We start from the raw sequence: 53,789 nt of genomic DNA, 5'->3' as shown, positions 1-53,789 counted from the left end.
GACACTTCTGGGCCACCGTAGAATTCAGATGATAAAATCCCACATGTGCACCACTAAACCTACTAAACGTGTTGGTTTGTAACGTCAGAGCAAAATGTTGCGTTTAAAAGCCAATAACAAAGATCCTTTCATCCTGTGCAGGATAAAGAAATTCTCCAAAGCTCGTCAGCCTGGCTGTCCGTCATGTTTATATCAAGACTCTGAGGACACAATGTGCACTATTTAAGAGCTTCCTGCTTTATAAAGTGAGCTGATTTCTCTGCATTCACATTTATACGAGCGTACTGTACATCTGCTTTCATGCACGTTATGTCATTCGCCTGCAGGTAAACTCGGCTAACCGTATTCATCTTCCTCCCACTGTCTGAACGTCACGTTTTCTGTGAGTCACATTTTCCTCGGCTCCATTCATGCAGATGTTATTTTCTGTGAAACTTCCAGTCGGGGAGAGCTGGAGAGAGAGGAGGAGGAAGATGGAGAGTCGGTGAGTCATGGATCCTGTGAAGGCCAACGTGGGAAGCACCTCCCGTCACCAGGATACCACGGCTACCGGGGATAGCCCTTCCTGGGTCCACTAAGCCAACGCTCCCCAGTCTTTTCTGTCCGACGTAACCCTGCAACCTCACGGCCTCAAATACCCCGTTAGTGGCACCATCTGTCTTGTTCCAAATACGCTCTTGGGAATAATCTATAGGTGCTTTACCAGGACACTGCTGATTACATATTTCGGACCAGTGCACCTGTTTTTGCTTTGGGGAAATCACCAAATCGATTAAATCAATATATCAACTGGTCACAGCGCCCCTACATTCACAACACAACAACGGCACAGTCAGGGTTGTACAAAACTAAACATTTTAAAACAAGATCACAAAACGGGAACACGATAAAGCTAAACAGGAAAACACAATGGGTCACGGCCGGTCATTTCATAAGAATAATCCCCCAAACTCATGAATCATAAGAAAACTGTTTAGCCATTACTTTAGATTTTTCAACCCTTTAACAATTTCTTTTTGTCCATCCATCCATCCATCTTCTCCCGCTTATCCGGAGTCGGGTCGCGGAGGCAGCAGCCTTAGCAAATTTTTTTGTTAATCACTTCAGCGATTTAATCTGTTATCTTACTTTTAGCCAGCTGTTTCAAATGTTTACCCATTAGCTTTCTCTTAGCGAACTACCCATCCAAGTGGCTTATTTTCAGCTATTTCAACTGTCCTTCCATTATCTTACTTTTACTTATTTCAGTTGTTTATCCATTTAATTGCCCTTAGCTAACTATCTGAGCTACTATCCATTAGCTTTTATGAGCTGACTATTTTAGTTGTTTGTCCATTAGCTTACTTGTCCGCGAACAGTTTCAACTGTCTATCCAATCAGCTAACGTTTAGCTAACTATTTGAACTATCTAGTTATTGGCTTACTTTTAACTAACTAGTTTATTTGTTTTTCCAGTAGCCTATTTTTAGCTAACTAAACTGTTTAACCATTAGCCTATATTTAGCTAACTATTTTAGCTGTTTATTTATTAGCCTACTCTAAGTTAACTATGTCAGCTCTTTATTTTTAGCTGTTTCAGTTGTTTGTCCATTATCCATCCAATTAGTCATCTTTTAGCTAAAATTTCAACTGTTTATCCAGTAGCTTATATTTACAATTTAATCTGGTTATTCAATTCAATACTTAAGCTAATTATTTCAATTGTTTGTCCATTAGCCTACTTTGAGCTAACTATGTCAGTTGTTTATCCAGGAGCGTACTGGTTAGCTAAAAGTTTTGAATGTCTAACCTATTAATCAACTTTCAGCTAACTACTTTAACCCCTTATCCATTAGCTTACTTGTGAGCTAACAATGTCAAGTGTTTATCCAATTAACTACATTTTAGTTAACTATTTCAGCTGCTTACCCATTAGCCTACTTTTAGCTAACTATGTCAACTCTTTATCCATTAGCTTACTTGTTAGCTAACTCTTTAACTATTAGCTTACTTGTTAGCTAACTATGTAAGTTGTTTATAAATTAGCTTACTTGTTAGCTAACAATTTCAACTGTCTATGCAATTAACCAAGTTTTAGTTAACTATTTTAACAGTTTTATTATTAGCCTACTATAAGTTAACTATGTCAACTCTTTAACCATTAGCTTAATTGTTAGCTAACAAACTCCACTGTCTAACAAATTAACAAACTTTTAGCTAACTGTTTGAGCCATTTATTTAGTAGTTTGAGTTTAACTATTTCAACTCTTTATCTATTAGCCTGTTTTTAGCTGTTTCAGTTGTTTATCGATTATCCATCTGATTAGTCATTCTTTAGCTAACAATTTTAGGGGTTGATCCATTAGCCTGCATTTAGCTAACCATTGTAATTGTTTTTTTATTGCTCTACTTTCAGCTAACTATACTAATTGTTTATCCGTTAACTTACGTTCCACCATCTCCGTGTCGTGTCGTCAGGACTCCTGGTTGGGAACCTTTGTCGAAACAGAAACAGCGACAGTCCTCCCTCCATCACTGTGGAGATAAACCCAGAGATTTGTTTATTTGTAATCTGATTACTATGTTTTATTATCGGCTCTGCGGATCATCTCTGAACCTTTTGATGTCGGTGCAGCTGTTTGGGTTAATAGGCTGGTTTATTAAGAGCTGCTAATCCATCCCTGTGAGAGCACGGGCAGATGTGGTGACTTCACAGACTTCGCTGTGGCCCAACATTGCCTTTTCTGCTGCGTTTAATTGCGATGCTGAAATGCCGTTGGTTTTTTTCGGGAACTTGAAAGCATCGTTGAAGTGGTTTTATGCTCCTTAAGTGTTTGTGTGTTTTCTTTTTAAAAGCTGGGCATAATCCCGTGGCTCGTGTTTATGGAGGTGTTCACTCCTGGACGGTGTCATTTTAGGTGAGCGGGAGGCGGATGATGGATGTTTGGACGCTCCTGTACATGCACTGTTTGTATGTGTGTGAGGGTGGGGTTATCATAGCAGGCGTTGTGGAGGTGGTGGGGGAGGAGGAGGAGGAGGAGGAGGGCCTGGATTTTCATTTCTGATTTGTGACCATCTGCCTCCTCCAGGCAGCTGCTGCTGGCCCGAGCCGAGCGGAGCCGCCCCGCCTGTCCTGTCCCGATGCCCCATGGGATTTACGGAGAGGTCAACCACTGCTGTTGGAGACACACTGTCACCTAATACTGTCAGACAATCAGCTCAAATGATCAGGATGCATGGAGGCGTCACAGAGGAGGCGGCAGAGGGCCGGCGGAGGCACACGACACCGTTAAACCTGGTCAGATGTAAAAAAAAAAACAAAAGTGTGAAAATGGTCCAAACTGAGCTACACCTCATTCAACAAGACAAAAGAAAGGATGAGGGAGAAAGGGGGTGGGGGGTGGTGACGGAGACGGAGAATGGATTTCCCCCTCTGTGTTGCCATGGCGACAGCAGTGGATGGTGGATGACTGATTTCCTGTACAGCTGTGGAAGAGAGAGAGAGAGAGACAGAGAGAGAGAGAGAGGGAAAGAGGTGGAGCTGGTCGAGGGAAGCGTCCATGTTTCCTCTTAAATTCTATCCCTTTGTAGCGATCAGCGATTTCTGCACCGATGCTGCAACGTTTGGACTCAGTTAAAGCCAAAATACATCCACAACTCAAGGTCCTCTTATTTGGTTTCTACGGCTTTTGAGTGCATCCGGTGGCCTTCCTCGGAGAGCTGTAGAAACAGGGCAGAAAGAAATGTTCAGGTTGAAAAGAAAACTGTATAAAAGAATAAAAAAATCTATTTTAATCAGATCACAATACCTAAAAATTCATAGTCCTCCTACAGTTAATCAGAGGATACAAGTCTGTTCAAACTGATTTGTGTTAGAAAATCAGTTATATTTAAATTATTTCTAAAATATTCCTACATCATTTGCTATTTAATTAATTTATTCATAGCTTGTTGTTATAAAGGAATCATTTTTGTTGCTAAACAGTCAAATAAAACAAACTATTGAGAGATTGTTTTAAAAACACAATAACTTGATTTGTACAGCAACCGTCAAAAACAAAACTACAAGGTGCTTCGTCATAAAAACAAATGTAAAATTAGAAAATACAAATAAGATCCTAAGCATGCGACATAAGCAGATAAAATGGCTAGCTCAGTAAATTAAAAAAAAAAAAAAAGGTTTATTTACATCTAATACATCTGAATATGTCCATTTAAATTCATTTAAGTGGCAGATTTTTAAATGTTTTTGTTTTTAAATCAGCTTAGTTTACTTATTTATTTATATTCAGTAAGCCGACATACAGCATCAGAATATTTATAACTAATAATTTAATGGTGTTTTAACTGTAATTTTATTTATTTGTTTACCAGCCAATCACTGCTGGCTGAGGCTTTGCTGTTTGCTCCTGAGATCTTTACACTGTCGATTATAAAGAGTCATTACATGTCAGACTGTTGTTGACGCCCATCCACTACTAATGACACGTCTCACTGTGTCCGTCCAGCTGGACTTTCTTCACAGATAAACATAAATCATACTCACAGCTACAGATTCTTTACTTACATATATATAAGTATGTAACTGATTTCCAAACAACACTTAAACGTTTCCGCTTCAGCTTATAAAATGTACATTTCCTGTTTTATAAAGTTATTTGTACGTTTGAGCTGGTGCCTCAGATCAACAGTGACTCTGAGCGACCAGAGAAGAAGAGCAGCTGGAGGCTCATGTGTGGAACAACGTCGCCACCTTCAGGCCGCGGTGATGCTAACATGTCAGTCAGTGGTGCTCCAGCAGAGGGCAGCGTCAGCTCAGGAGACGCTTCACACGCTGCACCTCCCCGATAATCAACTCAGGTAGATTTCTCTAATTGGTTGTATTTTAATCGTAGTGTTTGTTTGTAATATGCTGTGTTTAAATCTTACTTTGCTATTGGAGGTAATGATGATGTGAGGAAGGTCACAAATGAAGCTGCAACAACTAATGACATCGTCAACTATTTTCACTATCAGTGAATCAGTTTGAGTAAATTTGAGTTAAAATAATATCTGATTCTTAAATGTGAATTTTTTTTTCTCGTACTCTGTGACAGTAAACTGAATATCTTAGAGGTCATAAACAAACCTTTGATCAACATTTTTCTTCTCTTTTCCCACATTTTATAAACCAAACTCATCAGTTACTCACGAAAACGAACGACTGACAAATCAGTGGTTTAAATAATCACCAGTCACAGCCTCAGTCATGAAAAAGCTCTTCCCTCTCCCTAAAATGAGCAGACAACAACAGCTTTTGTAGATAAATGTACCTATTTATTGGATATTGAGGGCGTTAGTACCAAGAAGGCACGGACCAGACTTCATTATAACAAATCTTTTTTTCTTTCTTTTCTTTTTTTTTTGTAACAACAGGGTGACAAAAAAAACCAAAACATTATTTTTTGTTGTTGTTTTTGTTTTGTTTCCAGCAGGGAGATCCTTTCACAGAAAGGATGATGGACACAGACATACAGACTCTTACAAAGTGTAAGTTTGACCATATACTGAAGCCAGAGGAGGACGTTAGAACAAATCATGAACACTTTAAGGACATGGGTTATGACTGTATGGCTATGTACCTTAACACATGCTGCTTTAATACAAGAAACATCGCTGTCCATCAAAATATGACTTCAGACATTTTCCATTAATGATTAATTATAAGTTCAGAACAGTGAAGGAAACAAACCGTAAGAAAGATAGAAGTTGCTTTTAATTACACAGCAATATCAAATTCATGTGTTTGCTCTGTGTTACATGAAGGTGTTTGATTAAAAAAAGAACCTCGTTGTGATGCTGTATTGCCTGGTTTGAACACACACAAGGAGACTTAAAGCTGACCTGCCATGGCTCTGAAAAGAAACAGGATCTTAAAACGATATGAGCTTGGACACCTCTGGGCTGCACAGATTCAATTACACAACATGCAGGATAGCTACGTTTCATTTTAGTTTGATTGGCTGACAGCTACAAGATGTCAGCCAATCAAAACACTTCTTAAAATCATGAAATCTGCTTATGGAGGTAAAGTTTGGGAACACTTGCATCCTTGCTGGGAGTTAGAAGAGAAGACTGGCAGCTCTCTCATGTCTAAAAAAATCAATTTGCTCGTTAGCTTAGCATAGCATATCGACTGGAAACAGCTCGTGTAGCAAAACCCACCAACCACAACATCCCATGAAGCTACAGGTGACACCTCAGCTGTACTGCTGGTTGGTTCCTAACTGGTCCTCACCCACATCCAGCTCGTCTACGGCTTCATGCAGCAGAGCGTCTGCAGCCTCACCACGTTATTACATAGGTTCTTATGTAGGATCGTTCACAACAGAGGTTACTTTGACGTATTAAAGATTTTTACAGTGTTATGTTATCAAATAGAGAAAAATCCCTGTGAGCAGAGTTTAGTGACACGTCAACCTAAACAAGATCCGGGTTAGTGGATCGTGTCCACCAGGCTTAACTAGAATAACAAAGTGCCATGATGGAGTCGATTAGGTGGGAGCTCATCACTTAATTTGAAATCAAAATCGCAATTTAAAGCAATGAAATTAGCAAATTGCAAAAGCTGCAATTCAGGATAAACTAGCATGATAACACGGGACTGTGGGTACGTTTTTCATTTCACATCACGTTGTATAAAATAACACAACATGGTTAAGAACAGGGTGAAAGTCAAGGGGAGAGGTGGTCGTTCATCACAACTACGTAGCATGCAAATGAACACCAAACGCACAATATGCATGTTGTGGTAAACACACATCTTTTCATGATGTTAGGTGGTGTAGCTATAAAATTACGAACCTAATGCTACACTTTTGCTATTTATTCCAAGCAGACTGAAACTTTAAGGGGTTGTTTATGCCCACTGACCAATGGACACTACCTGGTTCAGGCTAACATAATCCTGGATTTATCGTCTAACTCAGAGTTTAAACTGTTCCGTCAACGGTTTTGATAATCTTCCACTTTTAAATTATCAACACTGAACTGAAGCTTAACTTAAAAAAGTTGTATCCCACATTAAATATTTAAGAAAAATCGCATGTAGATATTTTCCGTCAGTTGCTCAGCCCCACTAAAGACAGCCAGATATGTCCATGCTGATGGAATAACAGCGACTGTGCTGCCCCAAACTGAGGTGGCAAGTTTATGACTGGGACAAGATCAATAACCTCCCAGAGATGACTACTTCACACGTCTAAACATGCACCTCCCTGGCAAAAACCACCACACAGGGGGTAAATAACGAAGAGGCTTCCCAAACCTAAAACACACAGCAGGAGCTGGAGAGCTGTGGAGATCCCAGCATCCATCAGGGCAACACTTGAATGAATGAGTGAGGGAGGTATGTGCTAAATCCTAACAACCTCACAGAACATTCTCTATACTTCAGGTTGTGCACGGATAAAACCTACAAGATAAAAAGCGTTTAAATGTTAATTAGTGAGCTGTAGGGGAGCTGGATTGCAGATGTTGTTCCTTCTGGTCAGAGCCAGACTCACTGTTTCCAGTGTTACTGCTAAGCGCACACACACACACACACACACACAGACACACACACACACACACACAGACACACAACGGTGGTTTAGATCTTCTCATCTCACACTTGGCAAGAAAGTGGATTCGCATTTGTTTCCCAAAACGTTCCCTTAAATCATAAAACAGCAGAAACCACCTTTTTTAAACTCATGTTTTTCAATAACTTAAAGGACGACTTCAACTGCTTGAATGCAAAAATGAAAAATGCGATTCTGTGTTCATGATTTCACAAGTAAAACGGACTTTTACATGAATCTTAGTGTGAGAAGCTAAACTGATCTTTAAAAAAACATATCTGACATGATCGGTATAGAACAGGCAAAACTCTGAAAGCATTAACTGTGGCACTTGTAATAACAATAATCAAACCGCCTTGTTTGTCTCGTCCTTTGTCCACCACTTGTAGTGTAATTAAATCCTGTCAGCTCAGTTCTTTTGAAAATTACTGTGACATTAAAACAATGAAACCAGTCTTTCTTGTTCAGAGCCACACGTCCTTAATACTGTCAACTACATTTGCTCGTAATACTGAATGAAATCAACCGCACGCAGAGTAACTGTTCATCATATACAAAAATACAACGTCTGAAGAGATTCAGGGTAAGACGAGAAGATGAGAAATGTAAAAAATGTAACAAATTCCAGTTTAAAACAATAGATACTCAGAAGAAGAGGAAGACGTACATGTATGCATCAACATGTGCGGCTTGTTTTGGCTGACAGCCAATCAGGCTCCATTTTGAGTTTAGATTACAGGGAAACTTTTGTGGCCACAAACTCTACGCAAGTCGGAACATGTTGACGCTTACTCGACCTGATTCCTCCCAGGAAACTTGGCTGAGGTTTCACAGGACATAAAACAGGGTGAAATCAGGATCTTTTTGATATTTAAATGCTGAACAACCAGCTCGACCTGCTGATAAGGTGTGCGCACAATGTTCAAAAACAAAGCAGAGCCTTGAGTTCTGATGGCTTCAAAACTGACGACGGTGAAGGTGTGTGATTGTCAAGGCGAGAAGACACCTGCACAGTGTGATGAAGGCACGTCGGCTGTGTTCACATGACTCAGAGTCCAGTCTGAGAGGGGGGAGTTGGCACGCTGCACTTCCTGTTGAGGTAAAACGAAGTGGTGTAGAAGAGGAGAGTCACGGCCGCTCTGTCGCAGACGACTGTGGGTCCATCTTCCCTCCCTGCCTGATGAAGCTGGACGCAGAAACAGATGTTTATTTCCATCTCTTGTCTTTGGTTTTTAGCTCAGAGTGAATTTGTCCTTCGTGTCTCCGATATGCTCGTCATGTCCGTGCATGAGTCTGTCTGCCGCCAGCCTACGTGTACAAACGGTCTTTGTATGACTTTGCGAAGCAGGCGAACACAAACAGTTCGGAGGAGACAGATTTGATTAAGTTTTCTTTTTGAAGAATTTGACATGATCCCTTTTGTTTCCTTTGACACAGTTCGGGTTGCATTTAAAAGACACAGGTTCCTTTAGAGCCCAGTGTTCCTTCTTGTCTGTTCGGTTATTGTGTGTTATACGTCTCAGGTGAAGGAACAGCCTACTTGTCGCCTCTTTACTCTCCAACTTTCCTCCCTCGTCTTGTTCCCTGAGGCCTGAAACTTCCTCCACGTCCGGCACGGAGCGGCGAAACGGTCACCCTGAGGTCGCCTCGTTCGGCCTCCGTCACACCACGAACTCGGGCACCTCGTCGCTGGTCAGGTCCAGGGAGAAGTACTTGTTGGTTCTCTTGATGTGAAACGAGTGCTGGTCGGCCAGCATGCCGGCGCGCTGGTCGGCCAGGCCCTGGTAGCCGCCGCCGTCGCTCAGCTCCTGGGCGCAGCCGAAGGTGTAGCTGTGGGCGGTGTCCTGGCAGAGCTCCGCCCACTGCAGGCAGTCCTTCTGGTAGAGCCGGATGTCGTCCAGCGACTGGCTGTGGCGGTCGGTCGAAGACTGAGGCTTCCTGCACACAGACGTCTGCGAGTAGAAAACAACAAATCAAATCCAACATGTCAGTGATTTGAGGGGAAAGTTGGAAAGTTTAAGAGGTTAAATATTCAGATTCAGAAAACTTTTTTTGCAAAGAGCAGGCAGTGCAACAATGACGTAAGAAATTAAGTAGGAAAAAAGGATTAAGATAAGTAACATAAGTAAAACAAATAGGGATAAATATATATATATGTACAAATGTAGGACAAGTAAGATAATAAGGATAAAAAATAGAATGAAAGAAAAGAGAGAAAACAAACAACTCAGTAACATACTAGTGCAAATACAGATAAACAATGTACACACCGGCAATGAGGTAGATACATGAGGTAGATTATAGAGTGCAGAGTGACAGAGTTCAAATCTTCTCAATCAAATATTATCCGTTTATGGCATTAAAGTTTGTCCAGAAGTTACTTTATGGGCAAATATTGTCATTTTCATTTATGCTGAACTGTGGCTGTGTTCCAAACCACAAACTCTTTCTCTCTACTGGCTGACAGTAGGCGTAGTAGGACTTCCTTGTATTTTTGCACACTGCATTTGACATGTTGTGTTCGGGGACACTAAATCTTTTTCAGGCTTGCTACACAGTAGGCTAAACACTAATGACAGTGTTTTCTAGCGATGCAACAATGCAGACAAAAACACCACCATCCCAGCACTTATTATCGCGATTATTTACAACCCAGATAAGGTGCCGAGCAGGATGCAGCGTCTCGCAATACAAAAGGCCCATTTATAAAGAACTACAAAACAGCGGTTGCCGGAGAATCTTGTCTTTCTTGTTTTTTATTCTTGCCATAAAAAGCTGTGAAACATTAGTACACAATAGGAGGAGACAAAATTCACTCTGACAGATTGCCAATGATCATTTTTAAACTCCACTGAGCTGAAGAGGAGTCACTGTCACGTACGATTAGGTACAAAATAGCAAAATGGGCCCTAAAATGTTAAAGTTTTGTCACTTTCACAGTAACATCTTGAGTTTCTCTTGCTGTATGTGGATGTTGTTGTGTGCAAACAGTGCAGCAAATGTGAATTACCTGCGGAAGAGACTCGATGCTCTGTCCTCTCATCTTGACGACGGTCTCCGAGGAGCTGGAAGTGGAGGAGCTGACATCTTTTACTATCAGTCCTTAAAAGAACACAAGAAAATGTTTTAGATACAGAATGCCTCTGTGAGCTCAGAGAGGCCAGGTGGTAAATTATTCCGGGTTTTTTATTCTCAACAGAGCAGAAACATTGAGAACCTGTACCTGAGTATCCGTTGGTCTGATCAGGCGACATGGTCAGCATGTCCTCCGTGATGTGGATGCACAGCTCCTGATCCAGAGCCATCTCATGAAGCTCCTCGTAGTCTTTGGGGTCGTCCACCAGCATCTCAATCTCTGCAGGAACAAACGCTGTTTCAGTTATTACAACTCAAAGCTTACAGTTGGGAATCTGCACGTTTCTAGTGTCTCATCATTACGTCTGCAGCTCTGTTGGTGCACGATCAAATCCCAGACATCCCTTTGCAAGCCATCAGTGTTCACTATTATCTGCTGACGACAACTTCTCTCTTTAATTACATGTTGTGTTGTTTGCTACTGATGCTAATCAGGTTGAGTTTTGCAGCTTTAATTTTGCGGATATATTCATGTGGGAAATGTTAGTTGAAATCTAAAATCACTTAATTAAAAAGAAACGTTGATGTTTACCAAAGAAGGTAAATGTCTTGATGGGTCATCACATCTCAAATCATCAAATTTGTTTTGTTGGTAATGTGCTCTCAAAGATGGGAGTTTAAATAATTAGGCTTCACTCATATGTCATGTACCCATAGTCAGAGATTATATTCCAGTATTGGAGATTCTGAATCAATGGCATGCTGAGAAACCACAGTGAAACTTTCAGGCTTTTATCTTTAATAGTTCGTGAGATGTTGTCTATCAAACATAGCCTCAAATTTCAATGTGCGAGTAAATATGTCAAAAGTAGCATCATAATTTAATCTCAAAAGTTTAAAAAAAATTTTTTATTTTGGAAATTATTTGGTATTGCAAGCTAAAATGTCACATATTATTCTAAATGTCCATATTTATGGTAAAGTTTCAAACAAATCAGAGTTGGTCGAGCAGAAGGTCGAGCAGATTTGTTTCACATGTAAGTAAATTCGTCCTGTTACCATCATCATCTAAGATGCGCTCCTTGCCGCTGCTCTCGATGCCAGAGGTGTGCGAGCTCCCGTGGCTGGTTGTGGATGAGCTGCAGGTTCGTAGGGGCCTGTGCGGGGCCTGACCCGGGGCCCGGAAGCTGTCCGTCTCGATGCCCGAGGTGTGCGAGCTGCCGTGGCTGGTCGTGGAGTGGCGAGACAGACGCTTGTGGTGAGACACGCTGCCTGCGCTGCTGCCGCTGGCTCGCGAACGCTTGTCCAGATGATCCATGTCAAGCTCGAGAGCATCGCTGATGTACGACTCCCGGTACTGCTTCTTCTCTGAAGTCACACAAACAGAGGCAAACTTTAATATTTAACAGTTTACGAAGGAGGAAGGAAGCGCCGCATGGCTCCGATGGCTGATCCGACAGGTGCTCTACGATCAGATGTAAATACAAATACAATACAGTGCAGACAACCTGGAAGAACTTGGTCTTCAGGTGAAATAACATTAATAATTCATTCTCCGAGCAGAGGCAATACTCTGTGGCTTTGTCAGACCTTGATGAACACCGAGAGTCGATACACCTCGATCTGTTTGGGCTGAATTTTTCCAAGTTGTCTGCACAATACTGTAATAAAAAATACTTCCTTAATCTTTTTTTTTTTTTTTGACACAAGGGTGATACACTGTTGCTCAAAATGTCATTTCTCTGTGCCATAACTTAAAATATTGTATTTAAGTTATAAAGTTTAAAGCAAAAGTATAACATTCTAGTAAACAACTATTTCTGGTTCGACGAGAATAGTGACTCCAATGTCAAAACTGTTTATTAAATGTAAGGACACTGTGTGCAGCCAATTAGCCGAGCTTAGTGGTAACAATAGAAACAGGAAACAGCAAGTCTGGCTCTCAAATCGTGACCAAATCTACCAAAGTGCATCTCTAAAGTTAATGAATATTACTTTCTGGATAATTGGTACTAAAACTAAAATGCGTAATGCCACTTTCAGAAGAGGGGCTACATGTTCCTGATTGTACTGCTCCCTCCTCTGTTGTATTTTCACCAAGCAGCTGCTCAAAGAGTATTTGCTGTCACGCTAAGTTTCCTCTAAAATCTCTGTGTAAGAAAAACTTTCACATTTCTATGTTTTATCCATTAAAATAATCCTTTCCTGCCTAAAATGAGTTAGATGTAAGTCTAGAAAGTCTGGCTCGAGGTCCCCCCTGCCTCGCTCTCCACTCACGGCAGCTCAAGCACACCAGCTCACTTATGACTCTGCTCAAACACTATCAAACCTCACAACATTACACAACTGTAACTGTAATACTGGAGTAATTCAGCCATTTTGAAGAAGGTTGACACAGAAAGCTCAATCCTTACGGTTCTTATGTATGAAACCCTGGAAGTCTGAACTTTGACACTATCATCAGTCCACTGCAGTTTCAAAGAGAAACTGAGGTTGACTGATTGTTTCACTTATGACATGTCTTCTGGGATATAAATAAAACCCCATATGGACATGTAGCAAGATAAAAAACTTAAAAAAAAAAAATTTAAGCAGAGCTGGCTTTGAAGTTATTCAACTTAAATGCCATCATGTTGGTACACACTCAGCAATTACATAATAGATATGAATACCTTCGTTTTCCTCCAGTCGCCGGACTTGTTTGAGAACAGGCTGCAGGTTCATGTAGAGCCGGTGGCTGTTGCTGAGCAGCTGCAGGAGGTGTCGAGAGCGCATGGGACAACCTGTGTAGTAGATGAGCTTACGAGCTGAGGGCAAACCGTCAGGGAGGATCTCGAACTTCTTCCCCTGAGAACGTGGAAGGAAGGGAAGAAAAAAAAAGAAAAAAAAAAAGAGGAGAGCACATGAATGTTGATTACAGGACTCGGTGATTTACAGCAGTTAATAATAATACAAGGATTATGAAACTGGAATGTGGATTTGAAATAATGAGTAAGTGTCAGGAAGGCCCCGAAGGCAAACATCAGCGGAAGAACAAAGCCTGTTCTTGAAAACTTTTTTTTGCGGCCGAACACAAAGCAGCGGTCCGTTTGTGTATCTGTTCTTCATTTCCACATTAAAACTGAGCATTTTTGTGCAGTTTTGATGATTTTCCAGAGAGAGGACATGTTGGCTGGATGCACGGAAAAACTAAAATGGTGGGTTTGTGCTTTCTCCTGCGCCTTTTGGCAGAGCCTCGACCCAATAACAGCTGTCTTTGGTGTCAGCGGGGTTGTTTTCAATACAGACCCATAAACATTTCTGCAAGGGTTTGGACTTTCAGAGGCGACGAGTGGGTTTAAAACCTCCAAAAAATGCAAAGAGCTGCACATTTCTGACTAGAGGGCAGAGCTTCACTGTATTTGTCCAGACGTTTTTAGAGAAAGCAGATGAATCCAAGCACGGTTAGAGCTTATGTATAGGTTGGGAAGCACATTGTAGATGTTCAGCTCTGTGTTGTAGGGAAATGAGTTCATAAAATCCAACTGACAGTTCTCTGAAAGTAGCTTTCCTATAAAAGAACATTTCTGTGGGCAGAGGCAGCAAGATTTCCTGTTAAAATCCCTGGACTGGCAGAAAAACTCTGGGTGGGAAACTGCAGGAGAAATTCTCCTCCATCCCTCAAGTTGAGTATTTATCTTTAACCTCAAACTGCCGCTCTGCTGCTCCAGGAGGCCACCAGTAAAACACTGAAGTCGAAATGGGCAGCAGCCAGGTGTGCATGAGGCAATGTGAGAGTCCGAGCAGGCTACTGTGAACTTCATTCTCCCAGGCAATGCTTTTCTATCCTAAACCTTTTAAACCGTCTGCTGTTTTGGTTTGGTTTTTACTGCCTATATTTACAGGCTATACGTCATAGCTTAACATGGTGAAAATTTACATGTTACAGGACAGTTTTTACAGAATTCTTTCTCTTAAATAGACAACAGTAGGCAGGAAATGAAGGGAGGGAGAAGGGGCATAAAACAAAGACATCCAACCCACAAACCGGAGACGCTGCATTTCATAAGTTTCATGGTCGCTGACTAAACCTCAAAGCCAACAGGGAACTCATGCAGATATTGTTTAGGTTTTATGTCCGTATGTAACTGTGTACAGTAAATATCTGTGTACGACTGAACAGAGAAGGGCACCAGTGGAGTATTTTACAGACTGTCGCTCCCGTTGTTCAGACTTTGCTAATATCCACAGAGCATAAAATGTTTCCTGCATGCTTTGGGGTTCGTTGTTCATATTTACCTTCCAAGTTACGACTAGGAACTTCTATTGTACTCTAATCTTTAGTTTGCAGACACACCAAGTCAAACATCAAAGTTTGAGTGATAAAGTTCTATATTGTCAAAGTACAGTATTTGTAATCGTCATACAACTAACTCCACAGTCATGCAGCAGTCGATGTAAACATTTGAAGGTCGTCAACATGGGAATCTGGTTTATAGTTTTCCTAATCTGCATCAGGCTGCAGCAGCACTTCAACTAAGAATTTACAGTTCTAAAGGTACACAAAACACGTTTTTAACATGAAACCCAACAAACCATTTGTTGGTAATCCTTGTAAATGGATGAGAAAGGTTTTCATTGTGTTCTATTTTATGAACCATACAGTTTGAGTTCTAAATTTTGAAACCAGGACTTTAAAATGTCACTGTGAATGTACATGTATTGGTTATGCTGTCTTTGATTACTAATAGTTTTGTGTCAGCCTTGAAGAAAACCACATTAGTCGACCCCTAGTTTTGGTTGTTACAGCAGGATATGTATGCGTTCAGGATTTGGCTAATATTTATATCAAATGGGCAAAACTGATTCAAAAACCAGAACCAGACATAATAAATCAACAGCTTCCCTGCTGGTGGTAACTAAAGACGAAGTCACAGCAGCAGCAGACTGGTGTCAAGTGGCAGGTTATTAAAAGGTATTCAGAAACCACTTTAGACAAGTTTCTGGTTTCATGCAGTGCACATGATCAGTCCATCTAAAGTCGCTGGACAACTGTTTTCCCCTTCATAAAAGACCTCCCGAACAGGCCACACACATCGAAAACACGCCATCGCCAAGGAGCTGCTGTCCAACTATTCCTCAACAAGACCAGCATCGACCAGAGCACTGGTGAGCCAGAGGTTGGACTAAGATCCAACACCACATGACACGGGGTGATGACTTCATCTCAGCTTTCAGAGGCAGCAGATCAAACCCTCACAGGCTCAGGAGAAGCACAAATGCAACCTCTTGCCTGAGAAAGACTGAAATCCACCCTTTCCGAACGCAAGCAGAAAACACACCCTCCTTCCTTTAAGGCTTGATACCAAAGATGAGCTGAAGTTATTCCAAAGGCCGAACGCCTGAATCGAAAATCCCCCCTCCCCAAAACCATCACAACATCTGGTGTTTATTGACCCGCGCGTCCTTCTGCTCGCTCTGCTCTCTGGCTCGCCTGTTGCTGCAGCAGCGGTGTTGGATGACGTGACTCGTGGGTGGGGTGGAGGAGAAAGCCTGTTATTCAGGAGAAGGGTGGGACAGGGCCACGAGAGGCCCTTCGGGTCCACAGTGAAACCGCAGCCACGCCACCGCGCATTCACTCTCACGATGCTGCAGACGGCCGACGCGCCGAAAAAACAAGAATGAGGAAAACAGGATGTCTTTTCCGTGAACTATGTGGCAGATGCGATGGTTGTTTTGCGCCAAAATTAGACCAAACCAAAACTCCCTCTTGGGACAACAAAACAACTTTCTCAGAGACCTTGCAGCCTGTAAAGTCCACTTCACTGCATAAAAATAAAGAGGTAGCAAAAATTAGAGCCACGAGGAGCCCCGCTTTCGTGCTGTGATAAGTAATAATGACCTCCCTGGATTGTGATTAATAGCCAACTGGCTGAAAATGTGAATCCGTCAGAGTGAAACAGATATATAGTAAGCTTCTCTGCCTTCCTGCGATAACAGAAACCCTATGGAAGTAAATTAAGCGACTGCTGCGCTCAGCTTAACGACAAGCTGACTCAGAGCAGAGATGGGAAGATTTAACGGGGTATTATTTTAAAGGGCGCAGGGACAACAGTGATAATTGATAAAAGAGATGAATCAAGAGGCTTGTATACCATAAAAGAGAAAGTCCCACTGCTGATTACATGAAAATATATATGTACAGTTAGTGTGTCTGTGTGTGTGTGTGTGTGCAAGGAAAGTCTTCCTAAATCCCTGATTAGTTCCAGAGGACTTGCAGGGCTAAGATAAAACAGCAGTGTGGGGAAAAGAAGCCTTGCGTAAAAATTTCCACGACCGTGAGCGGCAGCGAGGATTTCACAAACATCGCAATAAGCCAGAGGATGCTCGGGTTTCGTCATCTTAGTAAACAAAAACAAAACAAATGATGATACTGCATGTGACTCACCACAAATACCAGTTTTCCCACATTGGTCCAGGGGAAGTCGTACAACAGCTGCCTCACAGAGCCGACGTTCTGCAACACAGAGGCACAATTATGTGGATGCTCTCCAGCTGATTAAAAATTCAACAAAGAAGAAATGACAACACTGCTGCAACTTACTGTAAAGACTCCTGACAAGTAGCTTTTGTTCTATATCCAGCTCTGAGTGTCTGACTTTGTTGTTTAAAAAAGGAAGAAATCTGCCAGTGCAGAACTATCAACTTATTTCAGGCGTTTTTCTGAATCAGGAGCTCAGAGAGCAGCAGTTTGTAATATTCTGTAATTTGGCAGCAACTAACATTTAATTTCACGTCTGATTAATTTGTCATTTACTTTTCTGATCAACTGATTGGTGATTTTGGCTATTAAATGTCAGAAAATGTGAGTACAGCTTACAAAAGACAAAACTGACATCTTGCAGATTTCAGATAAGTAAATCAAAACAAAGTAAACTTTATTCACACTCCTAGAGGGGCCTGACATAAAAGAAATATCAATAAACACAATAGTTAAGAAAGGAAATGTTAATGATGTTAAGTCTTTGTGTATATATATTGTACATTACCCTATTACAACATTGTTCAGCAGCTTGACAGATTGTGGGACAAATGATAGCTTCAAGGGGTTTGATTTGCATTTTGGCACTAAAGGTACTCAGATACGAAACAGAGACAATCTGCACACCTTCACATTTGATGAACTGAGACGAGTTTATTGCTGCACTAACAACTGTAGCAGTAACAGCACACTAAAATCTAAGTACATGTCATTGTAGTAAAAGTACAAATATAATCTTAATCGCTAACTGTACCTGGAATATTTGGATCCCACGCAAAGTCAGCCCCAATGTCAGAGATGCTTCAACTTCCTTTTTGTCCTGTTAAAAGAGAAGAAATCATTTAAAGATGAGGAGAAAACTGAGCAGAATCACCTGAAATCTAATGAGCTGTTAGTGCATTAATCCTCTGAACCCCACAACCTGATGGCGGGTTGGACATGCTGTCTATCAGAGCCAGAAACAATCAAAACAAAGAGAACGGTCAGATTTTTAACTTTCCAAAAGCTACTTATTGGCAATGTGCCGTTTGATTAGAAAACTTAATTAAATCAAAGCTTAAAATTGTGATATTTAACATGTGAATCACTTTATTCTAAATGTCCTATTGAAAAATTTGCCAAAACTGAATTGCTCTGAGCACAAACATGAAATATTCTGCGCTCCTCAGCACAGCCGGGAAGCCGTTAGTGACTCAGCTGTGACCAACAGTCACGTTACAAAAATTCAGGGACTTTTCAGCTAAACAGCAGTCTGTGTTTATCCAGAACAGACAGGAGACAAGTACGGAAGCAAATTACAAATACAAGTAGTGAAATATTTAGCATGGAGAGTCAACATTTTTTCCAACATTGGTAACTATTTGTATTTGAACACGTTGTACATGTTGATGCAAGGTTTTTTGTTTTGTTTTGTTTGTTTGGTTTTATTTTTTAGCAATTTTGGTAAAATAAATGACCAAGGAAATTCAACTTTTGTTTTTTCTGTTTTATGATTTACTGCCTTATAACTGCATCATACTGCACAAAAGACATTTTAAGTTTCCTCAACCTCGAGCCGTGGTTGTGCTGTTTCCATAGAGGTGCAGGACTTTATATCACAGTGACAAACGAGCAAACGGTATGTTAAAAAAAAGCAAAGAACGCCAAGGAACTGTGAGGCATTCAGAGGGTTTAAACCTTGTTTAGCCAAAAACTTTACACATAAAAAAATTATAGCAGTGATATCAGATTAATTCTTTAAGACAACAACAATGACGCCATCTGTGTTATTTATTAGCACAAGAGCTAGTTATCAGGTCGTGTAATTATGGTTTCTCACCTTGTAGAGTCTGTAGTAGTGGACTGTGACGTCATCCAGCTGGGCACACTCCTTGATGTACTTGAGATGCGCCTCTGAAGCTGTGAGAGCAAACTGGTCTTTGTGCATGTTGGGGATATGCCTCAGGATGTATTCACGGCCACGCTTGGCTATCACCTGAGCAGGAAAACACAGAAAGAGAGGGAGAGCGCCATCAGGCTTGGCCGCCCTGAAGTTGTACAGACTCATTATAGCAGACTGGCAGCGCAGGTTGCCAATGAGGGTAATGAAGCTGCTTGCCGCAGGGCAAACAGATGTCAACCCGGAGAGACTGAACGGGAGCCAGAAACAGCAACCGGAAACACCCCCGCTGAGTGTTGCGAGCGGCTTTTGAAGATTTTCTACGTAAGTAAGCTTTCTAAGCACCTAAATCTGTGGGAGATTTACTGTAGAGTAACGCACACTGTTCATCTTCAAACAATTTCCTGTCACCGCTGGCTTGGAGTAGCGATAAGGAGGCAGGAGGCTAATCACAGGAAGTGGAGGGCAATCAGACGGGTGTGGCTGTCATATTCAGACGGGTGGTGGTGGTGGTGGTGGTGGTGGGGGGCAGTGCTGCCAGAACAGCCATGTTTCTCAAGATTAAAATAAAAAAAAAAGAGGAAAAAGAAAAACAGAGTGTGTGCCACTTCCAGGGACAAAAATAAACTTGGTGTCCCAGTTTTTATTATCCCACATGCTCAGATGTGGAGCTGCTGCTTAGTGTTTGGTCAGCGTGATTAATGGAAGGTGGCTTCAGACCCACATACTGAACACACTGCAGGACAGACAGGACAATGCCTGACAGCCACAAACACATTCTAACAACCTTCACTGTACTTTCAGCTCCTCAGTCAGTGATACAGCAGTTTATTTTTGGTCTTCCGCATCTTAGACCCTTTATTTCACTGGTGTTAAACAAGGACATCCACTGTGAGTCACTAGTGTATCAGACGGACTCACCACAGAAGGATTACTAGTCTGATAAACTAATGTGTCCGCTGCATTACTCACTTTTAACATTACTTTTTTGTGTGTATACAGTGGCTCTCCACCAGAATGCAATCAAAATAAAGTACAACAACATCTGGAATTGTCATTATAGAATAGCTTTTCTTGTAATGACATCATTAAGTCACATTTTGATTTAGATTTTAGTCCATTGATCACACACAATAAATCCCTGGAGCCACTTTAAATGGTTGGTGATGTGGCCAAAAGATCACATCAAGAGCATTTAGGACAGAACCGCGATTCAGGAGATACCGAGATCGGCTCATGTGATAACATAATTAGTTGTTCATTTTGTTGCTTGGACGCAAAATCAAGATTTAACTCAAAGTTTAAAGGCCAACTTAGAAAAACCTGCATCCTGTTTTTCGCTCAGATATTATTCAAAAACGTCTGACTGGAAATGGTAGTTGCCCACTTTGACACTTCTTTCATGATCTTGGTCTACTTGCTGCTAATCTCCGTCCAACTTGACAGTGGTAGCTGGTTAACGGTAACTGAACTTTCAAAATAAAATACTGACTTAAAGCACCTTTAACGATGCAAACTGTACAATTAGTCTGAAGAACAGATAAGAAAAGCATATAAGACCACCAGGTTGTCCACCCACAGGGACTTTTTAAGCAAAAATGCCAAACATTAGCTTTCTCCAGCTTATGCACAGGGTAAAACTGCTGTTTTTCCTGTCATTTAAATAATTTTATATTGAATACCTTTGGGCTTTGCACCTGTAGTGGTCCAAAGGAGACATTTACAAATGACACTTTGAACTCTGCTGAGCTGTGATTTACAGCTAACTTACAGCAACAACTAACTGGTTGTTAATCAACAAATTAATTGACAGTATAATTATTAATGGATCAAATAAAACCATACCCTACGCACAAAAAAACCCAGCCTAATGTGTAAAAGAAAAGGTCCAAGGTATTCAAGTAAAACAATATCATGTTTTGTGTGTGAAAGTAATGTAAAATGTGATCAGGTGTAGGTGCTAAAAGATGGAGAAAACCCATGTATGATTTGGTGTGAACAGGGAGGTAAAGTGTGTGAATGTGCAGGATGATGGTCTGTCGTTTTAAATCCTCCCTCCTCTTCCCTGATAAGTTTGACATGTAGGGGCTCAGCACGCATGCGGTGCACGTTATATATACTCACCCATGGGGGGAAGTAGGCTTCAGGTTCAAAGTATTTCCCAAAGTGCTTGTTGCGTTTGAAGTTGCCGAGGTCAGCCTGCAGGGCAAAGGCTGCCAGGAGGAAGTAGGCCTCCTCCCTTTGGATACACTGAGAGAGCAGCACCTGTTTTCTCAGGTGCCAGTAGTAGTAGTACCTGGCTGCCCGGTCACTGCAGGGCAGACAGAAAGCAGATTTAACCAGCTTTAAAGGATAACTGGAGCTAAGCGGAGGGATGTTGGTGTAATTTGTACAGGCATTTTTTCCATTGAACATTGTTTTGACATGTAAATCTTTACTGACCTGATCAATCTCCCATTCTCAACGTAATACTGAGCTCTGAAGTGAATGATCATTGGAGGCCCAAACTGGTCGATGCCCTGAAATACACGTGAGTGAAAATACTTGTTTATTCACTGCAACCAGCAGAATTTAAACCTCACATCAGACTACACAATTAACAGTTAGATCAAGTGTATGGAAAGTAAGAAGTCAGACAAAAAAGAGCAGCTTCTGAGGGAACTTCTGGGAGTTCTGTGTCCAGCTGGAACAAGTAAACAGTTATAAAAACATTCCAACTTGATTCTCAGATGTTGTATCACATGATATAAGCAAACACAGTAGAAACACGTGTGTTTACCAACTAGGCTGACATGTCATTAGTTAATATTTGAGCTAAAACACAGCAGGTCACACAAAAATGTAAACAGAAAGGTGACCTCATTGTCTTGGTTATTAGTTACACTGAAGAAAATAAACATTTTCATAATTTCTGATGCATTTACATCACTAACATTTGTAAACACAGCAGTAGAAACAGGCAAATACTCGCAGCTATGATACCTTTTAAACACTTCAAATGCCTTTATCTAAACTAGAGAGGCATCTGACCCAAATTCATTCTGCACCTTGACAACAAGCCCAAACATCCAGCCAGAGTTATAAAAAACTATCTTCAGCTGCAAAAAGAACAAGGGATCTGGCAGCAGATGGTCTGACCCCCACAGAGCCCTGATGTCCACATCATGAAGTCGGTCTGCGACTACATGAAGAGACAGAAGACTTTGAGATAGCCTGAATCCACAGAAGACTGGTGAGTCCTCCAATGTGGCTTTTGCATTTCAGGGCTCCAGACTGCACTTTTTGAGAGTGAGAGACTCAAAATTTCACATGGTTGTATTTGTACAAGTGCACAATATTCATTAGACAGAACTAGCTACAACTGTTGTGGAGGAAAATAGCACTTTTTTTTTCTCCTCATTCTGTCCCTGCTTGACGTGTGAAACAATCCATTAAGCTTTTACTGTTTTCCAAAGATGTGGTTTGAGTCTGTTACAAAGAAAATGTAGCTCACTACATTCACTTACAATGACTAATGCAGCACTAAGGCTAAAAAATTAAACAAATCAACAGCAATCACGATTCCTGGATTCCCACAATTAAATGAACAAGACTGACTGCAGCATTGATGTTGAAAATGTGCTCCGCTTGTGGAAACGTCCACACATAGAAAACAGCAAATGTAAGATAAAAAGTAATGTTTGGTCACACATCATGTGCTGGTGCAACTACCTGAGAAAGTTGAAAGAGTTAGTTTAGATCCCTGCATTTTGAGAAAAGAGTTTTACATTTCTGCTACCTAGGAAAGCATACCTGTCTGATACTGAATTTTATTTGTGTACATTTTGTGAAGGTAGAGGATCTATTTAATCCAGTTTTGTGACTTAAGTTGGAAAGCTATGTAGAATATACGTGGACAAAAAGAGACTTACTGTCCTCTGCTAAACTTGTGATTGAAAGTCAAAAACCCAGCACATCATTTCTCACCTTGCTGGCTTCTCTCTTCCATTCTTTGGGGCAGTACTTGGACAGTTTCTGATCCAGCTCCATATAGATGTGTTCATTATCTGTAAGGAGGAGAGACACGGTTTGAGCTCAGACACTGTCATCGGTATGTGAGTGTGCACACCTGGACATATACAGTAGATGAATTCACGTGTGTCTGTGCACGAAATCCCCCCTGAATGAGCCCCGTTCAAAGACCGCCTCATAGCAATCACATCAGTCAGCTTCTGCACTCCGCTTTGTAGTCTGAGCCTCTGCTGCTCCGTCTCATTTCTTCACCTCTCTCTGTCACGTCTTAATCTGCTCCTGAAGTGACGCCTTTCATAAGTCGCAGCCTGCTGATCTGACAACTCGGAGTGTCTGTACAATGAGAACCAGTTGAAAAGCAAAAGGCACATGAAGAGCAGGAGCCCCTCTGACAGAGCGCCAATGCATCATTTTATCAACTTCAGTCTGTAATTTGACTGTTTGTTTACATGACTCGTTCATATATAATGACCAGAATATGCTGATCCATGGAGACGCCTTGTTTCCACGCTGTTAAATTTCAAACTTTTCCCAAGAAAGTTTTGGTTTTATTTGGTGACGATTTGAGATCTCCGCAGCTGAGACTTCTGCCGCCATGTTATTACACTTGAGGTCACTTAAGTTTGGTTTGTGGCACTTAAGGAATCCAAAAATTACATTTGAAATACTCAATAGCACTATCTCCTTCCAGAAACAATATTCCTCTTACTGGGGCTAATCCACAGACCTATTTTTGCGGTCGTGCATTGGTAGAAGTGGAAGTGAACCAGGGGTAAGTGGGAAAGTATATTTTTTGGTATTTGGGTGAAGTGACCCTTAAGCTAAATTTTTGTGGCCTGTGATGTCAGTTCACATAGAGCGGAGCATCATTTCTGAAAGATTATGTGAATGTTTAAAATACAGCTTGGCAGTTGTAACAGATAGGAGTAGGTAAAATGATCTGCGAATATGTACCTAAAGATATTCAGGTTATAATCACAGAGTCCTAAAAAATCATCAACTTTTCACATTTGAGAGGCTGGAACTGAAAATCTTGGTTATTTTGATTTAAATTGACTCAGTTTTTACATAAATGCAGATTAAATCCATGTCAAAAGCTATCAACTCATAGTTTTAGGTCCACACTGAGAGGGAATTAGCACCTACATCTCACCTACACTGGTACAGAATTCATTAATGCTGGACTTATTTCCTTTTGTAAATGCATTTCAAAGCACAACAAAGCACAGCTATATCTGAGCGTGGGTCTGGTGTAGATGCTCTGGTCAGGGGTGACAGTGGGTGACACACAGGGAGTGGGTGGCCTCTGTTTGCCTTGGGGATTTCACGCTGTTCAGACAAGCACTTCAGGAATGTCCCACAATCAGACCCATTGGCTCCTGCTCAACTGACCTGCTGGGCCGCCATTGGCTCATCTGGAGGCCAGCTGCCTGAAAACATGGCCTTTGCAATTTACTCTCCCTTTGCAGCTGCCTACAACTGTCACCCGCTGTCTGCCCCACCACAGTGCAGACACGGTGACTCATTCCGTACGTACGACCGTCGCCGAGCCTCGTCACCGTAAAAACAACTGTGGTCTCGCCACACAATGAGAGCCAGTCAGGACGAGGAGGGCCTCGTTCCTGGGAAACCGTCATGACAGATAGGTGAGAGATGCTACGTTCAGAGACGACTCCTGTTACTCAGCCAAGTTGTTGGTCTGAGGATAGTGACTGTCTGGTAACAGTTTTTTATGTGACTCTTGGTGAATCAGGGTGGTTTTCCCTAATATTTTTAAAGTGCATTGTGTAGGTTTGCATTGGAAAAAGTAACAGGAGTAGCAAGATTTGAAAGGAAAAGAACAGTTTAGGGTCGAAGCTGCAACATAGAGAACATTTAATTCACATAACTGATGAGCTGTTTGCACTTCCTTTGTTGTTTTTGCCACCAGAAAGCATCAAACATAGTTGATACCAGCTGACATGAAACAATAAAAACAACTTTCCTGAATGTAAAAGAATTGCTAAAGACTTCTACACATACTTCTCTCACAGATGACTAAAGTTTCTTCTTCCTCTATGTGATCTTTTAAACAGCTGGAAATCCTGGGCTGCCTTCCACATCACATAGATTTTTATTTTACTTTAAGTATGTACGGCAGCTGCCCTTATAAAGTGCATACTGTTTCATGCAGTGCAGATACAACTGGGACATACTACTTTGTCGTAACAACGCGCCTTAAATTTTCACCATTGCAGTCTAATGAGCTGCTACCTGTCTGCACTCTCATCGGCTAAGCTTGTTTATGTGACATAACTGTGCAGAGGGACTGTGGGTGAGAGTGTACTACAACTGATATACTATGTCATGGCACATACTTGTTCTTTTTTCTGACATATTATATACTATAGCAATACAGATGCTGGAACACACCCCTGGTTTTGTTCCTGGCTTCCTTTGTGTTGTGTATCGTTTTGAAAATTTGCATGGCAATTATATCTAAACACATCAATGCATAGTTAAGAATCAAAACTTGCTCATATCATTAAAAACAACCAGTGTGGCAGATGAGTGAGTTCAAAGATAAATAATCTGTGTGTGTGGCGCACAACAAAGCAACACATGTGACCCCGCCTCCCAAAAGAACCCCTGGGATGAAGACAAGTCTTACTCTGAATAACACTGAGTCCAAACAGGTGACAGTCCTTCAGTCTGAGGAGGTCGCACACCTGGACCAACAGTTCCTGGCACAAAGTCTTCACCTGAGGAGGAGATATCAGGAGATTTTTTTTTTAGCTTTTGTGAGCATCTGTTAGCAATCACATAAATAACACAACCATAAATTACCACACACATGCTACCAGACAGTTAATGCATTTATTATGTTATGAAATGCCATTAGCAGCTAGTGCATACATGTGCAGCACACTTGTGTAAGCCGAAACATACTTAGGAGCAAAGTTTATTCACTTTGCTCAGGGTAAATACTACAGCTGGCAGCTAGTAAGCTTAGCTTAGCACAAAGAGTGAAAACATTTGGAAAACGGCTAGTCTGGCTCTTTTTGAAGCGAATAAAATCTGCAACATGTCTGAAGTTCAATAATGTGTTATTGCATGTATGTTTAATCAGCACTCTAAAATATTTGGATAAACTTTTAAAAGGTTTGGATTTAGGGATGGTTGCGTGCTGCTACTGTTTACCTGTTTCTAGCCTTTATCCTCAACAAAGCTAACCAAAGTTTAGATTTATTGTACAGACATTAAAGTGGTGTTAATCATCTTATCTCAAGTCTCAGCAAAAAGGCACATCATTTCCCCATGTGTAACAAACTGTCAAAGCATTTCTTTAATGATGCACGTGTGAAAGAGTGGGGACAGGGTTTATTTTTTATCCATATCTGACTATGAAATATATTTAGAAAATAAATTTGCCATTTTTCCTGTTTATCGATAAAGCTCAAAACCTGTTGCCAGGTTTGAAAGACCTGTGTTTAGAGAAAGTAGATAAAAGACAAGTATGGAAACAAAATGTAAATAGTTAAATATCTATACTGTAAAGCCACCACTTTGTATTCCAGTATTGGCAGCACCTTTTATAACACCAGCAACTGGAAATATATGCTGTACATGTTGAGTCCAGGTTCTTTAAAATGTTTGTACAATAAATAAAGAAATTCAACTTTGGTTTTTTAAGACTTATGACATTATAACAGTGTCATACTGCACAAAGGATATTTTTAGTTCTCTCTACATCTAGCCATGGTTGGTTTCCATCGAAATACAGAGCTTGGTGATAAAAATAAAAAAATAGAGCCCACAATGGGTAAAACTCTGACAGAGAAAAACAAAACTGCCAGAAACTGTTTGGATTTCATTGAGACAAAGCAGGTTTGGAGGGCACAGTAAGTTATTCTGTGCCTCTTTAACAGACTGAGACCAGCATTATTATAACTACAAATGTTTTTAAAGTGTTTATGCGTCTACTCACATTGACGATGACGTTGAGTGTGTCATCATTGGGCAAAAACACACAAACACAGCGGCGGTCCTGCATGGTTTTGTTGTTGTGGAAGTTCAGTTTGTTCATCTTCGTGTGGCTGGGACTGGACAGGCCTCTTCGCCTGCTGTGGGCCCTCTGACGACCCACCTCCACCACCACCCAGTCGCTGTAGACGTGCTTCAGCTGCAGCCCAGTACAGACACACCTACGGGCTCAGCAGGCCAAGCAGCACTCACAAGACAGGGCATGAGGACCCGAGCTGCAGCCAGCCACTGGGGAGACACAAAGAAGACAAAGTACTTGATGTTAGATCATTCTGCTGAATGCAAATGTATGGACTGTAGAGATGAAGAGGAGGCTGCGTGGTTGACATAAAAATTATGTATTTGTTTGAAGATCTAAATTAGCATTTAAAAAGAGCAAGTCTGCACTAAAAAGATCTGACAGGAAAAGAGAAAGAGACGACGAAAAAGGAGGGCAGCATTCCTGCTTATGTCCATGAATAAGTGACATCACTTCAGGGGAATGTCAATGACTGCAGAGGAACATGTGAACATATGTCTGGAGAGGAACTGATGAAATGTAATAACAGCATGAGGGAAACACCGTTCAAGTAACGCATTTCTGACAATTTGTGTCACCTCCCTACTTGAAACTCAACAAAATCCAGTTCTGAACTTTGAATGCAGCAAAAAAACAATGTATTGCCGCACTTGACTTGAAAACCTGTGAAGAAATTTATGCATGAGGGTTCAGATGTCGACTGAGTGTCTGACTTTGTTGGCTCTGCAAGCCAAACAGCGCCACATTTTCCTCCTGGCACCGCTTTTGTCAACTCACTCAGTTCTGTTGGCATGCTTTCGGCTGTTTGACTTGCTTGAATTTTTCACCGTCTGCTGGAATTCATATGCAAGAGTCAGACTGGGGCTGTGTCTGCCTCTGAAACCTTTCTATTCTATTTCTTTGAACTGAAGTCTGACAGGGAAATACACGCATTTAAAATTCTATTTTCAGCACTGGCTTGAAATAAAGGCTTACTTATTCTCTAAATCTGATCGTCGTAGAGCAACACCAGTTTCTGCACACTGACTTTTAAGTTGAGCCTTTTGACAATTATGTCTTTCTCCTGCACCTGAACTCAAGTCGGGTTTGATTCTCACACTTCTGCTACTATTTTTTAACAGCAGTGTGTTCCTTTGTTTTCTTATACCTCTCTATCACATGCACACACACGAGAGAGAGCACAGAAACACCTCCACCTTCACCAGCTGTCCTAAGAGCAGCAAGTAGCTCACAGCTTGAACTACGCCTAAGGATGTGTGAGACCTTCAGTGGGTGTGAGAAGTCTCAGACCAGACAAAAGAATGTTAAAGAACAATCAATCCAGATTATCACTTCTTCCTGTTGAGAGTCTCTCACCTTGAAGCCGTGTTGTCATTAAAAACAGATAGGAAAGACACTGGGCAAGGTTGCATTACAGAGTGAAAAACAATTAGCATTTAAAAAGATGCGGTCAGAGAATTTGGGCTCTTATTCACAGGGAGTTAATCTCAAATGTTTTGTAAGATGTTGCACCTTGAACAACATTTCACTGCTTTGTAAGCCCACCTACAGCAAATTAACCACACAAAACAGTGGATTTAAGTCACACCTCATTAGTACTGCTTTTAAAAGCTACGCCAGTGAGAATAAAAGCGAAAAACCTGCCTTAAAACTCACTAAATAGTTGCTTTAACAAATCAAGCAGCAGTGAAAACAACCCTGAAATAACTGACTGGAATGATACCAATAAACAACAACCCTAAGTGCAGAACTGGACCTCTGCTGCACAGTCAATAGGTGCGTTTTCGGACTAACTAGCCATTCAGCATGCCTGCTGTCTGCTTTGTTTCTGCAGAGGCAAGGAGCATCGTGGGCAAAGCGGTCATAAATACACATACTGTTGACACACAGCATCAGTTCTCATTAAAGCTGGTCATTGGATGTGCAGTGTGGCAAGCAACCAGCCACTCAGCAAAGTCTGCTGATGAACCATGACTGGGGCGGCTCCCTGCGCTGCTGCTGACCTTGACTAAACACATCACAACTGCACTGAACACGCAAATGCACATGAAGACAGAAATAGACACACATATACCACACACACACTCACACTGGGTATGTTCTTGCTTTCTTGCCATGACCATATGTCAGGTGCTACTACAGAACAGCTGAGCTGTGTGATGGCAGCGAGGTTAATTAGAAGTGAGACCTATCTAATTGGATCACTTCCCTGCATCACTCATTTCCACTCCAGAGAGCAGGAGTGATGCAAGTAAACCAGGACGTATGTAATATTTGCAGAAAATATCATGTTTTTAATTGTTTTTTGGGCAAAACTGATAGTGGATGAGACAGTAAAGCAATAAAGAGTACAACTTTAAACCATGTCAGCACTTAAAAGGATTTACACTTGATGTAAAGGGGTTAACATCAGTTCCACTGCGGATACACTGTAAAAAGTGAACTTCTTTTAAAATGCTGTTTCTGATCAGTGTATATTTCACTTTCTACAAGGTAGCAGTGGGAAGGTTATTGCTAAAAACTTAACAGAAGACAACTGATCGAAAGGTTTTTAGTGGAAATAACTTGAACTGATGTGTCGTCACTATCAACAATCTGCATCAGCACCTAAAACTTGTAGCCCAAGCTGACTAATCACACCTCTAGCAGCCTATAATTGCAGCTCCATAGCCACCATAGCTCTGACTTGTAGTTCCATTTCCACACCCGATGAGCAAATTTTACCTGACGCAGAGCTGTGCAGAGTCGCTACGTCTGACAAACTGCACAGTAAAGCAGAAGGAACGGAGCTTTAACAAACTAAATTTAAGCAAAATAACTTTACTGTGTCCGTTATACTGATGACGGATGAAGACGAGTTAGTGTTTTCCTACGGGTTAGACTTTTTTTCTGGTTAGAAACCTTTTCAGAAATGCCTAGAAATTGATCATTTGGTTATTTCTAAGGCAGACGTTTAATTTTTTTCTGATATCGTAGAAAAGTTTTTGCTTCTCTTTGATGGAACTACTTAGTTGACGCGACTGTGTCTCAAACAACTTTAAGAAGCATTTTAATGACTAATATTCTTGGGTCTTTACCTGGCAGAGGATGAAATCTCTGTACAAGGTGGAGACATTGACAAATCTGGGGTTCTCACGTCTCCCTGAAGAAAAATGAATGGCCCTTAAAGCGGGCTCTGTTGAAGTCATATCATGTAGCAGCTTTCAACCAGAAATATGATTCCTGACTTCCACGGACGCATCCTTGTTACTGTTCATTTATTACACTGTTGAACTGGTGAATGGTGAAAGCGGATGCTGATTTTAGTGACAGGAGTAATTCAGACGTAACTGTGCGTAGTCATTATTGATGGGTTTAGAAGTCTATGGTGTCATGTCTGGTTTACACATGAGACATCACTGCAGAGGGGATGTCCACCATGAAATGAAAGGGTAGATTCTCTTACACACTGTTTGAAGGAGCAGAGTGCTGGATAATGACATTACTGCTGCTTTCCATCCCCCCCTTTCGCTGCCGTGCAAAGTGTGACGCAACACTAAAGTCCATCTAAAGCAACACATGCACAAAGAGCAGCCAACTGAGCTTCCTCCTGCCTTTCAGTCCCAAACAGGGATTCTGTCAACGTGGCAAACCTCAGAGTCCGGCACGACACCAAATCCCACGTTGGGATACGGAGAGAGGGCCTCTGTCACAACTAAACCGCTTTCTTTCTCATTCTGTCCCATCAGAAGAGTGGAGAGTCTCTATGTCCAACTGTTGCAGAGCTACAGGGGCAGAAGAGGGTGAAGGCAAAGAAAAAAATGTCTGCTTGGAGAAGGAGAACAGACTCATGGAAGGAGGCTGTCACCATGCTGATTTAACTATAGCTACAGGTACAGCGTGTGTCAAAGCTAAAGAAAAAGAAGAGAGTGGATATATACAGCAAAGCGAGCAGGAGGGAGGGAGATGGAGAGAGGCAGCGCTCAGAGCTTAGGCATGAAAAAAGAAAAAACTGCTGCAGTCAGGAGAATTCCTCACTAACATCTGCTTCTCATTCCAACAATGGCCGCCTTTGATTCCCGATGCACACAACGAGCAGCACCGCCATCGTCTCCATGTGCAGGCGATCCTCTGACAGCATCCTAAAACCTGGAGCAACACGCACGCTTTGTAATTCCGGATCTGGTCTGGCACTGTTTCTTGAGATGGAAAGCTTAACCAATTAGTCAGTTAACAGGAAGTTAATCAACAATTATTCTGAGAAGCATTACTTTCACTTTCTCCATTGTTAATATTGGCTCCTTTTTTCTTCAATTTATGTGACAGCAAACTAAATACCTCTAGGTTTTCGAACTGTGAATCAGACAAAGCAAGCCATCTGACACCTGACACCTTGGATTTGATTATTTTGGAAGCTTTAAAAAGAGATTACAAATGCATTGCAATCCAGTTCAGTTAAGAAAAAACCCTGGGTAGATCTAGCAAAGCCAGTTGTTGCCTAAAAAATGTCAAAGAAAACAAACTTTGGCCATTTACGGGAGAAAAATGGAGAGATGGAGAGTTCACTACATCAGAACTTACTCAGAAAAGGTGAAATTGTGAAACCTTTGTTGCGAAACTGAAGAAGTTTTGTTGAAATCTTGCTATTTGCTTTAACTTTTCCTTGTGATATTTTCTATAAAATACATTATGGAAACACGGCTCCTAACTTTACACTTGTAGTTATTAGAAATTCACCTTAAACTCCCATTTTCCAGAAATAAAACCACCACAACATCAAGCAGCGTTACGGTACTACGATTCTCTACTTTGCTGGAGCATTAAACACTTTACGATGAGTGCGATGTGTGAGCAGCAAAACACAAGCCAAATTCTAATTTTATGCAACCATTCGTACGGACGTCAGCCTGTTTCATGGGCTCCAGATGCTGACACAAACTGCCCTTGCTGAAATATTTAAAGGTTTGCCTTCCAAAGGGCACAACTTTTATAAATAGTGCCAACAACTGGATCCGAGTGGGCTTTTTTTTTTTCCCTCCCTCTCTCTCCCTCAGTTCCCTGCCAAGAGATCAGTTTATTCAGCTAATGAGAAATGTTGCTGAGCTGAGTAGTAGCTCTAAATCACATTGGTCACAAGATGGCATTAGGCTTCATAGAGAGACTTCCCTTCTCTTCTGTGTTTAACCTGCTGATGCACTAAATGAGAGGCCGAGTGTTACAACATAAACAGGAAAAAGCACGCTAGTGGGAAACATGCTTCACCACACTGCTACTTTTGGATGATTTAGGATCTATTCTGGATTCTGTCTCGCGTGTCATAATGTTTTGAAGTGTACAGGAAACATGCTAGTGTGCTTGGTAAAAAGATTATGATAATGTTTCCTTTAAAAAAAATATTCCTTCCCTGTTGTCAACAAGTTGTAGATGCACACAAATAACACTTGTGACACTTGCTTTGCTTTGTTTAGCTGCTCCTCTGTAAATACCTGGGTGCGCTGGGTGTGTGTTTTTAGCCTTTAAGCCTAATCTCAGGCAGAGGCATTGCACTATTTAAAACCTTGATTCCCATGATCTCCTGCCCACAAGATCATCGAGCTGATATTTGTATGTTGACTGTCAGAATTCCTCGTCTGGCCCAGAGTAATGTCTGCGAACCAAAAACAGATTTTAACGACTTATTGAATGCTGATGAAACACGAGATGGGAATCACGGCAATTATCCACAACACAGACGGATCCAGCTGAGCTAAATATTTCATTCTTCCACGTTTCCTCGTACAAATCCATGATGTTAGAGGTAAATACTTGGGTGTCCTCGTTGATCAAATGTCACGCTCATTAACTCTAGAAGGTCAAGCCTGTGCACAGCAGGGTGCTGTAATGCTGTTATATAATTCACAGAGAAAAGCCTAGGAATAGATGGTAGGTGGCCTCAGGCTGAACTACTACTAACACAGAGAATGCAGTTGCAGTATTTAGCACACAGTCCTGGAAATCGCAGGCGAGGTTAATTCTCAGTGAATCATTGTTTGGGTTTTAAATTTAAATCACTCTTGCATCGTATATCTGAGACTTATTCTGGATTAAGACTCAACAGATTCTTGACTGCCCTGCTTGAGTCAAACGTTGGCCAACAGCTAAAGACATCAGGATTTAGATTCTTTAAGCCAGTTTAATTAAAACAACAACAGAAAATGCAACACAGTTTTAAGGTATTTTGTTCACTGAGTTACAACATGAAACATCCTTAGAAGTTAAGCTGATTTTGCTGATTCAGATTTTCTTCATAAACGTCACCTCTAGTTAAAATGTTCTGCAATCATTTGGAAGCAAGTTACAGTATTCTGCTTGTGTATGAAACGTGGAATGAAAAACTAGTTTACAAATCAATTCACAAGCTAAATGTCTTTTGTACAATAGAAATAAGTCCACTTTACTGCTACCAAAGTTAAATTTATGCTGCTGTCGTCACACTAGTTGCACAATAAAAGTTATGTCTTACGCCTGACTGGAAGGTTTGTAAAGTTGTGACATGCACACAGCATACAACACTCCATGTTTCCTGGCAGACAAAATACTGCATCTTGTAAAGCAAATTATTGGGTTATTAATCCAATATGCATGGAAACGCTTGATTCATTTTAACAGCAACAACATATGGAGTCTGCTTTGTAGTCTTGTTGCGGTGTTCTTTGCTTTCTCACTGTGTCAACAAAACTTTTATTAACAAAAAGAATCAACCTTTTCCCTCACTGCTACTTAAAATAATCACATCCTGTACTGCTTAAGGAACGGCCACGTGTATGAATACGGACACACTTCCTTTGTTGCAGTAAGAAAATGGCAACAGAGAGCTCAAGCAGTGAGGATTCAATGAGTTCTCAGGGAGGTACAACTTAAACCCGGCTACCTTTACGGAAAACTTACTTCAACATTCATAGCATCTGGCATCCATGTGGCTCTGAGCAAGGACCGCGAGCGCTAACACACACATATACACACATATCTCAAACTACCGGCGCTGCCAGACATGTTAGAACAGAGTCAGCAGTCGCTCCCTTCCCTCCCCGCCCAGCATTCAGGCTTGGACTCTGCATGAGTAACCCCACAAAACTAGCACTCGCAGTGCAACACACCGCAGAGACGTCAACCCGACCATTACGTATGCCTGAAATAGCGCAAGTAGCCTTAAAGGAGAGGGTTAAAATAATGAGCTGCAATTATAACAAACCCCAACCAAACCCTGTTGTTTTGTTTCAAGTGAAGAACTTCCATTTTGACTGAATGAAAACGTTTGTGCAGGTGACCTCGTCTGTTTCCTGAGTGCAGCTTTTTGCAGCTGGATGATCTCCTGTTGTTTACACTGTCACACCTGAAGGAGAGTCAAAGGACTGAAGCATGGTTGGTTCTTTTTTTTCCCCTGAAAAAAACTGCACAGGAAGTTTTGTGCAGCATTTTATGAAATGAAAAAGAAAATCCCTGCAGTTTTCTGAAACTTGGTAAAGTGTCTAACAATGTACAGTTGCATGAGTTAAGCTCTCTCAATTATGTGACTGGAAAGGTGCACAATGAATCGAACATAAATCACAATCACAACTTTGGCTTTCCACTATTTAAATGAACATCACAGACTGCAATAATGCCGTTTACAATGCAAGAAAACTCCACTCAGAAAAAACAGCCGCTGTAGATAAAATCACTTGGCTTCAACATGGGGTAAAGCTGACATTACAACACTTTAATTCACTCTTTGCCAAATAATTACTGGTGACACGCCTGTCTGAGTTGCACTGCAGTAACTGAGTGGAGACTAGAAGCTTCTCTGTGCATCAGCTGCTGTCTACTATAACTTGCATGTGAGTGACTAAAGTCAGGTGAACAAGAACCTTATTTTTAGTCTGAATTTGATGTAAAAATGTGTACATTAGCAGTACAATGCAGCTCTACTTGGTTGCATGCCAAATATGAAGAATTCTGGAGCACTAGAGTGATCTAAAGGAAAAGATAACGTAGAGATAACTACAGAATAACACACTGAGACATAAATATGCCGTTCAGATGTATTCCTAAACTCTGTGTGGAGTATTAGTGACCCATCGGTAGATCTGGGTCTCTATGAACACGTCTACATGTTTTCAATCCAACCAAAATCAACAAATTATCCTAAAGGAAACATTAAGAGCTGCAGTAGGGCGCATGTGAAGTATGCTGATAATATCCTCAGGGGATGCTAGCAGGTTAAATCTCTCAGGTCCACTTCCTTGAACAGACTAAAGCTTCACTAAGGAGGCCAGGAAAGCAGAGGGAAAAAACACAATCCAAGGAAAAGGCACAAAGGGAGACAAACACAGGAAGAACTGACCCATTTTTTTTTCTTTTATCCTTTTAGCAAACTTGAGACATTGATATGAGGAGTCCAACAGCATCTCTGCGGTTGCAGTAAAAGCTGATGTTTTCAGTTACCATCAGGGTCTGTGATGTCTGCTGCAGAATGTTTTCAGCTCTCACAGGGCCATAAAGAGAGCTCAAACACAAGGTTAATACGAAACTAATACAAATAAATATATGGCCTCCCTGGAAATTGAGCTTTCTGAAACTTGAATTTCCTGAGATATAAGGCTTGAATCCTATTGCATCTACATGGGCTAGATAGTGTAGACTGATAGCAGCAGAGGGCCCAGGGCACCTGTATAACTTACACAGAGCGGATCTGACTGTATACAGACCCTCACGCCGTAGACAGTGTGGATACTGTGGAGATAAGACATGCAATAGGACGGTAACAGATAGAGTTTCTCGTACTTTATGGCAATAACAGTAATCTCATCCTTTCTCATGGAGCTGTGGCATGCTAATTCCACAGCCACATTCTCCTGACAGTCAAAACACAATATCTCTTTCAGCTTATCTTCTAGCAACAAGGCCGAAGGCAGATTAAGCGATAAATTCAGAAGAAAGCATTAAAAAAAAAAAAAAAAAAGAAGACGCTCCTAAAACATTATGAAAAGCTCCTAGTATGTATCAGGCTTCCCCTTGAGAATTTGCATTGCGAGGAGACGATTATGTAAAATACGTGTAACAGGTTATCTCCAGTTACTAATGTAAAGCACCACGCATGCTTTCTTCTTCAGCTCAGGTAGCAGTTTTTGTATTCACAGTGCAGTCTGAGCATCAGAGAAAGCCAGCCCCGAGGCTAGGGATTCAGTTGGGCTTCTAATGCTGAGTTTAATACTGAGGAAACCACTGATAAATTCAGAAATAACAACAGATCCAACATTCGCTAAAGTCACAGGTCACCCGTGGTGTCGTGACAGCAAGGTAAAACAAAGGTCAAGAGTTCCGAAGCACATCCGCGACTCACATTAAGTTTTAGTGGAGTTCCAGTGGGGATAGCCTTGTGCAATTATGGACCATCCCATCGCACATTCCTACACAGACTCATCTGAATGAGTCACCGACACACATACCAACCATCTTTGTTCGCACATTTCCTTTATGTTTCCGACTCCAGCACTGCTCTTCCTGTGCAGACAGCACCTGCACCATGTCTCTCTCCATTCACTTTGCTCTGTGACACCACCGGGCCAAGAGTGTCACGATCCTAACATCACGACTTGTTTTTCTTCCCCTACAGCTGGAGCGGAGACCTGGATCGAAAGCTTTGTCGCTGGGGAATGGACCGGAGAAGGTAGCTGATTAACCTGCCATATGCACTGGATGAGTTTCAAGTGTTAACGGGGGATCCCCTGACTGAGTGTGCACACTGGTTTTGTCCAGCACAAGCCAAAAAGTCTTGACTTCATCTGTAAGCTGCCAGTTTTAGAAATACAATAAACATCATTGTGCAACAGCGTTTAATATATTACATCAATGTCCTTATTATAGCTTGACAAAAGGCATATGAGTGTCAAATTAAGTTAAAACACCCAACAACAGGACACAAGTTCAATTGGCAAAACATCCTTTCTGCTGAAGTGCCCTTCAGCAAAATACCAAACCCCCAGCGACTCCGGAAAGTGCTCAACATCTGACTCTAACATCTCTGGAAATGAGGCAAATATAAAGATAATTTAACTCTAACCAATGAACAGCAGGACTTTTGGTCCCAAGCAATGTTCACAGCTTGAAATAAGCTTAAAATAAGGAGAAAAACGTTTCTGTTTTTGCTCTTGATTACTCTCTGGTCTAATATTAAACAGGGGGGGAAATTGTTGGCATTCCTGGGGACTAAGACAACAACTTTGCAGTTTGCTCAATAGGAAAACAAAAGGGGAATTTGCAGCACCAAACAGGATTTAATGAGAATGGGGTGCATATAATTTAGTGCCATACAAGTTGTGGCATTCACACTTAGTCGTGGGTGTTTTGATGATGCTAGAATAACGATTCAATTGCATTTTACTGCTTAAATATGTGGGTGAAGGCACTAATTCCTCTGCTTTTCCACGAATGCACCAGGTTAATAAGAAGGGTGAAGGTTTAAACAAGTATTTCAAACTCCCCATGAACAAACTATCCTTTGAACAAGTCTGCTTTATATAAGTAAAGATACAATGCCACAACTATGTAGAGTCATATTTCGGGGCAGCATTCCCGGAGAAATATCCTGGCAGCATCACCGCTGATGAAGCAACACTACTCATCTGCCCTGACTTTGCCTTGTAGCGGACACAAACTGCTCAAAACACTCATCTTACACGCTAAACATACAAAATAAACTTTAGCAAAAACCGCAAGAAGCTGTAAAAGGATTAGCTTAGCTTAAAAAAAAGATGCCGCAACCAAGCTAGCAAAAAGTCGTAACCGTTAAAAATCCCCCAGTGTGAAGTAATTAAAAAAACGGATGAAGGCATTCAAAGCTGAAGGTAAAACTCACCTTTTGACCGTTAAACAAGTTATTCCCTTTAGGAGAGTTATTCCAATATTTTCGCGAGTAGACGAGAGGGGAAAAATCCACAGTTTTGAGAGACTTCACCGAAGTTTCGGGGAGGAGAAGAGTCGCCGTTCGGCTGCTTCAGACGAGAGCCACAGTCTGTCCCTGCTGGAGCCGCGCATAGGAATACATGTGCGGTGAGTGGAAGCGCTGAAGGAGGGGAGGCTGGGGGAAGATGAGGGTTTGCTTTTCGCTAGAATCAACAACACACGCTTACAAAATATTAACAAAACGTGTCACTAACTAAAATAAAATAGCTTAGGATTACACTCGGTGGATATATGTAAATTAATGTGGAGAATCGCCACCGTGTTCACAGCGGACCACCCCCCTCTCGGAGGTGCGTGACTTGGTACGGCCCACGGGCTGCCTCTCATTCCATTCCTCCAGCAGGACCGGAGCTCTGCAGCAGTAAATTTGGAAGTGGCAGCGGGGAGAAATAGCAACGGCGTCGGTCGTATGTAATAAAAGCGCACTCAGAAAAAGTTTTGTGATGTAGGACAGTTTATTTTGGATCACCAGCAGTTGCAGCTGGTTTTCTTTTATAAGCCTCTCCTCACCAGGGCCACTATTATGGACATGCAGCAACAAGGATGAAGGAAGGATACCCAAGGAGACCTGATTAAATAAAAGACCCAATTATATATTAGTACAGGGCAATAAAATTTGCATGAGGTGACTTTGAGTTTAATGAGCTGCCAGTTTATATGAATGATACAGCACAGTTTGCATTGGTGGAGGTTTTGGTTGGGAGAATGCACAGGATAAGTCCTCTTCAGTAAGTAGCCTTCCACTGCAGATGAATGTTTACAGTGAATTTGCAGTGGAAAAGAGCACTTATTAAGGTGGCCCGGACCTTTGTGCATGTTCTGACTGCTGGCATCGCCCCGTAGAGCCTCTTTTAAGGATGTTTTTGAGCAAGAAAGCAGCACCTACTCCAGGATTCAAGGATAACTTAAAAAGTTCTCACCCTCACCAGCAAATGTCACAAGAGAAGCATCGTCCTTGCATTATTTCTCAACATATTCTCCCTTAACTTCAATGCAGCTGGTGCACCAGCGCTCAAGAGGGTCACATCTTCGTCATTCAGATACTCAACAGCATGCATGACATCATCACAATGAAAACGGCGACCACGCATGTAGGATTGAAACAGATAAGAGTCAGACGGTGCAGGTCGGTGACTCAGGTGCATGTTGCAACAGTTCAAAGCCACGCTTGGCTGCTTCTGCCACACCAAAACTGGCCCTAAAGGAAGATCTACAGGGACGTTTCTTGCAGTTGGAGCACATGCAAAAGTTCTGGCCGGCAGAAAATGGCACATAAGTTCCTGTAGTGAATAAAGGGACTAGTAGTTAGGACATGAGTGCTTGTCCCTCTGAATAAAAAAAAAACATAAAAGAGGAAGAAGACTTGTGTTTTGAAAAACCTGCATAATGTCATGAATGGATGCAACAATGCCTCAGACAGAGGCAGATTTATTCCTTCAGTACTTTTATCTTCAAAGTGATGAATTATGAGCACATGCAGCGACTGAATCCATCGTGACAAACACATTTAGACTTATGTCTATTTCACAAAATTTTGACTCATCAGCTGGTGCCTGAATTTTGTGTTTTCCACAATAAATTGATGGAGAAAAGGCACAAATTGGTGCATAAAGATTGCCAGAATGCAGAAAATGAAATTTATGACACTTAAATTTTCAAAATGTGTCCCCCTCCAAATGTTAAAATGAAAACTACATGGTGACAGTTAGGGAGTTTTGTCAGGTGAACATAAAAGAAGTAAATTAACCTAAATTAAATCCTGTCAGTTTAGAGAAAACATGCACAGAAATATCAAGGCGATGGAATCACTACAATAAACACATAATAAAGGACATAACTTAGTACAGTTAACAGAGAAATTGAGAATGTCAGGAGGCAAAAGGAGCCTTAAAAAAATGCACAGTGATAAATGTACATGTGCTCCATGTTTATTATGACAAGCTGCTCGTTCGCTGCATCCTCTACCTTCATGATGTCAGCCAGTGATTTGAAAGCGGGGAGAGCCCCTCTTCGCTGACATTTTGACCTGTAATTAGTGCTCGGGGGCCCAGACTCTGCTTCAACTGCTTGTCAGGGAGAGAAATGAGTGCCAAACATGAAAAGGGGCGCCGAAGTGTGCCTGGTCAAGAAGGCTAAACCCCCTCTGGCCCACATCGGACAGGGCTTTGAAGTGACATCAGAAAGGGACCTTTGAGCAACAAAGCTACCCACAGACCATTATCTCCAAAAAAAAAAAAAAAGCAATCTACAGACCACAAACCCCCAAATCCCTGGATCAGACACTACACTGATCAGGTTACTGTCATGTTCAAAGGGTGCAGGACTGGCAGTGTCGTACAACGTTATGTGTGATGCTTCAGCAACATCTTCAGAGCTGTTTGTCAAAGCACTGTTCCTCTCACTCAATGCAAAACCTTGGGAACAAATGCCACTCCAACTGTGACATACCTGACGTATTCCACAGCTTATGTCCCTCCTCAGCCTCCCTCTAAACCGCAGAGTGCTCCCAGCCTTTGTCTGCAGACGTCCCGCTCTTGATTTGATTAGCTGGCTCTGGTCGGGGCTGGAGGTGCAGCAGGGAGCAGGTTGGGCTTTTTGTAGCGGCTGTATCTGGCTAATTGAAATAACTCCCTCTGCGTTTCTGCCTTCCCCAGGGGAAGGATGAGTAGCTCCCCCACCGGACTTCAGTCATCGTGGAGAGTCCTTGCCATCAGCTCCTCCCTGGGCTTAATGTGACAGATGCAGCTGCTTCTCTGCACCCCAAGCAAGGTAAAAGCAACACATTATGTCACTCTCACACACTGTGCTGCTCTGTAACACAGAATGATGAATCACAGGAGTGATTAAACATGTAGTAATTTACTGTAAAGGTTCGGGGCGCAAGAATTTATCCAAAAAACAAAAACTGCAAGCAGAGCGTGAGTACAATCCAAGTGAGAAAAAATAAAACAATAAAGCCAAAAGTATATTTTATATGATTATAAACCAAAAACACATCATTAACATGTTGCTATAACATCCTTTAAGGTTTCTCACATGAGTTTGGAACCTGCCTGCCGGGATTTTCTAACATTCAGTCAGTGAGGTCAGGCGCTGACGCTGGGTGAGAAGACCTGACTCACAATGTGTGATTCCAAAGGTGCGAGACCCCGTGGACCTGAGAAAACCATTTCTTTCTTACTTATTATGGGTTGTTTGTTTTGTTTTGATAGCGGATGGCGAAGAGGGCACATGATATGGAACAAAAGTCAAAGGCTGAAAATGAACCATGTGGCCTGTTTAAACAAAAGCAATTTGTGAGCGCGACATGGAGTTTTTACACAGATCACAAAAGCTACAGTCCACTTTTATATGCTCATGCAGGATTTCAAGTATGTTAAACTTACCAAAATTACATTCAAAGAAGAAAATCTAATGTTGAAAATTGCAGCTTGCATGTTGTAAGATTAGTGAAATGAGCCAAGTGGACCTGTGGGAGTTATGTGGCATGAGCTTTAACCACTGGGAAGTGCCGTTTTTCTGGACCTGGCTTTGCACACAGAGATATCAGCCATTTGAACTGAACTTTTAAAATGTGGCAAAAAAAAAGAAAATGCAAAGAAGGCTTCTTCCCATTAGCAGCTTTGGAGCGAACAGGCTGATTAGTGATGTCAGAAGATGGGTGCAAAGGCGACTAGTAGAGGCTGAGTCAATAGCAGGAGTCGTTGAGATGCTTCACCTGGATGATCTTCATGATTCAGAGACAAGACTTGCAGTTTAATGCTTGGTTTATTAATTTTCTTCCTCATTCGTCACAATTAAGCTTGCACATAACTGACTAGAAAACGACTGGTTTCTGTTTATTGAGCGCTAATTAGCTGCTGGAGCTACATTTTTCATGGCTGTAAAATTAAAAAAACCCAAAAAAGAGTAGAAGAAGCTAAAAAACACACAAAACTTTGACAATTTGTGAAAGAAAAATGGAGACACTTCTTCAGGAATTGTTTTAGGAAAGACGTCTCTGTTTCCCTTTTTCGAAACAATTAAAGAATTACTTTAGCAAGCTTAAATCAATTTTTAAATCAAGGTTTTGGGGGAATTTGGGCTTTTCCATTATGTTTTTAAAATATGGGAACACTCATTATGTTGAAACAGGAAGAGGATCAAGATAACAGTATGCTATTGTCTAAAATATCATTCAGCTGTAGCCAACACTTCCCTGTTTTGAACCTTCTAAGATAACTTCTTAGCATAAATACATAAAAGCAGGTACCTGGAGGTGAACACATACTTTGTCTTTAGCTGTGTGCTGCAGGTATCGGACTGTTACAAGTCATGCATTCTCCACATTTACTGGAAACTACTTTGTCTACACACGAAGCAATTATGCATATTTGAGTTGTACTTGATGAGCCTTTTGTTATTTTTTTTTTTCCTCTTTGCCCTCCAAAGAATTCTTGTAAATAGCTACAGTTTATATCTGACAACAAGCATGTGTTTTGGAAACTCCTCACAGCATGGACATGAAATCGAAGAAGCCGTGCGTTCAATCAGACCCCAACAGATGTTGTCTAAATGTGGTAATTTGCCGCTCTGTTACGTAAGGATGCATACCAGTCTTATTGAACAATGTTGGAGGAGAGCGATGGTGGAAAACTTCCCTTGTTTTAAGGGCCACATCAAATATTGTGGGTCATGTTTATTTTATGCACTTTTTTTTTTCCCTGCTTTCTTTTTGAATGAGTTAGGCAATACGGCAGATGGCTGGTCAGTTTGCATGGGATCCTTGATTCAATATTCTCCCTCCTCGGGGAAATATCAGGGAGATAAGGGCGGAAGATAAATTACAAAGTGTTATGGGGAAAGCAAGGCTTCACTCCGGTGTGCTGCAGTTTTATTAGTGAGCAATATTGAAACAGATCACTGAAAGTTTTAAGGATGAACTTCCTCATCCTGTAATCTCGGCGGCAGTAATTCTGAAGCCCCGGCGCGCTATAAAGTTAGCCGAAGAGCAATACCGCAAAAACGTGCCGAGATCCCTGCAGGCCCAAAGAGAGATGAAGGCATTGATCTAAATTATTGTGCCAGGGCCGTTTTACAGATGCTGCCGGAGAATCCATTAATTTCTCCGTGGCGCCTGTAATGGCATTGTGTGCAGAAATAGTGGTGCAGAGATTAACAGTTTATTATAGAGTGTGATTATTAGACCCGAAAAAAACGTTGTGGTGCAGCTTTTTGACAACACATGCTATTAATTCCCAAATAATCGTCCCCATTTTCCCCCCTGATTTTCACATTGTTCCTTCTCAATCCGTGAGCGTCAACTGAAACAATCGCTGCTGTTTTTGTTCAGGCAAAAGAGCCAAGAGTTAAAAAGATTCAAGTCATACACTCGCATCTGCACAATCAGAGGCTCGATGTGCTTCTGGAGGCCGGGCGATGCAGCACAGAGAGCGGCGGGGAAAGTGAGAGGGGAAAATGTCAACAAAGAAACAAAGTGAGAAGGCGACGGAGGAGGGTGGAGGAGTCAAGTCACCAGATGGTACAGTGAAAAGAATGCACAATGGTAACAACACACTGGTTTCATTCAAGGCGCTTACGTAAGGTCACGCCGCAATACTATACGCCGCTCAGATGCAGAATGTAGCATGATGTTGGCAGCAGTGGTTTGAGATGTCGTCCGTAAAACATCCAGATAAGATGGTGGAAATGATGTGTATAGGCACCAAGCGAAACTGAAGTTTTGAAGTAATGCAAAACATAAAACATAAAAGAAAATGAAGTTTGTTACCATTAACTGCTTTAGAGCAAATCGTCTCGTAGCGTCATCAGAAGATGGTGACAGAAGAGGAGGGAGATGAAACCAGAACAAAACCGGTTATTTACCAACTGCTAAAAAAAAACAGAGAAGAAGAAGAAGAAGAAGAAGAAGAAGAAAAACAAAACTTTGGACATCTCCAACGAATGATCATTTAATGTCAGCCCCTACTGGACATGTTTCATGATGTCTGGAGGCCAACACAAGAAAAGAAGCAGGAACAGTTGATCGTGAAATGTTTGTTACGTCAGATCATATTTGAAACAAGTCTTTCTATCATTGATTATGTACTTAAACTCACTGAGTCAAAAAAAAAAAAAAAACCTCAAGTAAGCGTTAAAATTGCAAAATTGGGAATATTTGTTCAAAGTTTGCCATTTCCAAGAACCTTTCCTGTTGGTATAACTTCAGCCCTGTACACACAGGAACAGAGCGGAAGTGAAGTGGCAAACAGGAACCATGAAATGTACATGAAATATAACAAAATAGCCTTTGACTGTGTGAAGTGGGTGGTTATCGAGTTAAGCTAATCCCAACTTTGAAGCCACAAGATTGAGTCAACGACCAATGGGAACAAAGGATCATATTTATTGACTTAGGACGCAGTCAGTGAGTTCTCCAGATGTCTATCAAAAGGAAACATGTCAACACTGTTGGTTCCTCCCACTTGGTGCACATCAAGATGGAAGAGCAGCTCTTCAAGGTGGTCTCCAGTAAACCTGAATTACACAACTGCACTTACAGCTCATACAACAATAACACATTGTTCGCATTTCCAAAATCACTGACATATGGAAAAGTTTGTTGGGTGGGTGGAGACCAGGGAGGATCTAGTGATCAATGATTCTATGAACTCATTGTCACTTCTGACAGATGAGCTGTTACAGACAATCTCAGTTTGTTTATTACACAGTGGCAGTCTTCAGGTTGATTTGTTTACTGACATCTAAAACAAACTGACACATATATTGGATGCAGGTGAATTATTACTGTTAAAGTGGAGGCTTACCAGTTTTGTTCTAAAACATTTGGGGTCATATATATAGAGTAAATGTCCTCTTTCGTATAATATGTAGTGTAGGATACTTTGGTGGCTGGATGGTTGAGGTTCTAGGTTTCTGATACTAAGGTTGGTTGAGGCTTTAAACCAGGGGTGTCAATCTCAAAAACACAGTGGGCCAAAATTTAAAACCTGAAAAAAGTCATGGGCCAACATTGAACAAATGAACGTTTAATATGGACCGAAACAAATTTTGCTTTGACATTGAAAATGGAACAAGCAACGCTTATTCCCATACATTATATATAACTTAATCGTGGAGACATGCAAAATCAAATTATAAATAAAAAAACACATCAATGGCACAGTGACAGTTGTAGTGTGAAGTCGCTATGCCTACTGTCACAGAGGAGAGGGAGTTTCTGGGTCCTGTCCTGATTGACGTGCCAAAACAACAACAGGGCATTATGGGATTTGTAGTATTAGCGGTGCATGCGCTGTACAGGATAATACCGGGAGCAGCTCTAGTAGTCATTTGGTATTGTCTCGCGGGCCAAATATAATTACAAAGAGGGCCAAATTTGGCCCGCGGGCCAGAGTTTGACGCCTCTACTTTAAACCCTCTCGGCCCCTAACAAGCGGAAACATGCAAAGAAAAGAATTGCATGGTGCTGTGACAAATAAAGGCTTCTTCTTCTTCTTCTTCTTCTTCTTGTATACAACAGGCACATGAACTGTCCACTGGTGACCAATTGTCAGCCGCTAAGCGATGGACGCCAATCAAATTTGTTTCATATATGGACGAGGCTTTAGGTTCAGGAACATCGATCTTGTCTCTCGTGTAATTAAATTCCCTGCGTCTGCTTATAGAAGTGTGTCTAAGGCCGATGGTATACCTTTTGCGTCCACGAACACACAAGGATCCGCATGACATCAATTTCGTCATCTTCCAAAAATCTGTGAGAAGTCCATGTGCAGTCTAAAATATGTGTTTGTGTGGTCACAGTGTTACAAGGACAACAGTGTGTAGGAATACGTAGACGACAATCTACTGTGTATGTTTGATACGGAGTCCTCCAAGTGGATTAGAAAGCAGTACAATAACAACTGTATGTCCTTGGTGTTCACAGCTGTGCGTGTGCAGGGCGTATAATCGAGGCTTCACCCCTCGCTCTCGGTTTATTTCCTTTCTCCTTTTCTTTGCTTCTTCTTCCTTCTTTCATTGCAGGTATTGGAAGGAAAAGAAGTAGAAGCTTCCTCAGACATCCCACACCTGAAAACCTTCTTTCGTCTCCACATTCGACGCCTTTCTTCCCTCGCTTTCCTTCCCTCTTTTCAATCTTTTCAAGCCTCCCTCTCGACCCCTTTAACCCCTACCCTTTGCTTGGATCCTGCCAATTAATAAACCACTTTTCAGCTGTTGTGGGGTGGTCTTTGTTAGTGAACTGACATCTGAGAGAGAGACAGACCCTGGATGTCAGTAATACCACCGAATGATGATAAATGACTGCATCTATTGAAGTGATTTCTTTGACTGCATTTTTTTTTCTTTGCAAAATGCTGTAAAATTATAAAACAAGATGAAACAACCATTATTTTGATAGCATCCTAGACAGACATACAGAGGAGTTCAGAGGAGGCAGGACTGAGCTGTGTCTCTCTGGGCATCCCTGATTTTAACAAACTCTTATTTTTGAGTCATTCAGGTGACTTTTTTACTTCTGTTTTCTGACTCTTTTCTAAGAAGTTTTAACCGAGAATCCTCTATATGTTGGAAATAGGAGCCATGAAGTATACTAGTCCAGTGTTGTCCCAGAAGGAAGTTGTTTTGATACGGCGTCCACGTGGCTAATGTAGCAACCTGGGGTCATTCTAGTGTGGTCGATCTAAGCACCAGCTGTCATACCTGGCCTTGTCCCCATTCACACAGACACCTGGCACTTTGTCAGCCCGGCTGTGGCGCTCAGCAGACGCTGTGTTCCCTGTTTAGTTTACTTCCATTTGGAAGCGGATCAGTATTAGTACAACATGCTCTGTGTTGGGAGGAAACAGTTCTGGAGATGTCTTCACTAACAAGCAGTAACTGCTGCGGTGTTTTTGTGCTGAGTTCCTATGAGATCAAATAGTACCAAAAAATAAACATTTTTTTTGGCCTCTCTTTCTCTTGATTTTTGCATTTAGTTCAACAAGTAGCTGCTCCTAACATGAACAACTAAAACAAGGAGACATGTTTGCATACAGCAGCAAATAGTACATGTGGTTGGTTTTGTTCATTAAGTTAAGTGTGTCATACAGAGTTTGCTAACGTTTTTCACTGAAATGTGTTTATCTTTGAGGCCTAACAAACATGTTTAAGGATTCTTATTTAAATAGTTCCGTATGCAATGTTTTTTGTTTTTGACCCAGTTTTCTTCTGTGTTGCCTTTGTGGGTGAATTGCTGTGCTTTCACTGTTTATCTGTGAAACTTGTGCTAGATATGCATGTTGTGGATTCTGAGTCGTTTTGCATCTGCACGCTAGTCTCATTTAGTCACAGTGCTGTAGAATGGTGTGGCTGTACTTCAGTATCATTCTGCTGTAGGTACAAAAAAAAACACTCTAATTTGTTTGGATTTCTTTAAATCAATCATGGTGGTCTTGGGCAGAGCTCAGCCCAGGATGCAGTGATGGTGCCCCTTCATAATAGTGGTGGAGGGGATCGTTTTGGTGGAACATTTACACAATTAGCAAGGTTCAGACACATTTAATACTTGCCATTTAGTTTGGAGCTTGAAGGTTGGCATTTACAGTAGCAAAGGGACTTTTGAAAATGGTAATATAAAGATAGCAGAAGGGAGGAGAATGCCAGGAAAAATGGCACCCGAGGGACTTTTACCAAAAAGTTTTCATAGATTATAAGGCTGATGTTGTCTAGATGGAAGTTGTATTTTGTCAAAGTTCTAAGTTTTAAAAGCACACTAGACAACCATTTGAACCATTTATTTTCTCATACTAAAACCCTTTTCAGACATAGGATATGTAACATTGCTAGCTTCATGAGTCTGTTAAAGTGACAGCATTCTCTTGTTCAGACATTTGTCACTAATGAACTCAGAGGAAAGACTCCTACAAGTAGATGGAAGCAACAAACTTAACTTACACTCCTGTTAATGTTTTGCATCATGTCTGCACGACTGTAAAGTGGTATTTTTCTGGACATTTCAGTTTGTAATAGATGTTAAAGTGTAGAGCAAGTGAAAAAGAACTGTATTTGTGCGTGTTTTGCACTCTTTAGGATGTTTTTTGGAATAATATTGGTGCCGAACTGTGGAAGAAGTCTTCCCTAAATCAATTCACATAACTCAAAGTATGCTCTGTGGGCACGTCTATCCAATAATGCAAATGAATGGAAACGTCACTAGGTCTGACCTCTGAAGATTGCCATCTTTTACTGACTTTTCTACAGAGAAGTGAACGGCGTGCTCATTCAGACACAAAGTCGACATGTTCGGATGTTGTCAAATTAATGGAAAGGAAATGCTGGTCTGACGGGAGCTTAGGTTTCACCTCCATCGATGGACATCTCACTTAGGAACAATCAAACGTTGACTGGAACTGCCTGAGCATCATCCTCGTAAAGATCCCTGACTTGTATGTGTTTTAAATTATTCATTACAGGTATTGAATGCTTTTGCGAGATGCAAAATTTATTTGAGCTTTGCCCATGTGCGGCCTCTCTGACCAGATGAAGACAGCAGCGTATTGAACAGAGTATTAAGACAAATGGCTAATGGACCTTTTTATAAGAATCGTAAACTATTATTGATTTTTCTCCTTCTGTCGGTTCAACTTTGCCGAAGGACAAGAGCTCAGTGTGAGTTGACGCCGGTCAGTCACGGCCGGACTTTGTGCCTTTGAGCAAGGTTGGAGAGAAGGATGAACGGTCGGCTGGTTGTCCTCGGGCCGATTTCAAGCTGAGTTCAACACAGGCGTCGTCCTTTACTGACACAGCCAGATTTGTCGGTTTAACAATGAATATCTTTCTATTGTATGAGTCCTTGCAGCATGAATTCACTGTAAATATGTACTGAACAATGGAGTAAAAATAGCACCCGGCTGAACTGCTCGCCACCTGTGCTATTAATAACTACCATATATTAATATTGTGTGTTGTCAAGGTTAAAGTGTGTCAGTGAAAAGCTCCTGAGCAAGCAGCTGAGACTGATGCAGTGTGCACAAACACAGGACACCTTGAAAACCATTTTTCCCCCCTCTACCCATCAGCCACCAACCCTGAGAGACCAGAGTTTATTGTTACTTCCTAAAGCGCGAAGCACATCCGCAGTCCATTAACATGAATTAAGATGTTTACCTTTTGGTGAAGCCTCAACAGCAGCCCTCAGTCAGCGGGTTATTGTCTGTCCCGCCACAGGTCACTGGCTGTTCCTGACTCATAAATCACCTGAGCTAACCTCGTCCGACGTCTCGCATCGGTTTTTCGGTGGATTGTCACAGCGGGGAAAAGAAAATCTGTTGCTGGGATTAGCGTCGATTGTAATCGCTGCTCCTTCCCGGCCGTAAAGGTCACAGAGCCGGAGGCTGTAGAAAGGCTGGAGGCCCCGGAGCAACAAAACAAACAGCCCCCCTCCTTCAGCGCCTCCCCACCCCCACTACAAGGAATGTGGCTGTTTGTTAGCTCCACTGTTAGCTCCCCCGAATGTTAATCTATCATCCCATAGTATAAATGTCAGCGCATGCAGGCTTGTGTTGTGCTTCTACGCTGAACACTGGTAGGTCATCATCTGCTGTACGCTGAAGTATTTGCTTACTGCAACTAAAACATCCTCTGAATACGTGGGTTGGGGGTTGAGAGTAAAGTAAGACTGATCTCACTGACAAATAAATCTCACCTGTGTTACCATGTTGGTCAGACGGAGCCAAATAAACTCCACGTCTCTCATTTGGTCTGTTGGGATTTGGTTAAGGAAGGCAGAATTTATTTTCCAGGTGATTTAGTCACTGCTTAACCTCTTAACATCCACTCATTTTTTCATAAAAAAAAGACTAAAAGCCTGGAATCATTTTATTTATTGGGCATGTAATAATTCAGCAAGTAGCATGTGACCCTGAATCCGACAGAAAAGTAAGAACCTTGTGCCACCTACATGCTGTTATTACAAAATAAGGTATTTTTGTTGCTGTGCTTTGCCTTCCTAAAATGTGTTCCAATTATGTATGATTTTATTGAAAATAACACAATTTTTACTCAACCCATATTCAGGCCGGCGAGTGTTAAGCCAAATAATGAATAATTGATTAATCATTTAGTTGTCAGCTATGACTTTAATCAGCAATTACTAACACCTAACTCATTTTTAAGGAATAATAAGTCTAAATCCCCTCATTGCAAATTCTTAAATGTGAATTTTTTCTGCTTTCCTTCACCTTTACTGCCACTAAACTGGACAAAACAAGACATTTGTCATTTTAAGAAAAGATAAGACAAGATAAAATAAAACTTTATTTATTCTGAGGAAGTTCTTTAGGCTTGGGGAAGCATTTTCACTATTTTCTTACGTTTCATTAGAGGTGAATCGTAGACAAAAAGCTCGGTTTGGTATATTTTTGGTACAGCAAAAACAAGAAATACAGTAAGCAAATTGTTTTTTATTATTTTATTAAATACTGGTTTGCTGAACAGACTACAGCTGTGCCTTTCTGTAAAGAAGTAAAGTCGCAAAATAAATAGATATTAATACAAAATTAAAATCAATTACGCTGCAGCATCTATAACATTTATCATTTCTAAACTGTGCTGTACTTGATACACATTTGCAGCTTTGACCTTCACATAAAGACTGGGAAACATAAATATATGAGGGGTTAATCTCACTAGTTTGTGTTGTAAAACTATGGACTAAATCATTAATGATGAACTACATGTTGATAGAGGCAGAGAATCTTCATGCTTCACGATTGCATTGATGATGTGGGAGATTTCCTCGTTTGCATGTGTTTGTAAATGTTCTGGTCAGCACACAAAGCCAAACATTTTGATTGCAAATGTCAGCAAGCATGTTAACTCTGATATTTAAATATAAGTGCAGCATGTTCAGCCAATCAGAATGGCTGTCAACAGGTGTGTATGTCATGTTTTGCTGGAAAACACAGTGTGATGATTTATAGTTTGGGAAATATGAGAGAAAATATTGATACCACGATCACTATTCAACTGTTATTCACAACAGACCTTACGAATTTTAAAAGAAGAACGAACAGCCAAACAATCCAAGTTGTCTTTGGATTCCCAGTCGGTGACGGTGGGAAGGAACCAAAGAAAAACCCTACAACAGGGAGTAAACAACAGAACCAAGCTCAGTGAAGGCCGCCATCTGCCTCGACCAGCTGGGCTAAGAGTAGGGATGACTATACAGCTAGCAGGTGACCATGTTAGCTTAGCATAAAAACTGGAAGCACTTGGANGGAGAACCCGGAGAGAACCCACACTACACGGGGAGAACATGCAAACTCCACGCAGAAAGATTCCGGTGCCCCCACCGGGACGCAAACCGGCAACCTTCTTGCTGCGAGGCAACAGTGCTACCAACTGCGCCACCTAGCAGCCCCTGTCAACAGGTGTGTATGTCATATTTGCTGGAAAACACAGTGTGATGATTTATAGTTTGGGAAATATGAGAGAAAATGTTGATACCACTATCACTATTCAACTGTCTTGATATAGCGCTAATTCACAACTTATTCACAACAGACCTTACGAATTTCAAAAGAAGAACGAACAACCAAACAATCCAAGTTGCCTTTGGATTCCCAGTCGGTGACGGTGGGAAGGAACCAAAGAAAAACCCTACAACAGGGAGTAAACAACAGAACCAAGCTCAGTGAAGGCGGCCATCTGCCTCGACCAGCTGGGCTAAGAGTAGGGATGACTATACAGCTAGCAGGTGACTATGTTAGCTTAGCATAAAAACTGGAAGCACTTGGAAAGAGCAAGTTTGAAAGATTTGTGTACATAATGAACAAGTTGCATCATAATTTTTATGCTAAGCTAAGCTAGCTGCTAGCTGATGCTAATGCTAATGACTTATTTAGCCCTAAGCTTTTTAACGGGGACCTTGTGACTTTGTGGTTTAAACATGACTCGAGTCTTTCTGGCTTTAAAACAAAGCTTCTTTTTCTATTACTTCAAAACGTAAAATGAGTTTGAAAAGAGTTTACAACTAAATTTTTCACCACTGAAGAAGACCACCAAGACAGAGGGACGCTCCACAGTCAAACGTGTTTCAGTAAAAATCCTGTTTCTTAAGTGTGCTTTTGGTTTGGCAGTGGTCTTTTCTTTTCTTTATGTTTTTCTGGGTGAACGGTAGAATTTGAAAGGCAGTGAGTCTGAAACACATGTGGACAGATTAGAGATTTTAAAAAATGAGCAAATGAGGGCGGCTGTGGCTCAGATGGTAGAGTGGTTGTGCTCTGATCGTAAGGTTGGCGGTTCGATCCCCCGCCCCTCCACAGTCGAAATGTCCTTGGGTAAGACACTGAACCTGACGTTGCTCCCAATGGCAGGCAGCATGGCGGCTCTGTCACCATTGGTGTATGAATGTGTGTGTGAATGAGAAAACGTGCTTTGAGTGCCGCTAAGGTAGAAAAGCGCTACATAAGTGCAGTCCATTTACCATTATGTGCTGTTGTGTTCAAATTACAACTACAACCATGCAGCTCTTTTGCTCTTTTGTGTCCATCTGTGTTATTTCCCCCAACTTGCCATCAACTAAGATCAAAAGTGAGGTTTAAACCCTACCATGTCATCTTCGTAACTCATTTCAGCCTAGAGGTGAAAGGTCACCAAGACACAAGATGCCAAGAGTGTCTGAGGGCGCAGCACCCTTCTGGAGCAGCCTTGTATTTATCATCAGCCTAAATCTGAGTCCTTGGCTGTATCCTGTAAACTAAAGCACATGTACGACGAGACAAAACAGGATAAGATAAACAGAGGGCACAAAACAGACAAAGGGAGAGAGAGAGAGAGAGAGAGAGAGGGCTGTGTTGTTGGTGAAAAGGAAAAGGGGTAGAAGCAAATATTTGCCCTCGCTGGAAGGGTGTTTGGGTTTCGGGCACCTGGTGGAAAGTCCAGAATCTAAAGTTGGTCACTATGAACCTCCCTGAACTCTGAAACTGAACCGCCAGCGAGTGCAAACATAAAGGTCCGACCCCGCAGGTGTTATTTGACCTTGGATTCCTACATGCGTGTCATTTTTTTGCCGCCCGGGTGACGACCGATAGGATGCTGCGAGTGTCGGCACGGAGGATTATAAATCCTGTTGACGCTCGTCGTGAAGGCTGGGAAAGCTTTCCTCCTGACAGAACCCGACCGACTCGCTGTCCTCCCACATGTTCGACTCCCCGGAGTGTTGTGTCTCTCACCGGCAGAGATAGCAGCAGGGATTGGAGGAAGACGCTGGGATTAATTTACCGGGAGGTGGTGGGTGTGCGAAGTTTTCAAGGATTAGACAATGAATCAGCAGAATTACTGATAAGAGACAAGGCTTGAGCGCTAATGTTAATGCCGCCACGCTGTATTTATGGAACAGCTCGACCTGTCGTGTTTGTGTGACGCTTAAAGAGGAAATATTTGTGCTTTAAATCCTCCCACTCTGTGCTATTCTTAGAGACACTGGATTCACAACTCTCCAGCACACGAAGCCATAAGTACATTATGGTTTGTGTGTATATCGTTAAAACACTTTTGCTCAAAAGTTTTATTAAATGTGTCTTAATAAAGTTGTTCTCACACGACACCATAGAGTTTACAGCTATACTGGTGTCAGATTTATCCCTCAAGCTTATGAGGTATTTGTGAAACTATTTCAACAAATGATTTCAGAATCAGCGGGTTTTCACGTATGAGAAATTTGGTGTGGGGTTTTGG

The 53,789-nt window shown here is 41.5% G+C and overlaps 1 protein-coding gene across 1 annotated transcript; it reads right to left on the bottom strand.

Moving 5' to 3' along the window:
- Positions 1-5,273: 5,273 nt before the first annotated feature.
- Positions 5,274-38,127, bottom strand: frmd6 (FERM domain containing 6). Its single transcript, XM_008300698.1, has 14 exons — positions 37,963-38,127; positions 27,033-27,316; positions 25,716-25,806; positions 23,021-23,100; positions 21,497-21,573; positions 21,179-21,365; positions 18,995-19,150; positions 17,930-17,995; positions 17,083-17,151; positions 13,328-13,502; positions 11,715-12,023; positions 10,804-10,935; positions 10,591-10,682; positions 5,274-9,532 (listed from the first exon to the last, which is right to left on the bottom strand). The coding sequence occupies exons 2-14, from the start codon at positions 27,129-27,131 to the stop codon at positions 9,242-9,244; spliced, it is 1,824 nt and encodes a 607-aa protein (XP_008298920.1). The 5' UTR covers positions 27,132-27,316; positions 37,963-38,127; the 3' UTR covers positions 5,274-9,241.
- Between the last annotated feature and the right edge of the window lie 15,662 nt (positions 38,128-53,789).

The sequence above is a fragment of the Stegastes partitus genome, unplaced genomic scaffold (genome assembly GCF_000690725.1).
Source record: "Stegastes partitus isolate 25-593 unplaced genomic scaffold, Stegastes_partitus-1.0.2 Scaffold1576, whole genome shotgun sequence".
Lineage (NCBI taxonomy): Eukaryota > Metazoa > Chordata > Actinopteri > Pomacentridae > Stegastes > Stegastes partitus.
The sequence above is the reverse complement of the archived record's forward strand: the minus strand, read 5'-3'. Positions and strand labels throughout refer to the sequence as shown.

Excerpts from the sequence above, each read along its gene's own strand:
- frmd6 (XM_008300698.1), bottom strand. The coding sequence starts at position 27,131 with ATGAACAAACTGAACTTCCACAACAACAAAACCATGCAGGACCGCCGC. Across the intron at positions 21,574-23,020 it reads GGAAGAGAGAAGCCAGCAAG|GGCATCGACCAGTTTGGGCC; the intron begins GTGAGAAATGAT and ends CGTGTATTTCAG. Across the intron at positions 10,683-10,803 it reads TCAGACCAACGGATACTCAG|GACTGATAGTAAAAGATGTC; the intron begins GTACAGGTTCTC and ends TGTTCTTTTAAG.